This window comes from Sesamum indicum, linkage group LG1, assembly GCF_026168435.1.
Source record: "Sesamum indicum cultivar Baizhima isolate 11 linkage group LG1, ASM2616843v1, whole genome shotgun sequence".
Lineage (NCBI taxonomy): Eukaryota > Viridiplantae > Streptophyta > Magnoliopsida > Lamiales > Pedaliaceae > Sesamum > Sesamum indicum.
This window is the reverse complement of record NC_142657.1, coordinates 10,958,251-11,019,198: the sequence shown is the minus strand read 5'-3', so window position 1 is coordinate 11,019,198 and position 60,948 is coordinate 10,958,251. Positions and strand designations below refer to the sequence as shown.

Here is a 60,948-nt window from a genome sequence, read left to right as displayed (position 1 = left end):
TAATGATATGAGAAATGAGCAAAAAAATCCTTGTTAAATATAAAATAGCAAATTACTTCCTGTGTTTTGGAAAATGAAGCAAATTACCTCTTATGTACACCATTGATATGGGATAACTTGCTTTTTTTTTTTTTAAAACACATGGATAATTTGCTGATTCTTTTTCCACATGAGGTATTTGCTCATTTCACATATCACAAGGAGTAAATTGCATTTGACCCTATTTCTGAAAACTAATAAAATCTATTTTCTAAAAAAACAAAATTACAAAAAGTTTCGTGTATTGGTGTTATTATGATCGCACCCATACACAATAACAAAATTAGTAAGTTAGTGATCTCACAAACTATCCACATAACAAAGTTATTGAGTTAGTAATTTGTCCAATTAATTATGTTACAAAACACCGATTCTTCTTTTTTTCAATTACTATCGATGCCGAAACCTATGAATAAAATAAAATTAATTATACTTAGATTTTTTTTAAAAATATTAAATTACACTTTCACCTAAAAAGAATTTGAAATTATATTTATATCCCATCTGAGAATTCTCAATTTACACATGCCCTTTCTGTTAAAATTTAGATGAAAAATGCTGGCGTAAGCAAAAAAAAATTACATAAATTTTTAATTTGCTCCTCATTTAATTTTTCTATATATTTTTGTTATACTTATAAAGAAATAAAGGTAATATATATGTGGAATGTGATTAATCGTGAAAACGTTAAACGAGGATAAAATTTAAAATTTATGCTTTTATTTTTACTAATATCAGTATTTTTCGTCCAACTTCTAACAAAATAGGATCAGATGTAAGTAGTGAATTTTCGAATGGATGCAAATGTAATTTCAATTATTTTTTTAAAAAAGTATAATTTTATATTTTTAAAGTGGATCTAAGTAGAATTAACCTGAAAAACAATATGTAATGTCAATTCAACTATGAAAATTCTACGCCAAACCGACTTGGTAAACCTGAACCAATCATATGAGTATAATGCATTTGCTGTGTAATTAATGTACAATTAAAAAAAAGTAATCAATTACATAATAAATATGATATACTTACTATGTGATTGATTTAATTCGACAAAATATGATTGAAGCCAAAAAATTTTCCCAACAAGATAGTTGATAACTCAAAAGACCGATTAACAACAAAAAGATATGAAAATGCAAAAAAAAAAAAAAATACAATGTGTGCCTTTCTGTAGTTTTATATTATTTAGTTTTCTACGTAACTGAAATCGCTACTACTAACAGTAAGTAGTCGCATGATACATACACAAGCTAATTAGGACAGAAGGTAACCCGGTAACTAGTGCCCTCCGGGCAAATGAAAGTGCTCGTCGGGTCATCTTCCGGATACGTGAAAGCGTCGCGACACCTCGCCTTGAAAAACCGCGACAGGTTCGTCGGCCGGCACCTACCCGCCCCGCAACAGTACTCCGTCGTGTTGTAAACCGTGCACGGGTTATTGCATCCTCCCGGCGCTTTCAGCTCGTCGGGGCACTGACCCGTGATGTCCGCCGCGCACCTAATGGGTCGGGTGCACCCGTTTGTAGTGGGCCTGAACTCCATCGGCACGTTGAACCCTTCGAGAACCGAGAGGTAGTAGTAGTCTTTGTGTCCGAAACTGTTGAGCCCGTATTCGGCGAGAGTGTGGGGCGGGGACCCGTTGGACTCGCACTGGAGCTGCCCGTTGCAGTCTCCGGTCAAGCAGCTGCCCCGTCCGGATGCGTCGAACGTGCAGTTGGTTCTGGCCCAGATTTTGGCGAGTTTAGGGCCGTTGGAGAAGCCGATGGTCCAGGTCTGGCCGCGGTCGAGGCGGCGGCCTCCGCCGGGCACCGCGGCTGCCCAGACGGTGTAAGCGCAGTTGTTCTGGATGTTGAAGATTATGGCGTGGGCGTGGAGGAAAAGAAGGGGGAGGAGAACGACGACGTATGTAGGGAAGTTCATGGTTTTGGCGACGGATAGTGGAAGAGGAATTTGATTGGTGGATTTGTATGGTAGCCGTTGGGTATTTATAAAGCGAGGGGTAGGAGATTCCGTGGTGAAATCAAATTGGAAATGTCAATTGGTATGATGATGATGGATGGTGGTGATTTTCTTGTCTTTGGAGTTGTTAAATGGACAAGTCAAAATTTGGCAACCATGCCCTTTGCTATTAGGGGAGAGTGTTTTCAACTTTTCCTTTTGTTATTTATTTCTTGAGATTTTTCATATTAATTATATAAATTATTCTAAATTAAATATATAAACTAATTAAAGAAATTATTTAACATAAACTATGAATTGTTTATATATAATCACTTCAATATTCAATCTCGAGTTATAAAAAGCTACGAATGCTCGGAATGAATTTGAGGCCAGTTAATGAAATTCGAGACTCGTCTAGCCCCAGTCTCAATAGAACCCAAAATTCAGCAGGAAGTTGGATTTGATGGGTCTAACAAAAAGGTGCCAATTTTTTTTTTAATCAATTGATATAGTTATTTAAAAAAAATTAAATATATTATCTATAAATATTTAACAAACTATTATTATAATTACAATATAATTTATTTTGCTAAAATGTATACATCTAACAAACATTGAATTTTATTAACAGATTAATAATATTGACAAATATTATTAGGCTGGTTTGTGACAAAATCGACCCATCTAAATTCGTTAGGACATAAAAAAATTAAAAATCATTCCGAAACTCAAATTCAATAATTTAAATCTGTCTTTTGTTTTCCTTGATTTTAAGTGATTATGTACCTAATAATTCAGGCAGGTAACATCCCATTCTGAAACACAAAAACATTGGTAAGTTCATTATGTGTGGGGGTAGACCTCTCAGTATTATATTTGATTTTTATTAAGTATTTGCAAAAATTTGTACTTTTTAAACAATGCTTTATTTTTAAAAAGTTGATAAGTGATTAAGATTTAAAAGTTAAGAGTATTTAAAAATAATAAATTATAAGTGAAGAACAGTTGATATAGAAGAATTTAATAAATACGTTATCAGTTTATTTGTTAAATAACTTGATTTTAGCAAGAAGGTGGGCAACAGTATTACCCGTTCTGGGGACAATCGAAAAGCTACAGTGAAGTTGGGGGGTTAGCATTTTAACTTCACTGACGATAAAACCAATTGGAGAGAGCTCAAGTTCAGCTGTTTGTAACTTGAGGAAAACTGAAAATTTTTAGAACGGAAGCACATATTGTAAAGGGTTTCTTGAATCAGTACGAAAACAAGAAAGGAGAGTATGAAAGCAAGAAAAGGGAGACTCTGTTCTTTCAAGAATTGAAATTTGATTTATGTTGGTTCTATCTTGTCCGTGCAGAAGAAGGCTAAATTGCCTTTTATAAAGGTTCAACTACAACCGCTAACATAAAACGTGCTTCACTAAAAGAAGCGTGAAACCAGCGAGCGGAATATAGATGCGACAATAGTGCAAATAGAGGAACTTATAAATTCGCATTTTACACAGACTAATCGCGTTTGTTCTGCCTGCGACTTTAATCTCCTTCTTCTTCTTTATAAAGAAGTCTTCAGACCAGCATCCATCAGCTTGTATGTTTTGCCATTTTCACACACCCTCCTCAAGCTGGACTTGGATGAACATTGATAAGGTTCAGCTTGGATGCTAATAACATAAATTTTGGACCCGGCAATACCTTAGTGAAAATATCAGCAGGTTGATCCTTTGAAGGAATGTGTTTGGGGTCAATAAATCCTTCTTTAAACTTGTCACGCACCAAATGGCAATCGATCTCTATGTGCTTTGTTCTTTCATGGAAGACTGGATTTGCAGTTATGTAGCTGGCGGCTTGATTATCACAGTAAAAGGGAATAGGTGTAGGTACATTGATCTTCAAGTCCCTTAGGAGGCTGTGAATCCATATTAACTCACAGGTTGTCGACCCCATGCTTCTATACTCAGCTTCAGCTGAGGATCTCGACACAGTGGTTTGCTTCTTTGTCTTCCAAGACACCAAACTTCTTCCCACAAAGATGCAATAGCCTGTAAGGGATCTTCTAGTCTCTTTGCATGTGGCCCAATCTGCATTACAGAAAGCCTCTAAGTTAAAACAGTCTGCAGAATTAAAATACAAACCTCTATTTGCCGTTCCCTTTAAAAATCTGACTAGGTGAAGGGTTGCATCCCAATGATCTTTACACGGTTGTTGCATATACTGACTTAATTGTTGGGTAGCATAGCATATATCTGGTCTTGTAAAGCCCAGATATAGCAATCTGCCCAACAATCTTCTGTAGATATCAAGTTGCTGTAATTGTTCTCCTGATCTTGCACATAATTTTAGTCCTGCAGGGAGAGGTGTGTTGGTGGCCTTTGAATGTATCATGCCTGTGTCTATGAGGATATCTTTGATGTATTTTCTTTGTGTAATTATCATCCCTGTTTCAGACCTGCAAATTTCAAGTCCAAGAAAGAATCTGGCTTTTCCCAGATCCTTGATAGTAAACAATTCATGTAACTGAGCTTTAAAATCTGAAATGGTTCTTTCACATGGCCCTGCGATTAAAACGTCATCAACATACACAAGAAGGCAAAAAGACCAGTTTCAGTACTGATTGTAAATAGGCAATGATCAACCTTAGACTGTACAAAGCCTAGTCTTTCTAATTGTTTTGTGAATTCCAGATTCCATTGCCTGGATGATTGTTTTAGGCCATAAAGAGACCTCTTAAGTTTGCATACATGTCCTTTGGGAACCTGATATCCTTGAGGAGGATGCATATAAATCTCTTTTTCTATATAGCCATGCAAAAAGGCATTATTAATGTCTAATTGATGTATGAACCAATGCTGTTTACAAGCAATAGCTAAGAAGATTCTTATTGTGACAGCTTTAGCAACAGGAGAAAATATGTCTACGTAATCTACCCCTTCAACTTGGTTGTACCCTTTGGCAACAAGTCTAGCCTTATATCTTTCTATATTGCTATCTGATTTCAGCTTCAGTTTGTAAATCCACTTGCTACCTATGGCCTTTTTATCCTTAGGGAGTTCAGTGATAGTCCAAGTTTCATTGTCTTCTAAAGCCTTTAATTCAGTGTTCATAGCATCAATCCACTCTCTCTTTTGAACTGCTTCAACATATGTTTTTGGTTCTAGGGGCAATTTATCAGTACTTATCAAGCAAGTATTCATTTCTCCCTTCAGTTCAGCAGTCATAATGTCATTGTCTTTCTCAGTGTAAGAACAAACATATTCGTGTAACTTAGCAGGTCTACAGGTCTGTCTGTTAGATCTTCTTAGGTTATGCCCATAATCAAAAGGGATATAAAGTCTATGACTTGAACAAAAAAGTGATCTTTATCTCTAGAAATGTTGTGTTTAGAGAAGATATATTTCCCTATACCAATCAACATAATGATCCTATTTTCCCTTACACACTAATGTTCATCCCTAAACCTGATATAGATGAAATAGCAGATTCTGATCAAAATGCGGAACCTATTACTGAAACTACTGATATTGGTTTTCTTTCAAGAATTGAAATTTGATTTCTGTTGGTTCTATCTTGTCCGTGCAGAAGAAGGCTAAAGTGTCTTTTATAAAGGTTCAACTACAATCGCTAACATAAAACGTGTTTCACTAAAAGAAGCGTGAAACCAGCGAGCGGAATATAGATGTGACAACAGTGCAAATAGAGGAACTTATAAATTCGCATTTTACACAGACTAATCGCGTTTATTCTGCCTGCGACTTTAATCTCCTTCTTCTTCTTTATAAAGAAGTCTTCAGACCAGCATCCATCAGCTTGTATGTTTTGCCATTTTCACAAAAACAGATTCACAGTCCCCCTCAGTTGTGCAATTATGAAAGACACATCTGATGGCAAATTTGGCAGCTTCTCTTGCTATGATAGCCTCTAGAAGTTCAGGTAATGCTACTCTCGTGAGGCGGTGAGAAAACCAGGCTAGGCAGGTGCCGTTGGAGTCCCTGAGCAATCACCCCAACGCCAATGTCTTAAGAAGGTTGACGGGGGGGGCACGTTGGGGAACAGAGGACTTCGGCTTCGTTGGCATAGAGCTAGTAAGATTCCAGAACGCTTGCAGATAAGAACGAGTCATCCCAATACAGTGTGAGGTTGAGACGGTGAATTTTCGATGAGTGTGGAATTTTGATTGTTCCAAATGGCCCACGCAGTAAGTAGGAACAGACAGAATTCTTTCTCATCAAACTTTTCATGAGCCCTGCGTTAGTCCTTAACATCAAGATGATCAGAACTAATAACGGTTGTTGGAAGGTCTGAGAGGGCCCATATTTTCCATGGGAATGGGCAGTGGATCAAGGAGTGTTGAATCGTTTCCCCAGGTCCAGTGCATATCGGACAACAGAGAGATGTGTGTGGAATACATTGAGTGAGGTTGGATGCTGTTGGAAGTGCATTTCTACAAGCTTTCCAAACGAAGATACCAACTTTAGACAGGATCTTAGCATGCTAAATAAAGTTCCAATTCTTAGGAGTTGAGGAAACTGAGGAGCAACATGAGCGTTGTCGTGCTAGATGGTATGCAATACGAATAGAAAAGCGGCTATTGTTAGAGAAATGCCAAATAGGTATATCTGGGAGAAAACCACATCCAAGTGGGATAGCTAGTATAGCATCTCTATCAATAGGAGAGAAGATTTGGTCCAACAATGTTGAGTTCCATTCTCTAGTGGATGGATTAACACCGTTGCATGCAGGGGGACAAGAGGACTCGTAGAAGAGATGGGTTGAAAAGAGAACGGTCTAGGAACCCGTGGATCTATCCAGATGTGAACAGATGTTGTGAGAATCTTGCATTCTCAAGAAAAGGAAGTACTTCGATTGTTAAAATTTAGAGAGCAAATGTAATCACATTCATTAACTGAATTGAATTAGAGGTTACAGAGTGCTAGTTGTATATATACACAAATGGATGAAGAAGAAACAACTAACTTCCACTAACTAACTTGCTGACTAGGATAACAACTGGATAACCAACTAAGTTAGGAAACAGCGTATATTCACTTATAGGAACGTAAAAGTATAAGAGCGACTTTAAGTGGCAGGAAGATAAGATTGTAGCTTCATTGTCTTTAGGCGTCCTCAAGCTACTGATGTTGTTGTTCATTTTTTAATACAATTGCTACAGCCCCCCCCTCAAGATGGAGCCAAGGAGGAGAAGCCCATCTTAGACAAGAAGCAACAAAATCAGCAACAGGGAGTGATTTGGCGAAGAGGTCGGCAATCTGAGCAGAACTAGGGATGTGAGAAGGGGCAATGAACCCGAGTTTGAATTGATCACGAAAAAGATGGTCATCTATCTCCAGATGCTTGGTGTGCTCATGAAAGATAGGTTGGCAGTAAAATGCAACGCAGCCTTGTTGTCGCACCAGAAAGGAATGCACAAGGAGACAGGAATGTTGAGATCACGTATCACAAAAGAAATCCAAAGTAATTCGCATACAGTGGAGGCCATGCTTCAATATTCAGCCTCTGTTGAAGACTTGGAGATAGTGGCATGTTTCTTGATCTTCCAGGAGATGAGGGAAGTACCAAGGAAGATGCAAAAACCAGTGGTTGAACGGCTAGCATTGAGGCAAGAGACCCAAGAATTGTCTGAATATGCACTAAGTTGAACAGAGCAGGAAATGAGAAAAATAAACCAGTGGAGGGTGAGCCCTTTAGATACCTTAGCACATGAAGAGGTGCATACCAGTGGGAGGTGCGAGGGGCTTGAAAGAATTGACTTAATTGTTGTGCAACAAAGCAGATGTCAGGACGAGTGAATCCCAAGTACATGAGGCGTCCAACAGGACGAGTGAATCCCAGGGATTATTAGTGAGGAAATTTCACCAAAGTTGAGGAGCTTGTGACTTGTATTTGAGAAAGAATGTTCAGGTGGCTCTATTGTAGTCATCTACAATAGTAAGGAAGAAATTGCAACCTATGAGTGAGCTCAGGTGATATGGACCCCATAAGTCAATGTGTTTAAGTTCAAAAATAGTGGAAGAACATGTGGTACTAGGCAAAAATGCCCGTCTGTACTACTTGGCCATGGGATAGATTTCACACTCAAGATTAAAAGAAGAAAAAGTATCTTTTCTTTTTGAGATATGTTTGATTACAATTGAGGAGGGGTGACCCAACCTTCTGTGCCATAATGATCTATCATCAATATGTGATACGAAGCAAGAAGTATTTCTGTGGACATAAGAATCAATAACTGCAGAATCAAAGGAGGTAACATCTAAGAAATAAGATTCCTAACTTGTTTCCCAACAGCCATAACCTTCTTAGTCTTGTGGTTCTTAAAAAGCAATGAGAAGAGTAAAACAACACTTCAATAGGTAAAGAGGAGCAAATCCTTGGGGACTCATAAAAGGTTAAACTTGAAAGAAGGCACGGCTAATACATCAGTAAGAACAAAGTTTTTATGCAATGTAATGTTCCAATATGTGTGATAATTGAGTGGTGCCATCAGGCAAATATATAAGTGTAACATGTGAAAGGGAAGTGAGATTATCAAGGGAACAAGTGTTGCTACACATATGGTTAGTTGCCTTAGTATCTACAATCCAAGAGGACAAATTATTAGCTCTAGAGACAGAGGAGGCACCATTCATACTTGCAAAGTCATCTATATCCACCAGATTTCCTTGTACAGTAGGCTGCATTGTATTCTTCATGAGTCTGATCAATTCATGCAACAACTCTTCTTTCGTCCCAGGCTGCAATGGATCTTCTTTCTTGGTGGTTGCTTTCACTGTAAATCCTCTTACTCCCCCTGTGTCCCTCTTCCTCTTGTCTGCAAGTTATTTATACCAGTCAGGGGTGCCATGAAACTTAAAACAAGTGCTCTGATTATGCCCTGTTCGATCATAGTGTGTGCAGTGTTGAGATCTCTTATCAACATTGTACCATTTTTTATTAAATTTTGATCCTCCTCTCACATGTAATGCTATGTTTTCAGTGTTAACTAACTCCAGGTGAACTTTCTTTTTGTTGGAAAATTTATGGCCCAGGATCGAAAATAGGGAGGCCCAATACACCCACTTGGATGGCTACGGTTTGGCCCAAGCCCACAACCCACAAACCAACCCACGACCCGATCCGATCCGGATTGGTTACTTATTTCTACGTAACTCTAATATTCTCTAATATCTCACGTCTCTCTATTCCCTCTCTGTGGTTCACTTTCCTCTTGCAACGATTCTCCTTCCAAAACCAAGCTGATGGTTTATGGAAGGTGATCCCTTTCTTCCATCTCCATCTCTTCTCTCGGCCCTATAAATAGGAGACTCCTTCTCCTATCTTAAAAGAGTGAACTATTCCGATAAGCTCAGTGCAAATCTTTGTAAAATAGAGAGATTGAAGGTCTCAATGACCGTATGCTAAGAAGATCTATATGATCGAGGGTTATAGCCTTTGTGGCAAGGGCTTTGTGCCAAAACCGTGTGCAACTGTGGGTTTTATCTTAAGGCTGTCGATCTTAGTGATCGTGAGTAAAGCCTAAGAAATGGATCTGGCTCTCTGAGCCTTCGTTTGATCGATTATTTTCACTGCTTTATATTGATGTTAATATCTTCTATACCTTTGTGTATTATTTCTGCAATAATGTTATGGGCTCTCCACCCAACAGTGGTATCAGAGCTACGGTTGCTATGATCTTGAAGACTCACGGTAACATCTAACCATTTTTATTTTTTACAAAATTGCTGCTGAAATTGTTATATTGGGAATCCTTGGTTTTCTCTTCGTGTATGCTATGTGCATTATTTTTTAAGGATATGTTTTTAGGCTTTGTGCCAATAATCATTATGTACACTTGTTTTGTGAGTGATATTATTGCTTAGTGCATTAAGTAATGGTCCTTCGTGGATATTGTTAGTCTTTGTGATTTATGCCTAAGTGGCTAATTTTTTTTTTTTAAATGAGCCTCTGTGGATATTTAATTGAGCCGTAGTGGCTGTATGAATGAACCTTAGTGGTTTTATGAATAAGCCTAAGTGGCTCGATAAACCTATGTGGTTGTATGTTTTTGTGACATTACTTTGGTGGTAATTTATAGCCTATGTAGCTGTGTGGTTATGCCTTAGTGATCATATGTGAATGCCTAAGTGGCTCGTTGAGCTTTTTGTGTGCCTTGATGGCGTGAATTTACCTGAGTGGCTGATTAAGCCATAGTGGCTATTTGATTTAGCCTCGGTGGCTAGGAGTTTATAGCGTCGCTATTTGCTTGGTGCTTGCTTTGTGCAAAAGTTAATTATGATGTGTGCTATGCTTTGTGCTTAAAATACCATAAGTTAAATTTTGTTACTAACACTCTTTATTTTGCAGGAAAAATCGGCTATGATTTTGCCAGATCCGTTTAATTTCTCCCTTTGGGCCTTAGCTCTTTTTTGGTCCTGGTCCAAGGGGGAATATGGTGGAAAATTTATGGCCTAGGACCGAAAATAGGGAGGCCCAATACACCCACTTGGATGGCTACGGTTTGGCCCAAGCCCACAACCCACAAACCAACCCACGACCCGACCCGACCCGGATTGGTTACTTATTTCTACCTAACCCTAATATTCTCTAATATCTCACATCTCTCTATTCCCTCTCTGTGATTCACTTTCCTATTGCAACGATTCTCCTTCCAAAACCAAGCTGATGGTTTATGGAAGGTGATCCCTATCTTCCATCTCCATCTCTTCTCTCAGCCCTATAAATAGGAGACTCCTTCTCCTATCTTAAAAGAGTGAACTATTCCGATAAGCTCAGTGCAAATCTTTGTGAAATAGAGAGATTGAAGGTCTCAGTGACCGTGTGCTAAGAAAATCTATGTGATCGAGGGTTATAGCCTTTGTGGCAAGAGCTTTGTGCCAAAACCGTATGCAACCGTAGGTTTTATCTTAAGGCTGCCGATCTTAGTGATCGTGAGTAAAGCCTAAGAAATGGATCTGGCTCTCTGAGCCTTCGTTTGATCGATTATTTTCGCTGCTTTATATTGATGTTAATATCTTGTATACCTTTGTGTATTATTTCTGCAATAATATTATGGGCTCTCCACCCAACACTTTTGCTTCTTGACACTCTGTATCATAAAGTATGCCTTGTTGATGGAAGGAACAGGATCCATCATCGAAACTGGCCTAACACTGTCAAAGGCATCATTGAGGCCCATAAAAAACTGCATTAACTGTGTAAACGCAGCTGAATCTACCATTGCTTTCCAAGCACCACAAGTGCACCCATTACAAGTACATTATGGTGTTGGCTTTAATTCAGCCTTTTCATCCCAAAGTTTCTTCATATTCTATTTTCCTCTGAAGTTGGTATAATTGCGACCCATTACATTCTCCACACTGTTGTTCAAGGTCTAGTCAGAGATTTCTTGAGGACTTTGTATACATAAAGGCCTCTACAATGTCTTTAAAAATGGAGCTCAGGATCCACGATGCCACCATGCTGTCAACTCGAATCCATTGTTCAAAAAGTGGATTATTCGCATTCAATTTTTCAAAAATTCCATCAATGAAACTCAACTTCATCTTTGCTCACAATGCTCACTTGATTCTAAAATTCCAGTTCAAGTAATTATTTTAGTGAGAGCCGCGCTCACCAATATCATCCCAGGATGATTAGATCCATGAAGTTGTAATCGTTCATGTAGAATTCCATTTATGATTTTTGTAGCAGTTGCAGTAGTTAATGCTTCTACCATTGATAAGGTCTATAAAGAACGTGGCGTATATAATTTGTACGTATGCAATTTGGGTATGTAGAATCCTTCAATCGAAGGCTCTGAGAGTGAGAATTTTTTTAAGTTATGACTATTTTCAAGAATCAAATAAATAATGGAACTAAATTTGTACATAACCTAGGTTATGAGAGGAAAATGCATTTTCTCCTAAACTCTTCCAATATTAATAAGATATTTGGGAGTTTATAAGATGTTGAAAAATATTCAATAATTTTTCTTAGAAACAAGTGATTATAAGATCCAAAAATAATTTGTTAATTATTTGTAAACTCCTTTAGATAAAGAGCTCCTAATTTATTTTTAACAACTTAACAAATTCCTTCCGTATTAATCTTATTGACTACAAAATTGTCATCACTATAACAACTTATCAATAAAACATAAAAAATCGCAACAAATACTAATTAACCACAATTGGAATGATTAATAGACATATTTTTGTACGTGAAAGTCAAAATATTAATCATAATTAAAAATTATAGAAATATTTTGGTCGCAGCTTAAATCATGATAAATATTTATTAATTTAATAAAAAATATGTAAATTTTTGTAGTTGATTTTAATTTGACCATGATAAATAGTATAATATAATAATTTAACTATAGTAATTTATAATATAGAAAAATAATATTTTTTTTGTTATCTCCCAATTAAATTTAAAAAAAAAAACATATGTTTATGTTTCAAAAATAAATTTAATCTAACCTAAGTTTCTTATTTATAAAAATAATACATACATATGTATTTGGTCGTAATTTCTTGAAGCGTCCATGAAAAATCAAATTGCACCGAACTGCACGTGACGTGAACTTTTGCCAACAAAGACAACCATTTTTCAGAGTCAATGCTTCAGAAGATTACGCAACATTGCCAACCACGATTACTGATGTGACATTTGTTTTTTTCAATATAATCGTGTTTACATTCTGAAGTTCTTCCTAGTGGCATCGTCCACGCATCTTTCCTTCCTTTTGCGACTTTCATTTGGGAAAATAATTTAAATAATCTTAAATTGAATTATGAAAATACCATCATTTGAGAAGGTTTAATAATTTATCCGAAATTGTCTATCTAAATGTTAATAAAAAAAATTAATAATATCTCAGTCCAGTGGTTAAAATTAAGATTGAGATCTCATACACAAATTTGAGGTCATGGGTTCGAGATGTTGTAGGTATGCATCACTTTATGTGAGTTATTGTAATTTTTTATTGATACTAGTTATATTAATGTATTGATAGAATCGACATATTATTTAAAAAAAATCTTTAAAACCAGCGCCAGAAATGCCGGTTTTAAAATAGTCTGGAGGGACTGTGGGGTGCATGACCCATGCAACATAATTTTTTTTTAAGTTTTAATTTTTTTAAGAAATTTATGTTATGTTTAGTTTAAGAAATTTTAATTTATTATGTGTAAAACAATTTTAAATTAAGAAAATTTAATTCGATTTAGTTTGTTTTGGGAAAATTAAATGAAACTTTTTCGAATTTACTATAATTACAAATACATTCTCGTTGTTTGAAAAATTATTAATAAATGATCCCCTGATATGTAACGAAATTATGTAATCACTGGATAGTGAACTGGAAGTACCCTAAATTGATTTAATATGAAACTTTTAAATTAAGGAATTTTAATTTATTATGTTTAAGAACTTTATGTTAAATTAAAAAAATAATTGGATTTAAATTATTTTTGGATAAATTACATCGTACTGTTTGGAATAATTACAAATGCTCGTATTTGAGAAATTACTCACCCTCCTAATAATAATACGTCCAACAATTGACCCAATTCTATTATTTCAGTTAGGATTTTATTTAATTTTTTTATTAAATTGCCTAAAATTCTCTTTTGAAGCTTAAATTATAATTTTGTATTTTTTATTCTTTTACAATAGCGTTCGCCAAACATTAAATTTTCAAATTTTTTTAATAATAATTTTTTTTTTCTTTTCATTTGATTAAATCAAATAAATTTTCAGCAAGGGTAACTTTGGTATTTTTGTATTATTGTCCAAGGAGTATGTCACAAATCAGGAATATTGGTTGTCATTAATTTTTCAAACAACGAGAGAGTATTTATAATTTTATCAAATCTAAGAGAATTCGGTGTAATTTACCCAAAAATAATAAATTAAAATTTTCTAATTTAAACATAATATAAAGGGTAAATTGCATAACACCCCCTTGTGTTTTAGGAAGATAGTATGAAATCCCCAACACTTTCGGCCAGCGCCGCCGTCTTCCCCCTAACACCTTCCCATTGCCTCGCCATAGATCTGGGCGACGGAGGTCGTAGGCAGATCGAGTGCAACGACAGGATCGCCTAAAGACTAGTTGCCGCCGGCAGACGGTCATTATTCATGATATATATATTAGGTATAACTATAAATATAGATATATAGATAGATGTATATATATGCATAATTATATGTATATATAATATAAAATTATATTTAAAATTAGGACCGTTCATTATTATCTAATGAAGATCAATGACTATCATTATAAAGACATAACTGTAAACTTCTTGAAATATTTAACACCGTTAACTCTAATTAACGGAGAGGGAGAGTATACATTATTTTAAAAAATACAGATTTTTTTTATCTATAAAATTAACACACCAGGTTTTAATTATAAAATTAAAACTATACTCTTGATTTTAACATTTCTTGTAAAATTATAAAATACATCCACCCAATACATATAATATTTAATTATGACTAATTGTTACGATTAGTAATAAATAATCGTAACAAATAGTTATTGATCACGGCCACAAAAGCTTGTTAGTCATGATTTTTGTGAATGTGGCTAAAATATTTAGTTATAAAAATATAATTACCATAGCTTTTAGTTGTAGCAAATAATTTATTCACGGTATAAATTTATATCGATTTTATTTAATCATAATTAATAAACTGCATCCGTAGATATTCTCAAAAAATTAGAGAGTCTCCGCATACTTTTGTATAGCTAAAATATTAGCAAAAGTATTATATTTTTAGATAAAAAAAAAAAAAAAGAAAACGTATTTTCCCATCTTCTCAAAATGTGATTAAGCATATATAACACCACCAAAATATGAATTTTATATATGGTACAAAAATATAATAAGAAGTAATATTATTAAATTGGATATTATTAAAAAAAATATCATGATATATTTTTAAATACGCGGTATTATTTTAATATTTTTGGTGTACATAGAGTTCGTACTCTACAATTTCTTCTTAAAATAACACCATTTTATTTCATACAAATGCATATTATCATATTATTTCTTAATTTAAATAAAATCATTTATTTTCATTTAATGTATTCAAGCCTTTTCGTATTTATACACTAGAATAAATTTAATTTAAGTCATGGTTAAAATAAATAGCCGTCGTAAATTGATTCATTAACTATGATAATACAATGATTGTTGGCCGTGATTTTAGTGAGTATAGCTAAAATATTTGACATGACTAAAAGCGTGTAGAAACATTTTCTATGACTCATGACCACGACAAAAATAATTTTTATAGTGAATAATCTAAATTTTTTATTGTATTTATTTAACTATAATTATTAATAATTATTTATTAATTTTAATCCATAATCAATAAAATTATAGTCACCAATAAATTTTGATTTAGTGATAAGAACTGAAAATTTCATGTACAAAGTTGTCAACTTTGTACCGTACATATGGACCAAAGTTCCCGTGAAAATGTTACCAGCCACAAAAGTCTTTTTCTTCTATATTTTCCTATGCAGTAATAAAAAAATAACAAAATAGTCGTGCGTGTATTGAGATCTCGTGAATAAGTAGATTATGTGTTTGAGTTGTCGAATATATGAGTATTGGTCTCGTTTTATATAAGTTGAATTAAGATGCATCAAATACGTGACTATTTGTTTCACTTTATATCAGTTAAATTCAAGTGCAAGACATGTGGGTCTTTATCTCACTTTATCGGAATTTATTGTAATTTATTTCATTGTTCTTTACTATATTAATACATCGACTTGACTTACTGTTCAATTCATTTCACTCTTAAAAAAACACTATGTATACGTCACAATTATTCTGCAGATGCTAAGCTTTATGATTTTAGAGGTTATGAATTCGAATCTCGTTATATGTATAAAATGTTATTTTATTACATAGTAGGTGTCATTTTACTGTAATTGAAAGTGTCGTTTATATTTTATTTATCTCATAATGTTAATCAGGGTATGATTATTGTAATTATCTTTATTAGATATTAATATTTGATGAGAATGACAGTAATCGAATTATTTCAATTAATAATAATTCATCGTTTCAAATTAAAAAAAAAATTAAGTTATGCAAGGATCATTTTACTCCCTCATTCCCTCCCCCCCCCCCCCACCCCCACCCAAACCCCGGCTCCCCCACCCTTCTCACCCTCGTGTTTTTACTGACCGCCGCCTCCCATCTTCTTCTCCCCCCACCCCCCATCTTCTTCCCAGCCGGCACCCCACCCCTCCCCCCGGCAAGCTTGATTTCTTCTTCTTGACTTCAACAACACAAGTTCGACGTTTTAGTGGTAAGTTATTTTTCTTATGCGATGGTAAATAAATAAAATTAATCTTAATCCTAAATTTCTAACTCAAAACAAAGATATATTTTCGTTCAAACAACACATCATAACTAAGTAAATAGTCGAGTGTTAATCTCAAATTTTTTTTATCATACGTGTAATTTAAATTTATCCCATCATCCTCTTATTCTTATACTCAAAAGTAAACGGAAGTGAGGGGACAGTTCAAACTTGCAGACATTTAGCAGTAAAAGTGCATCTTAAAACCACTGGCCATAGGAGCCACATTCACATTGGGAGTTGTGGAAGGTTGAAATTGTTTTCACCGCGGTAATTATTTTCATCACCTTGACAGAAAATTCCATAGCCTACTGCCTAACTTTTTCCTTGCTTCCAGATGGTTGTGGTAGGTGGAGTTTTACCCCATCTTTGCTTTTTTTTTTTTTTTCTGTTTCTTTTTTTAATTTTTTTTAATTTTAAGTGAAAAATATGGGTTTTTTTTATGAATTTTGTATAGATTAATTTTTGAGTAAAAATGAGAATACGTTTGAAATAGTTGATTTAATTATGTTTTATGTTGTTAACGGTGTCAAATTAAATATGTTTTTTGTATTTAATAAAATTGATAGTTATGTTTTTTACTGATTTAGAATTCCTAGTGATGTTATATCACAGGATTCTGACAATAATACAAAATTTTGATACTCAGGATATTAAATTTTAAATTTTTTTATTATCTTTAAATATAAGGTTCGTTTACGAATCAATTATAAAATTATGAATTGAAACACGAGAATCCAAACTGGGCCATCATAAAGAAACGTTGTCAAAAAACCTCAAAATCGCGTAGAATTGGAAAATCGTGGAATAAAAGACTAAACCTAGAATGATAGGCTTTTGTATTAAATCTCTTTTGGGGCTTTCACGATGGCCAATTAATTAAATAAAGTCGAAAAGTAAAATATTTTTCATAAAGAAAAAATAAAAAATGCATCTGTCCGTTTATTTTATATATGAGTTGTTCGAATGTTAGGATTAAAACAAAAAATTAATATATATTACTATTATATTTATTTGAATTGTTGGGATTGAATAATTTAATCCACCTGAATAAGTGGGTTGATTTATTTATAAATAATTATTTGTACTGGGCTTGGGGATAAAAATTGTACCCCATTAGTACTTTACAATGGTATAACAGACAGTTTGTTCAATAATAGTGGAAAGTAAATGGGATCTAAATCTCTCGTCTTGTCAAAATTATCTGCCAAGTTTGATGATGTTACTGTTAGGATTTAAGCCAAATTTTGCAATCCATGAATGAAGGCAACTTTAATTATTATATCATTTAAGCTGTAACTCTGGCAACCAAGAAAAAGAAACCAAGCAGTTGAATTTGTAATTGAAATTTTTTGGCAATTGCAACCTGGTAACATTATGTGGTTTTGCAATTAGATTTTCGGGCAAATGCAAATATTGGCAATTCTCTTTGGGATGTAATTGCATATATGTGAATATTTGGGGGGTGGGTTGGCTAAATCTATATTTTGCAAATGGTAAATTTTATCCCTTCAAGCCGTGTTTACTTGCAGATAACTAGAAGTATATCTGGCATAGTCGTCGATATACGCCCGTTTACATGTAAATTGGCCAGCCCGTGACTGACGACCAAAGCTCGGTGATATGCTGTACTAGTTGCTGGATTACAATCCGATCTCCAAGGGTGTGATTAAATTATCCCGAAAACTCTACGTTCTTCTTTCCCTAGTTTGCCCCTTCATTCTTCAAATTATATTCCCAAATCCTGCCTTTGGTTTGTCTCCTTCCTTCTCCAATCTAGATCCCTACTGCCCATTGATCTTCTTCCTAAAAATAAAGCGAAAATGAGAGAGTGCATTTTGATCCACATTGGACAGGCCGGTATTTAGGGAGTTCTACTGCCTTGAGCACGGCATTGAGCGGCGGCGCGAGAAGGAAATTATTTGGATCTAAGCCAATCCTTGATGAAAATGGACGAGGTTGGTCGCGTTAGAACCGCCAGGATGAGGTGAATCCAGTGATGGTAGTTTGCGACCGGAATTCGTCCGAATGGCGATGAATCGAGATGAAAATCGTTCAGAGTTCGTGGGCGGAGCCTACTCTTTCCGATAAAAAAAAATTGATGGTATGAAAATGTTCGTCTTGGTAAGAGGGTTGCAACGGTATATGATATGCCCAGAAATTCATTGGGACAACGCCGAAATCTTAGAGAGAAGATTCCGACGAAAAAGGGGCAATCCTGTCGACTTCGGCCGGCGCATGAGGGCGCGTGCAGCATCGGTTCACGGTTGAATTTGAATCGGTTCTTAATTCCCGAAGAGGAGAAGATTATACGGAAATACATGTTGTTGAAAGACAAAAAGCGACAACCCAAAAACCAAAAAATTTGATTGTTTGGTTGTCAGGAGCCGATTCTTGAAGTGCTGCTTCATTAGTGCAGTCTCAAGGCAAAGCCAGATTCAAAGGTACTGGCAATGGGGTTCTTGATTCAGCGAGTGAAAATTTTGGAATTTCGTGCACATTTTTTGGAAATTATGACTACCCATTTGTGAATTTTGTTTGATATAAGCTGGTTTTTTGATGCTATGATGTTGGGTGTTTAGGGATCAAGAGACATTATGGAGAAGCCTTCCACTAGCAATGTCAATGGTAGCTTTCAGTCTGAGGTAATAAAGGTTTTGATTTTAGGAGCTTTTTGAATTCCCGTTAGATGATTATAATGTTCAAACATAGAATGAGATAATGTAACACTAATGTCCTAGTAAGTTTTTGCTTTTTTGTGCAACTTTTGTCATCTTTTTAACTAGTAACATTGAGCATATATGCAAAGCCATTGCTTCATTTATGCTATGGTATTCTCTCACATTTATGCTAATGCATTTTTTATTGTCGGTTGTGGTGGTGCTAAATGTACATAAGTATTGGCTTGGTATCTGAAACTTTACTTTTGATACCAGAAGCACCTGCAGCAGCTGAGGAGAAACGGCTTACAACCTGGGGTTCTGAAGTACCTGATGATTTAGTATTAGATCAGGAAAAACTGGCTGAAGCACTTAGAACGTAAAATTCTTCTAGGCCCTTTATGTCCGGAAAAAAATTGGTCTTCATTGAGGACTGATGTGGTTATGTACATACAGCAATCTGATTATGAGTGAGCATTGACTTACTGGTTTTGCAAGCTTTTATCTCCGATCATGTTGTGTAAATGTTGTGGATGATGTAAAATATAAACATTAATTTTTTATTTCCTGTAGTAGGAGGATGAGAGGAGGAGAGAAGAGCGGGATGAGAGGAAACGCAAGTATAACGTCAAATGGAACGATGAGGTATGTTGATAGTTTCCCTATATTTCATACTCTTTTTTGAGCAACAACTTTTGCCTTGTTGACAAATTTGAGCATTCTTTGTTTCTCAGGTCACAGCTGAAGATATGGAAGCATACAGGATGAAGAGGGTCCATCATGATGATCCACTGAAGGACTTCTTACATTGAAGCTATGTATTAGATTTATAGATTTCATGCTAGGAAAAGTCTGAAATAGTTGTGGTCTTAGGGACAATCTGAGAGGAAGCATGTGAAGTTGTGTAAAAAGCACTACGATTTGCATGTGTTGTTGCTCTTCTTGAGCTCTGCAATGTATTGCTACCGTTGTTGCTATGTAATGATTGGGGAGATTTTTTATGCTATTGCGCTCGGTTGTATTGTAGACAGTTTAAGAAAAAATACTGATAAAAAACACTCTGAATATGGCTTCAATTCCCAGTTGCTTGTGTTTTTCTTCATTTCATTTCTTATCAACTTGTGCTTTAAGGAGTTAATGAAGTTTTTGATAAATTATTACACTTTCAAATGTATGTTAATAATTTCTATTTTGGGCCTCACTTTTGTTCTTTTACTCCACATCAAAATAATGGGTTGATTCTTTTGTTTTTCATTTCTTAGCACAAAAAATTAGTGGAAGTCAAGCATATGTGGAGGGAAACTCAACTTGAAGTGATAAAAAATTCTAGGGACAAAAAGGTAATACAACTAGTAAATGGTCGATTTAATCCTTGCAGTTAGACAGAGTTGTAAGGATATATTGCAATTCTTGTCCGGGAAGTAAATAGCCCAGTACTTATCCCAATTGGCACAATCCCAATAATAGTCCAAAATTAATCCCAAGAACGGATATGGGATGCAACCAGGTAAACACGATCTTAATGTAATCAATTTGTTTTTTTTTCTTTTTTTTGCTAGACTTGGACGGATTGCCCTAAGGGGATTTTTTGGTCTTAGCATACGACCGGTCTTAGTCTTAGGAATCCCATCTTTAACGAGCTAGAAGTGAAATAAGCGCTCTTAGCCTTTTTCTTGATAGTAGGATTTGTGAAGCTCTTCCCTTCTGCTCGACTTGTCTATTGAATCAGCTCTTTTCCAGGAGTAGACAAAAAAGAAAGTGTTAATCACTTTTGTAGAATGATTTTATCCCCAGCTGATGCATCAATAGCAGTCGTCCTTCATCCGCCTCAGTTTGTACCTTCGGAACAACCAGAACAGGAACAGTGGACCTAAGCAAAGGAAAAGATCGACCCTCACTCACTAGGGGATTTTTTGCAGTCCTTTTATTTTTTTTAGCTAAATTTACATATTTAAATTACATTCATTATAGTATCATTACAAAATTGCAGATTATACTTTGTCGAAATTAGATAAATTTAGCTAAATCCAGCTAGCAAAATACGTACAACCAACAAAACGAGTGCAATAATAATTTCCACAAGAAATTCATTATTCCTTTGCAATTTTCTCATCTTTTGCATTCAATCATCGCAACAAACTTGGAGCAATAGCAGTTGATTTCTCACACATCAATTGGTGTAGCCACATAAAAAACCACATCCGCCCCTTCCCCGCATCAAAGAACATCATAAAACCTCTTACCAGGATTATAGGATTTTCTTTTTTTATTCTATCCTAAGCACCTGTCTGTTTTTTTGTTTTTTTTTTTGCAAAATTAAGTGGGGGAACTTGCCATTTTATAGAGCGAAATGCATGAAATTGGAGCCGAAACTGGTTATAATTTCCTCCAAGAAGCCTAGTAGTTTTCAAACATTAAAAAACCACCTTTGACCTTTCAAAAGTAATTTTTCATTCCCAATTTAATGGTTTAAACGGAGTTGGGACCAAAGATACAATATTTTTTTCTAACTATGAGACCAAAAACGCTAAACTCGTAACATGTGAGACCATAAGTGTAATAGTACCTAACGAGTGGGACCAAAATTGTAATTTTTTCTATTTTAGTAAGGAGAAAAAAATTGAAATTAATTTTTTAATGTGTTCGAATAAAAATAAGATCATAAAATTTACAAGTTATTTATTTATGAAAGACTATTTAATTTTAATATCTAAATTGAAGGAGTTTATATGGTTTTGAAATTGAGTTTACACCTTTTACTTTCTTCGAATGAATTTATGAAATTTCAACGTATTATTTTGAGAACTTATAAGTTGATATCCTCAATTTTTTGTTGAATGTTGATACGAAATATTTTTAAAAAGTGATAAATTTACCAAAATACCCCTTGAGTTAGACATATGGCCAACTTCGATGGTGCATATATAGATATGATAATCCATATTATATATTAAGAGAGAGTACTTCTTTGCTGTCTCCCTTATTTTTGTTAATTTTTTTTTCCCTTTTTTTCTCCCCAACTAGCTTTTAAAGTTTCCCCACTATTCAAATGTGGTAAAAAACTATTTTTGAATAGTTATTTATGTGAGTTAATGTGTTTTCTCTTTCTCCTACTCTAAATATTCTCTATAAAAATAACTTTTTTTTTATCATAGTCATTTTCATATTATTATTTTTTCTACAATAAATTTTTTATTAAATAATATTTAATTATTATAATTTTATTGTGCACATATATCGAATGTGCCACATTCAACTAGAATAGAATTATGCATTATGAACAATGTTGAGAAGTCCCACGAGAATTAAGCTTGTCTTCTCAATTTCAGTGGTCATAGTTTTTCAGTATACTTATAGACGCATTTTAGTTTTTTTTTGGGTGAGTCCTATATGGAATTAAAATCTCTATGAGTTTAGCTTCAAATGGTCCAAGTTTCAAGTCCACTGAAAATTTCAGCAGAAAGTTATGACTGTTTTACCAAAAACTTCCAGAATTCTATGCTTATTAGCTGGTTTTTAGGCCTATAAAAGGACTTCTAATCTGATATTATTCAAGTGAATGAGAGGCATAATTTAGAATACAAGATTTCTAAGGTATACTCCTATTCTCTTCCTTCAAAACTATAGTTATACAATTCAACTTACCATAGCTTCCAACAAATGTGGTAACAGAGCCTTGTTAAAATGACCACAAAAGCTCCAGATATCTCCTTTTAGTATCCAACTCTGACCAAAATCAGTTATGATTAATGGTCAATTAGAATGAAAGTTATTCTAGTGCTCATGGCTTATGAGTATATTGTTGAGACCGGGTATGATGGACCCTCCGATGAGAGTACTCTTCCTGTAGCAGAACTAGCCGCGTTCCAGAAAAAGAGGAGTGGAGATCAAAGTGCTCTCAGCATCATCCATCGAGGATTAAATGATGAGATGTTTGAGAAAATTGTCGATGAGACATTGTAAAGAATTCTGCGATAGGAGTTAATAAAGGGAAAAAGGTACAACTCAAAATATTAAGGACTGAGTTTGAGTCACTATTGATGAAGGAGAATGAATCATGTCGTGGTAGAGCTTGAGGTCGTTGGCGTCCTAGGAACTGAAACACGTACGTTAGGTAGTGGGGTTCGTCCTCGACTAAGACCCTCCAACGCTCAAGTTAGTTCAGATCGAGATAGAAATATGCGATCTAAGGGCCTACGATCGAAAGTAATATATGCAAGTTGCCTTAAAATGACTCATATTCGAAGTACTTATAGAGCCCAAATGTACAGTATGGACTGGGCTATGTGTCTCCATCTGAGCGGCTCTTCATCTTTAATCTCACGGTGAAGCTTCGAGCCCTCTAACCGGGTACCATTTCCGTATTCTAGCACAGGTTGGGGCTCCAAGGACCCGACTCGTGAAATGATGCGCAGATCCTTATATCCTTTGACTGTTTTGCCCTTAAATGAGGGGCTTTTTTGTTTTTTTACATAAATAGGGGTAATACTCAATCATCACTCTCCTACTTCTTCTAAATGTAATTAATTACCTTAGAAGAAGATGAACAGTCGCGTTCCCGGGTCAGTACCATCGCGTCCACTGATTCATGCCACGTGTCTTCATCCTCTGATTCTTCATTAGGCACGCTACTCAACATATTTCCCTATAAAAAAGCGCTTTTTCAAAACTCACCATCCACATTGCTCCTGTTAACCATCAGTCTCTACTTCCAGCACTTTGATCTCGACCAGCCTACTCAAGGTACTTACGTCTTCCCTTAACTCCAATTCTAGTTCTAGTTCTAACTCGTGGTCCTCTGCGACCTCACCTTAGTTTGGTCATGCTGCTCCTATTCCTGTTCCTGTTCAAACTTCCCCCTCTAGGTCGAAATGTCCTTTAGAAATTTCTTCACATGATGATATCCCTACACACTTCAAGTACCAAAATATGTTGAAAAAAAACCCCTTGGGCAGCTGTTGTCAGCACTGTTAAACTTCCCATTCATCACATCAATGAGGTCATCATTCCTAGGTCCTTCGGTCGCATGCATCGTCTTCCTTCATGCTTCTGTTCTTTTTTCCTTTTGCACTTTGAAGCTAGTTTACGTTTCCCTCTAGCAACACTAGTAGCAGATATTCTTCGTCGCTTGAGATTGTGTCCTATGCAATTCTCCTCCAATTCCATTAGTCATATCTTTCTTTTTATGATAATAATGAGGGTTCATCGTTTCGAACCTAATGTTGACAACTTTTGGTCTTTGTATTCTTTCGCTACCTTGAAGAGGTGCGGTGATAGTGGTTTCTTCTATCTGTCTACTCGAAAGGACTGTAGATATTTGGATACTTTGAAATCCAATATCGGTCCTTAGAGAGAGAGGTTCATTTTTGTTCTACCTCCTTCTGGTCAAGTATGGCCTTTGCATTGTGATTGGCTAAAAAATAAACCAACACTTATACTGAAGGAGGAGAGCTGGAAGGCGACCAAATTAACAGCCTTACCACTTATCGGTATAACCCAAAAAAACTTCTAGTGGAAGAAGTTTTGTGGCTCGCTCATCTCACTCTAACATCCTTCAAGTTAGAGGTTCCTCAGGTGATTTTTATTTCAACTGCATACTATTCTTCATCTTTTATCCTTTATTGTTCCTCACTATTTCTAACTTTTTTGGTAGCAGACATAGCCATGAAATTGCAGATCTCGCGCTACGGCTTCACACCTTGCGCAGCAATTCTACTGTTTATACTGCTCCGATCGGATCTGGAGGTGATACATCTGTTACCCCAAGTCTCGATCCTCCAGCTCCCCCTACTCTTGTGTCTGTCAACATAGGCGAGGATACCTTTGCCCTCATTCAAGTGCCTGATCCCCCTATCCTTAGCGTCTCGGGCAATGCTGGCGCAAGTGATTCTTCACACGAGGATTCTCTACAAGCTAACAAGGCAAAAGCTGAAGCAGGACCCAGTATCTCCAAGAAGGATAAAAGAAACCACAAGAGTCAGAGCAAAGGATCACGATCGACCAAATGTAGTAGAGGGAATAAGCCCGGATTTGAAAGTCGCATAGCTAGAGAAGTAGTTGCACAAGCTGAGGAGAAGAACAATCTGAAGCTCCCCAAAGAATTGACAATTTGGTGGAAAGAAGCCTGCGACGAGCTTAAGGTTGATTATCAACAGTTTGTCGGGTTGGAGGCGAAAAGCTAGTTCCTGATTGGAAGATTTTGATTCGCAGTTTAATATTGCAGAAGGGTGCAGGACAAGATTCTTAGGTTGTATAACAGTTGTTGTCTGCCTCGCGATCAAGCGACCCTTCTGAAGACACCACACACTCGCCTGGAAGAACATCACGCTCACATCCTTATGTAGGTAATTTTGATTTTCTAGTGTTCCTGATCATTCTATGCATTCCAACTTCCTTTCCTTTTGTAGGCGATAGCTTTTAAACGCAATCTTTCTCTAAATGCATTGGGCGCCGTCATGGTTAGATTATAGCTGATAGAAAAGTTCGAGATCTTCGAAAGAGGCTGACTAATGGTACTGCTCATGAGAAACAGCTTGAGAATCAGTAGAGTTTGTTGGAAGCAAAGTCCAAGCTTGAGACCCAGCTCGTTGCTTCTACTGTTGAGTCGCGAAAGAGGAGGATGCTTTCAGTGAAGGTAGAAGTGAAGGGCTCTCTGCTGGAGAGCCAGGCAGGTTTGAAGGGATCACCGAGGGTCGGGAGGAGTACTTGCATTCAGAAGAATTTAAGATCGCTCTCTCCTGATCACGCCTCCAAGGAGCTCGTGAATTTCACGGCACCAGTATTCCAGGTCGTTATTGAGATAAAAGCAGCCAATTTTGTCAACGATGGTTTTGAAAAGTGTTGGCCAAATTGCTAAATTGCAAGGTTTTATAGATGGCTTTGATCAAGGTCTCCTAGACCTTTCGCTCGATGGCAACCTTGAACCTGACCCTGAGGAAGAATCCCCTCATAAGCAAGAAGATGAGTTTCGCAACCTTAATAGATGTGGTTGAAAATTTGAGCAAAACATAGGAATCTAACTTGACATGTCCTTTTGTAAGATCTAGCCGCTATCTGTTATTATTTGTAAAAGTGACATAGGCGGAATAGATGGTTTCTTGATCTTAACTCTAATTCTGATGTAATAATTTTGTTGGGACCCGTCTCTTCCCTAATGAAGAATTTGAGTAGAAATGATTTTTGCCTACATTTAATTGATTTTATGATCTTTTTCAGATCCCCACAATCTTTCAGATTAGATTGGATCTAGATCGTAAGCGACCTTTTTCACATTCTTTACTTTGTGAGAGTACCACTTTCCTGATTGCGCGATCTTTCTCATATCATTATTTCGTGATAAAAGGAATTAACGATCCCATAAAAATAATTAAGTTGATGCATACGATACTAGATGAACAAGAAGAAAATAAGTTGAATCATCCATTTTTCAGGCTTTAACTTAATCATGCTCGAGAAATTTGATTGCTTTTTAAAGGCTCGAAACTGGTGATCTTTTTCATACCACTTTACATCCAATCGCCTTTTTCAGGCTCAAAAAATGATTTGATCTTTTTCAGATTACTTTTCATCTAATCACCTTTTTCAAGCTCAAAAAAGGGTGGATCTTTTTCAAATCACTTTACATCCGATTGCCTTTTCCAGGCTAAAAAAATATCAATCTTTTTCAGATTTATTTACATTTGATAGCTTTTTCAAGGTCAAAACATTCAGTTGATCTCCACCATCGTCTTGCCTAGGCATAAAATTTCTTCAAGTTATGAATGTTCCAAGGTCGAGGTAGGTCTTGCCCTTGCATATCTTGGAGTTTGTAAGTCTCTTTCTTCTTGATTTCAACTACCTTGAATGGTCCTTTCCATTCGAGATCTAATTTACCAACATGCCTGGACACTTCCATTTTTTGGAGCACTAAATGCCGACCTGGAATTGCCTTGGTTTCACCTTTTGATTATAACTCTTCATCATCATTCCTTTGTGGTGCAATATCCTCGCATAAGATGCATCTCTCTTTTCTTCGATCATACTGAGATCGACAATCCCCTCCTCTCCATTGGTCGCTAGGTCATAATCCATTACTTGTTGGGATTCTTCTCCAGTTTCTACATGAATAATTGCTTCAGTACCATAAACTAAACAAAAAGGAGTTTCACCTGTCGTTGTTCATGGGGTCATCGGATATGCCAATAACAATCCAAGTAATTGTTCGACACACGACCCTTTTCATTCCTGCCTTCTCTTCAAATGCTGCAAGATGGTTCTATTCGTGACTTTTGTTTGGCTATTTGCCTATGGGTTTCCCAACAGCAATGAAGTTATGTTGTATCTTTAGCTTTTTGCACCAAGCCACAATCTGCTTTCCTTGGAATTAGGTTCCATTATCTGATATCAATACCCTAGGGATCCCAACCTTCAGATAATATTATTCTAAATAAAATTAATCACCTCTTTCTCAAATATCTTTGCTACCGCTTTGACCTCGACCCACTTTGATAAATACTCGACCGCTACAATTATGATCTTCTTTTGGGCAGGTGCTGGAGGAAAAGGTACTACAATGTTGATACCTCACTGATCGAATGGACATGTGACCTCAATAGGCTCCATTGGGGTCACTGGTAGGTGCATCAAGGATGCATATCTCTGGAAACTTTCGCATTTTTTCACGAACTCTTGCGTCATTTGCCATAGTTGGCAAGAAATATCCTTGCCTCATAATCTTTTGTGCCAGACCTTCCTCCAAAGTGATTTCCACATCTTTCTTCATAATTTTGCTCATCACGTACCTGGCCCTTTCATCATCCAAATAGTTTAACAATGGATCATCTATTGTTCTTTTATACAACTGATCTACGATCAAAGTGAAACAAGTAACCTTAAACTTCATCTATTTAGCTTACACGAGATCTTCTAGTACGGTCCCCTCTTTCAGGTATCTCACCATCTCATCTTTCCACGACCTGGACTCCTCTACTGTCTATACCTCTAAAGTTTCCTTGATCGCTGTCGTTTCCTCGACCATCACTGTAACCTTTCGATCTTTTATACCCGATATAATAGCTCCGAACTTAGATAATGCATCTACTCTATCGTTTTCACATCTTGTGATCTGTTGGATTGCACATCTATTGAACTTTTCTATCATGGATTCGGCTTTCTGATGATATAAAACCATGGACTGCTTTCTAGTTTCATATGCTCCTTCAATTTACATCACCACGAATTGGGAATCAGTGTAAACTTCTAAATTTCTTGCTCCTGCCTCATAAGCCAATTATATCCCCAATATTAAAGCTTTATACTCAACTTCGTTGTTGGAAGTAGGGAAAGATAACCTAGAAGTGACCTCGATCTCAATCCCATTTGGACCTTGTAACAATATTCATGCTCCCCCGTAACTGGCGTTAGATGAACCATCTAGATGCAACATCCAACTTTTTTGTTGTTCTGGGGCTAGTTCTCCTGCGAGCTCAATCATAAAGTCTGGAAGCACTTAAGCCTTTTTTGTTGTTCTAACTTGATATTCAATGTCATGCTCCCCCAACTCCATGGCCCACTTTACTAACCTTCTGGATGCCTCTGGTCGGGCCATAATGTGCTTTAACGGGTGATTTGTCAGCATGATTATCTTGTGCGATTGGAAGTGAGGTCGCAGTTTGCGAGCAGCTACAACTAACGCCAAAGCTAACTTTTCTATCACTGCATATCTCTTCTCCACTCCTTGCAACATCTTGCTAATATAATATACAAGGCTTCGAACCCCTCCAGCCTCACGTACCAATACAGAGCTCACTGCATCCTCAGAAACAGCTAAGTACAAGAACAATGGCTCATTTTCTTTTGGATTTGCCAATAACGGTGGTGAAATAAAATATATCTTCAGATCTTGTAGAGCTCGTTCGCATTCTTCATTCTACTTAAAATCCTTGGATTTCTTAATATTTTAAAGAATGGTAAATTGCGACAGCAGATCAAGAAATAAAGCGATTAAGAGATGCGATCTTACCCTTGAGTTTCTGTACCTCTTTGATCGTTGTAGGCTACTTCAACTTAATTATTGTTTCGATCTTCTCAAGATCCGCCTCTATTCCTCTCTCACTAACCATGTATTTCAAGAATTTTCCACCACCAACTCTGATAATACATTTTGTTGGATTCAATTTCATGCCATAGGTCCTCATTATGTCAAATGCTTGTTTCAAGTGTAATAGGTGATCTTCCGACCTTTGGCTCTTCACGAGCATGTCATCCACGTAAACTTCCATGGATTTTCCGATCAATTCCTTGAACATTTTGTTCACCAATCTCTGATAGGTGGCACCTACATTGTTTAAACTAAAAGGCATCACATTGTAACAATAAATACCACTATTAGTTATAAAATACACCTCATCTTAATCTTCTTCTGCCATGAAGATTTGATGGTATCCCTGGTACGCGTCCATCATTGAGAGAGCTCGCATCCTATGGTAAAATCCACGAGCATATCTATTTGAGGCAATGGATATGGATCCTCTGGGCAGGCCTTATTAAGGTTTGTGAAATCCTTGCATATACGCCATTTCCCGGAAGCCTTCGGCACGACCACCACATTCGACAGCCAATTTGTGTATTGCACTTCTGAAACGTACCCTGTTTTCAATAATTTGTTAACCTCCTCTTAGATAATGCGATTTCGTTCAACACCAAATGATTTATTTTTATGCTTAATAGGTCGTACCATCGAGTCCACGTTCAACCTGTGCAATATCACCTCTGGGTCTATTCCCTTGAAATCTGATGGGCTCCATGTGAACATATCCACATTGTTTCTTAAGAATGCTATCATCATGGTTTCCAATCTTTCACTCATGCGCGACCCAATCTTGGTCGTTTTATCAGGTCCTCCGATCACAGGCTCTATTACCTTATGCTCTTCACTAGGTTCTACCTGATCAGGCTTACTCATTTTCTGACTTTCGGTAACCTCTTCTTCCCTATTGATTTTTATTTTTCTCTCATCTTGACTACCCTTTTTCAGGGACCAATTGTAGCATATCCTTGCTTTCTTTTGATCGCAGATACTTCTCCTATCTCATTCCTTGTTGGGAACTTTATCTTCAGATGATAGGTCAACACTATTGCCCTAAATAAATTTAAACCTGGTCTTCTTAGTATTACGTTATAAGCGAAAGGAGTGTCTACCACTAAGAACTTTACCATCATGGTTTTCCTCCTCAGTTCCTCTCCAATATATATTGGGAGCTCAATAGTACCTAGCAATGTCACCTCGCTACCCCCAAAACCTACTAACGGTGTTTGTACTGGTTCCAATCTTGCATTTTCTAACCCCATTTTATTCAACACATCTTTAAAGATGATGTTAGCTGAATTACCATTATCTACCAACACTTTATGGATAGTGAAGTTTGCAATGTCCATTCTTATCACCATGGGATCCTTTTGCGACCCCATCCTAGCACTTAGGTCCTTGTTCCCAAAATTATTTCTTCTTCAAGTTCCACATTCAGCACGAACTCGCTCCTTCTACTCGATCTCAACTACCTTTCGTATCTTTTCCTCGTTCTCACAGAATCTCCCTTAGTCGGTCCTCCAGCTATAATATGAATTACGCCTTTCACAAGCGCATTTTCCCGAGTCCCTGGATCCCTTCTTTCTTCTCTTTCTTAATGTACTTCTCTTGCCCTGCTTCTCGACGTGCTCCTCCTTTCTGTCTCATCTCTTGCTACTTTTCGATCTCTGAGTATCTAATCCTTGAAGTATCTTTGTCGTACCAACCTCTCTATTTCATCTTTTAACTTATAGCAATCTTCTATGTCATGCCCCTTCTCTCTATGGAATTTGCAATACTTGTTGGAGTATTTTTTGGACGACGTAAATATGGTGTGTTTGGGCCATTGCAGTATGTCAGAAGTTTCGACCATCATTAGTGTCTTCTCCATTGTCATGGAGAGCGGGGTATACTTATGATACTTAGGTTAATAAGGTGGTTCTCTCCCTTTGTGAAACCTTGATCGCTTGTCTCTGCCATCTCTTACGCGATCTCGATCTCAGCTTCTGCTATTTTGTCATTCCCCATCTTTGATCGCGTTCATCTTTTGCTCATCAATGTACTTTTGTGCCATCTTCATTAATTGTTCCACATCCATAGGTGAATTCCACACTAATGCCGAAGCAAAAGGTCCTTTTTTTAATCTGTGTATTAAGATACTCACCATCATGTCGATCCTAAGATCTTGAACTTCCAAAGTCTCATTGTTGAACCTTCCCACGAAACTCTTAAGTGTTTCATCCTCCCTTTGCCTTATTGTGAACAGATATGTAGCAGATCCTTTCTGCTTTCTCTTGCTCACAAAATGAAAGGTGAATTTCTGCAACAATTGTTCATACGGTTCAATGTTGCCACTAGGTAGATTGGTGAACCATTCCTGCATTTTTCCTGCAAGAGTAGTAACAAACAATTTAGTTGTAATAGAACTTGATTGTCCGAAAAAATTCATTACCAACTCGAGGGCTACCACGTGCTCCTGAGGATCCTTAGTTCTGTCATATTTTGATAGATTGGGCATCCTAAAGTTTGGGTTCACCACTTCTGTCAAAATTTTATTACAGAAGGGTGAGTTTCTATTGTGAGCCACTAATCCGCCCCTTCTTTTCAATTCATCGATCTTCTTTCCCAATAGCTCTATCTGCTTTCCAATACTATCTACCTCTGCTCTGGAGATCACGGGCTCTCTCTCTGCTATTGGATCCTACCTCTGACGATTCTGGTTCACGACCTTTCACAGGTTCTCTTCTGCTTGCCCCTTCAGATGTCCTCTCAACTTCCTTCTTTTTGAACAATTGTCTTCTGGTTGTTTTTATTTAACAATGGGTGTGGAAGTTCTTCTCTCATAAGCAACAATTGCAGTCCTTCCAACTTCTTTCATTAATCTTTGTAATTCTCCTTGTCTAGGTGTATCTTCAACTCCATGCATATTTTCTTTCAACGTCCCTTCCATCCTTCTTTCGGTTGGCGATCCTCAAATTTTACACAAACGGCGCCAACTGACCGGCTCGAAATATGCAACCTCCTTTGAGAGATCCAAATTAGCAACGTAATCTCCCCAGATCGTTAACAGATCCTGAAGATTAAAACACGTACTTTAGACTAGTCGAGTTTATCCCCAACTAAGACCCTCTGGCGCTCAAGTTAGTTCGGGTCGAGATAGAAATATGCAATCTAAGGGCAGAAGGTTGAAAATAATAAATGCAAATTACTTTAAAATGACTCATATTCAAATATTTATAGGGCCCAAGTGTAAAATATAGACTGGGCCACGTGTCTCCATCTGAGCATCTTTTCATCTTTAATCGCACGGTGAAGCTTTGAGCCCTCCAAGCGCGTACCCTTTTCGGATTCTAGCGCAGGTTGGGGCTCCAAGGACCCAACTTACGAAATGATGCGCGGATCGTTATATGATTTAACTATTTTGCCCCTAAATGAGGGGTTCTTTTGTCTTTTTGCATAAATAAGGGTAATACCCCATCAGACACGGATAATTATAAGAGCGCATCTGTTCAGTGGGATTCGAATCTAAAATTTTGAATTTGTGTATGGAACTTCAACTTTAACCATTATTAGACCAAGACATCAGTGGTAAGTACATCATTACAACTGATGTATCAATAAATTAAGCAATAAGTTGATCCAATCAATACATCAATATGACTAGAAATAATGAAATAAATTATAAAAAACTCCTATGAGACACTTACCTACGTAGAATGGATTTGAATTTATAATCTCGAACTTGTCCTCAATTTTAAGCATCAGGTTAAGATATTATTAAGGGATAATAATGCTCCTATTTTCTGAGGTTTGATGGAATTACACGTAAATTCCATGTGGTTTGAAAAATTATACTTAGCACCCTTGAGGTCTCTCTCTAACAAATAAATCCTCCGTTAGTCGAAATTTACTGAATTTGCTGATATTAATAAAAAGAAGTTGAATAAATATTGATATTTACCCTCGTTTGACTTATTGCAGAGCAAATAAATTTTTCGAACTAAACTACCCTTATAACAGTGAAGATATACCTTATTACATGCATGAACGGGTGAAGATGTGTGAGGGTAATTTGATTATAAAAAGACCTATTTAACCTAAGCTAGTAATAAGTCAATTGAGGTAAATACTTTAATATGAACAAATTCGGTGAATTTTGACTAATAGAATAACTTATTTGTTATATGGGAGCAAACCTTAGGGTTATTAAATGTAATTTTCCGAACCACAAGGGATTTATGTATAATTATACCAAACCTTATGGGCCAGGAATAAAATTATCCTTATTATTAATCAAAAAATATTTTTGATGATGCAATAATTGCATATATGTCAACACTATCATCAGTAATTCAATGCATTAATTAGTAATTAATACCTTTATTAATTAAAAACCAACAAATACATAAAATAATGGAAAACATTAATCTCATTACTTGATTAAGATTGTAGAAATTAGAAGAGGAAAGTGTAAAGAGACAGCCTTCTCACTCTCAGACAGTTGTTTCCCAATTCTCAAGAAAGGGAAAGCATCTTCTTACATAATTGTACTCATCATACCAATTACTCTCAATCATTTCCCTTCAACTTTACGCCAAAATCCTTCATTATATAGTGTTTGGCTTCAACATCACATCAGGCCCTGTTTGATTTTATTTTTTATACCATTCTAAAATGTTACATAGAGGTAAATGGTTTTTTATTAAATAATTAAAATTTTAATTTTATTCATTATTTAAAATTTTTTATGTATATTTTTATACTTATATGAAAATAAATATAATATATATATATGAAGTACGGATTAACATAATTACATTTATTTCTTTATAAATATAAAATTATTTACATGAAAATATTAAATGAGAGATAAAATTATAAATTCATGTAATTTTTTTTTATATCAACATTTTGTTCAAACTCTAATGAAATTAGATCGAGTGTAAACAGTAAATTTTTTTAGGAAGTATAACTATAATTTTATAATTTCTTTAAAGAAAAATATAATTTTATATTTTTAGAAGAAAACGTAATCATTATTATATGACATCTAACAACCAACCAATTAGATAGCATGAGAATATTTTCTACTTTTTTTTTATGACATATTACTCAAAAGAAAATTAAAAGAAAAGGAAAAGAAATTACTTGTGGAGTAAGATATTACAAAAGATCCAAACGTCATATGAAACTGTATTCCCCGTCGATGAAACTTAATTTAATTGATGAAATTGAGATTTTGTGATTAAAGGGTTATTGGTCGAACCACATATATTTAGGAGATAATTGCACTTTCTTTCCCTAAAGTTTGGTGTAATTACACATAAAGCCCCTGTGGTTTGAAAAATTACATCTAATACCTCAAAATATTGCATGTCAAATATTTTTTTTGGACTAAACTACCCATATAATGGTTTACCTCCTCATATGCATTAACATATGGAGCGTATGAGGATAATTTAATCATAAAAAAATTATTTGACCTACTACAAATCAGTAATAAGTCAATCAAAAGTAAATATAGATTTTTTATTATTATTTTTTGATGACTTTTGATTAAAAGAGAAACCTATTTGTTAAACAGAAACACACCTCAGAAGTACTACATATAATTTTTTAAATTATAGAGTGTTTACATGTAATTACACCAAATCTCAGTAAAGAAAATGTAATTATCCCTGTATTCAATACAGTCGAGTTCGTATAATTAAAAGATTATGGGTTTAAACACATTAAATATAATTATCTGAATGATTAGTATCTAAATATAATAATTATCAATAATTGTTGGATATAAAATTTTTAATACTAATGATTAATTGATTTATTAGAAAGACAAAAGAGTTCAATTCCCAACGACGATGGTCATCATCGTCTCATCCCATGCTTGCGTACATCACTTTCCTAGTTGGCTTGTTCTTACACCCCGCCGCCAACCCATAATCCAAAAGTAACTTTAAAAATTACAAAATCCTTCTACCTTCCGTCCAATTCTTGATTTCCTGCTCATCTACACCCGATCGAAATGGATTCCTTGATTTGCTCACTCTGTCTTACACATCCCTCTCACTCTCTCTCCTCATCTACTGACACTGACTCACCACCCACGCCCACAAATTTCTCGCAATTATGTATATATATATAAACCCTTCCGAGGAAATATATACTCCAAGCACGACGTTGGTAATCGGGTCCTTGGTGGTGATCGGAGGACAGGGATGGACACGACAGAGAGGGTTCTGGTGACGGGGGGCGCCGGGTTCATAGGCACGCACACGGTGGTGCAACTGTTGAAGCAGGGGTTTAAGGTTTCCATCATAGACAACCTTGACAATGCTGTCGAGGAAGCGGTTCACCGGGTGAGAGAGTTGGTTGGCCCCCAACTGTCCGAGAATCTTGATTTCCATCTGGTATATAGAACACCACTTGTTCGACTGATTGATTTTCAAGAATTAGTCTTTTTCGTGAGTCTTGCATTGCGATGAGTAGTTTAGTGGGAAATCTTGAATAGCGTTTGGTTTCTGAATCTTTTCCTTGGTTGCAGGGGGACATCAGAAAAGTGGAGGATTTGGAGAAATTATTTTCTCATAACAAGTATGTTATATAATTTTATATTTCAATTCAATTTGGGTGTGATATAGAAAATGAGCAAGTTATGTCCGGTATACTTTTTTTAAAATGAATTAATTTACCTCCATATAAAAAGAGGTAAATTGCTTTATTTTAAAAATTATAGGAGGTAAATTGTTGTATTTTAAAAAATACAGAGAGGGAAATGGTATTTGTGTTTTTATAAGGGGTAATGTGCCCGTTTGCGGACATCAGAAGAGGTGTTTTCATTTTTCCCAATTTGGGAATGATGTATCTGCATACTCAGGCAAACTATGATCTGGTTAATATTAGTTCTGTTTTCTTTGATTGTTATGTCTCTGACGTGGTTATTGAATTTGACATATAAGAACTTATTTTCTTGAGATACTTTATAGATTTGCTGTAGTGATCCATTTTGCCGGGCTTAAAGCTGTTGCTGAAAGTGTTGCTCATCCCATGCGATATTTCGACAACAATTTGGTTGGATCAATTAACTTGTACAGAATAATGGCGAAATATAACTGTAAGAAGGTGTGTGTTTTTTTCTTGAATGTTTGTACTGCTAATTGTTTAGTGCATCATTCGAGCAAACGACTGAAAATGAATGAAAAGATGTGCAAGAAAGAATCCATCATCCAAGGATATAGAAAGTAGAAAGAAAGGATGTCTCATCAAATGTTAGCTTATAATGTTCTTGTTTGTTTTTTCTTTATTATGTGGTTAACTCGTGAACTTATATATTGTAAAGGCGAGAACAATTATTTTGTAAATTATGTCCAAATGATTGTTCAGATAATTGGTCTTCTCATCTTCTGTGGGGGGATAATACCTCAGAGGCTGATTAACTTCCTGAAACATTTCTCTTATGACATGAGTTTTTTGGCTACGTAAAACGTTCGTTTATTCACTCCAATGTTGAGATAAGTAATACATTGCTCTCCTGTAGTTGGTTTTCTCCTCATCAGCGACGGTGTATGGCCAACCCAATAAAATTCCTTGTGTTGAGGACTTTGAACTGAAGGCTATGAATCCTTATGGCCGCACAAAGGTCCGCAACATACTATGTACTTCAGATAGTTTTACGGTTATAATGTTTGATATTTCGTCTATATAGAAATGCCTTTTGAGTCCAGTACAGTTGGTAACATTTTCTTCGTATGTAATTAGCTCTTCCTTGAACAAATTGCTCAAGATATCCAGACCTCTGACCCAGAATGGAGAATTATTTTGCTCCGGTACTTCAATCCCGTCGGCGCCCACGAGAGTGGCAAGCTTGGAGAAGATCCAAAAGGGATCCCGAACAATCTTATGCCTTACATAACTCAAGTGGCTGTCGGTAGACTCCCAGAGTTAAATGTATATGGTCATGATTATCCCACACATGATGGCAGTGCGGTATGTGGCTAATTCGATGTCACGCTGGATCAATTTTGCCTTTATAAGGAGAGTAAATTGATTCAGACCTTTGAAACTTTAAAATTTTTCTCCTCTGGTTGTGAAATTATATGATTATATAATGTAAATTATTTTCTTCTTTTAAATACGAGTCTTTGATCCCAAAAACAACTACTGTGGATGCATCATTGTGAACCATATTACAATTCACAGTTTAATATGCTTAATGATTTATTTGTTTAACAGATCCGAGACTACATCCATGTCATGGATTTGGCGGACGGTCATGTAGTTGCACTGCAGAAGCTTCTTGAATGCAAAGACATAGGTGAGTTCATTATTTTATTTGATGCCTTATGATTCATGATAATTTTCTGCATTGTACCGAGTATCTGACCTACATTTGTTTAAGGTTGTGTCGCCTACAACTTGGGGACAGGTCATGGCACGTCGGTCCTCGAAATGGTAGCTGCTTTCGAGAAGGTATCGGGCAAGGTGACTCTCTTTCTTCCCTCTACAGCCATCTCAAGCAAAAAACTTAAACTTTTCAACATACCACAAAATGAGTTGTGTTCTATTAATACTTGTGTCCTATCTTACAGAAAATCCCTGTTAAACTGTGTCCAAGAAGGCCTGGAGATGCAACGGCTGTGTATGCCTCAACAGAGAAAGCTCAGAAAGAGCTTGGTTGGAAGTAAGTATCTTAGTCTTTATTACCAGATTCGGCATTTTAGTCTTTGAATGCGTCGTATAAATTGATGCTTTACTGTCTGATTTCTATTGGCTGTTTCTGATTTGAAATAGTAAAGGATAGTTTTCCGACATGTTTTCAGGGCGAAGTATGGGATTAACGAAATGTGCAGAGACCAATGGAAGTGGGCAAGCCAGAATCCATGGGGGTATACGTCCAAGCCTTAACATAAACTTCTGAAGCAGTTTCCCGATTTCACTGCTTATTTCTTGGATAGGTCTTTCGACATGTACTTGGATTTGTACTTTGGATGTTGTATGTGTTAATTTAAAACTTCTTCAATAAATCAACCAAGGATAATTTGCAGTTTTCAAGCCTCAGTTTGCAAGTTCTGAGCTTCAAGACAGCGACTCTTCTTCCAAAGCATCCCGTTCCGCCAGCCGGATGTGTATAATGAGTCTGAGTTATTACTCAAATCCAGAGTGGCTTCAAGATTAGTCAGTAGATTACGGTGCATTAGCTCTTAAACATTATCCATAGATGGGTACGCATTGCGCCAGTAAGATGATTAGATAGGATTTATTCGGAAGTGATGCCTGCCTTCCTCACTTGCAACTTATAGAACTGTTCACAGGGGATCCGGAGAAGTCTTACATCTAAGCAGTATAATCTTGAATTACTTCCAAACATAAGTTGCCCTTTTAACAAACAGATTAGAGCAGTTGTAAAGTATAATCAAGTGAAAATCTCAAGCTACAATTATAGGTATAAAATGTTTCGACTCGAACATTGCAACGTCGTTATTACAGTTTAGTTTGTACATGCTGCGGTCACAGCCGAAGAAGCCTTAGCTTGCAACCATGACTGTAAATCTTCTCGAGTTGCAATAAAGAAACCAGCTTTCTCCTCACTTTCTCTAAAAGGGGCTGCAAGCTTCTCCACATGGGAAGCAAAGGCACTCCCTAAACCTTGAGAGAACTTATGAGTTCCAGCTCCGGTGTTGGCAGAAAATAATGGAGGCAAAGTTTCCTGGCGCTGGATGATTTTAGCTAGAGTTCCCATCCATTCTTCAAATGCAGTGTGAGCTGCACCGACTGAGAGTGACCGGACGTTTAATCTCCACTCTTCTTCAGTCTTGGTATGCAAACCTGGATATAATCCATATATAGTTCCCAAGTAGAGGAGCTCATGAGCTCTCTCATGGCAATTCCTATTTCGGCATATGTCAATCAAACAGTTGCAGAAGGGTCTCCTGGCCTCAATGGCTGTGTTGCTTAGTATGCCCTTGAACTCTTCTTTCACCATGTCAAAGTTAGTGCTGTTGTTTGCAGCCAACAGCTTGACAAATGCAACCAGTTTCGGGTTTGCTTGTTCTAAGCAAGCCAGGACCTTAGCAGCATCTTCACCTTCGCAATAAGATACAACTGAGAGCAAGCACCCACACAACCTATCATCTGGCTTTACTCCAGCCTCTACAGATGTCTCAAACACCCTCACCAAATCATCGATTCTTTTTGCTCGCCCCAAACACTGAACTAAACAAGTGCATCCCATGACATTAAGCTTTACACCCGCCTCAGACATTTCCTTAAACAAATCCATGGCCTTGTCAACATTTCCCCCACTTCCATATATATTAAGCATCGCAGTGTAGCTCCAACTATCTGGTTTGCATTTTTCTGATCCCTTCATGTCCTCAAACAGTTTCTCTGCCTCTTCAATCAACCCAATATCAGCACACATGCTCAACAATGTATTGTACAAGATGAAATCCACTGGCCACCCATTTAACCTCATCCGTTCCCAAAGCTCCAAAGCATCCCTAGCCCACCTAGCCCTTCCATAGATCTTGATCAATGCCGTCAACGTCTTTTCATTAGGTGCAATCCCAGAATCAACCATCTCCTCAAATAAACTCCTAGCCAATCCAGGCTTCCCAGCCTTACCCATTGCCTCTAACAATGTGTTGTAGACAACTAAATTCGGCTGCAGACCGAGAGACTTCATTTCTTGCAAAACATACCTAATACCATCATAATCCCCCGCCTCACCAAACATCTTCGCCAACACAGCGAAAGCAATGGGATCAGGCTTCCAGCCACTTGCCCTGCCTCTCTCATACAAACTCATCACCTCCTCCACCTTACCCAACTTGGCATACACGTCCAAAACAGCAGAATAAGTAACCTCATCAGGCATCAGCCCAGTTTTGTACATCCTCTCAAACCACTCCACTGCCTTGTCGAAAAGATTACACCTTTTGGCACATGTAATAATAGTGGAATAAGTAATGTTATCAAGCTCAATTCCCTTCTCAATCATTTCAAAAGCAAGGTCCTCTATATGCTGAAACTGCCTCCCAAACCTCAAAGACTTCATAGTGACATTGTAAAAGATGGTTTCCATTGGAAACACATTCTGGGCCTTAACCCAATTGAAAAAAAGAAGAGACTTCTGCCATGGCCTCAAGCTGTTGAGCACCAAAAGCGCATTCTCCCTGGTGGGTGGATGAGGGATTCCCTCAAGAACACCCAAGAAATCAGATTCCTCACATTCACTGAGTTTCTTGGCGAATTGTCTGAGGTCTTTGATCTGGGGGCTGTATGAATAAGAAGAGGAGCGCTTGTGGCGCTGGAGAGAAAGCACAGAGGGTTTTGGCTTAGTGGGGTTAACCCATGTGGATTTTGGCTTGGACAAGAGATGGGTTTCACTGGGTTGGTCTGCAAGAATGGTAGTGGACAAGGGTTTAAGCTGGTCAGCTAAAGATGGGCCCTTTTGCTCTTCGGCGACGGCGGAAGGCGGAGAAGGCGCCCTCTTGGATACATTGCAAGAAACGCCGAATCTCTTCTTGGTGGGGAGTGGAAGTGGGGCGGTGATGCGGCGGCGGTTGGCGTCTGTGGAATGGTGATATGAAGCTAAAGCTGTAGAAAGATTAGTTGCCATGGAAAATGGAGTGGAAGAAGAGAGGAGGGGTTTGGGAAATTTGAATGGCATAAATATCCATTCTATGCTACATGGATTTGTTGCACGCGATGCGATATTTTTCCTACAACCTTATCTTCTTCCAACAAGACCTCTGCGTGTATGTGTGTCTTGTTGTTTTTTTTTTTATTTTTTTTTTAATAATGAAATATTTTGAAGTAAATTATAAGGTAATTTTATGAAATTTATTATTTATTATTTAAAAAGTTATATATTTTTAAAAATTAACATAATAAATTATCAGGGTAAAATAAATTTTAATTTTAAAAGCACATTTATAATATTTTAAACAATAAAATAATATTTATAATTATGATAAATTTCAAAATTACCCATTATAATAACTTAAACTGTAAATGAAAACACTTGGTAATTCATTTATAATTAAAACTAATAATTTATAGCACAATCTATGTGCAACTCGTATACAATATTTATAAAATTTTATTATCTAATAAAGTATATATGAATAATAAGTTAATATTTTGAATAAAAATTATAAAAACAAGAAAAAGAAATAATTATTGTAATATAATGGGGAAGTGTAGAGTGAGATGAAAAATTAAAAATAATAAATTAAATATAAAAAAGAGAGACAGAAAAGAGATAGCCTCCCATAATATATAAGTATAGATAGATAAACAATTACTTATTTTTTTTAAATATTTAACATCCTCCTTTACATTTCCCAACCACTTTAGTAATTAATTACTTATTTTTTTATTGCAATAATTAAATAATTTTCATGGCTCAGACACATAAATATGGAATAACCCATCATTTTATAGCTAATAAATTAATTATAAAAGTCGTGGAATTTGAAATAGTCAACTTAGCCACATTTGGCGACACTTCTTTTCAGCTACAAAAAATAGTGATAATCATTCTGTAAACAATTGCTCAACCAAACAGAGTCTGAATTTTGAAGTTCATTCAGAGCTGCAACTTTGAGAAGAATCTCTTGCTCACTCTTTTTCCCTGAAAATAAATCATTAAACGTTTATGGCCTGAAAACAAGTGGAAATCAGACTCTTAAAGAGACAGTTACCAATGAGAGTGTTTGGATGAACTTATACCATATCTAAGAGCTTATAAAATGTCTGGTAAGCATTTTAAAAAAAAAAAATTTATAAACTCCTAAATTCGAAGTTCCAATTTATTTTGAAGATATTAACAAACTCCTTCAAATTAATAACTTATTACATTTACACCCCTTAATCTATGGTCTATTTATACAAATCATCCCTATATTTTCCGCACTTTACAGAAACCACTGGCAGCCAAAAGCAAGAGTAGTTTGTACAATGATGTTGACGTTTTTCTAAGGTCTATGTGTAATTTCTCAAAAAGCGTGTAAATGATGTTAATGTTTCTTGTGAGTGAATGTGTAATTTTCTAAAAGATATTAGCAGGTCGGGGTGTAAATGTGATTATCCGTAATAAGTTCGACCAAACACCCTCTTAATTTGCAATATACATCAGAATTTTTATAGAATCCTTACCTTGAAGGAAGTGAAGGATCAAGCAACCTTCTTATAAGGCTCTCAACTCTCTTTCGGACGGCAGAGTCAGGGAAGCGTTCTACCACCTCGGCCGCGAACGAAAAAATGAGAGCTTTTCTTGCAGCTTCTATGTCGATCCCACGAGCCCGGAAGTAGAAGAGCTGGTTCTCTTCCAAATCACTAATTGCAGCCCCATGGGAGCATTTGACATCATCGGCAATAATTTGGAGATTAGGTTTCACATTGACAGTTGCTCGAGGCTCCAAAAGGAGGCTCCTTGTAAGTTGTCCTGCGTCTGTCTGCTGAGCTTCTCTGTGTACCCAGTTACAGTTTAAAAGATATGGTACGGCAATAGTAGAAATCATCTAGAATTTCTTTTCCTTTTCCATAGATGTTAGACAACATTAAACGTCCGTTGAAACTTACTCAAAAGATCTTAAAACATGCTCATAATAAAATAAAATTATGGAACTTATAAAGCAATAATGATAATTTTGTATTAATTTAGTCAAAATTATGTGTTTGTTAAAACATTAAATATAAATTACCTGTTGACTTGAACGTTCCCGTCAAAAACAGCCTGCCCTAGCGAATGTGCTACAATACACTTGTGAAGTTGCCGAGAGAACCCCCGAGGATGGTCCAAGACCAGTTTACTATGCAAGTCTTGTAACTGATCACCGATTGCTAAATGAAATGTGGATAACTCCGTTACAGTATCTGGGCCGACTTGCTGCACGTGGACATTGTGCCTGCTCAATTTTCCACCGGTGCTTACTTCAGTGAGCTCATAGATGCTTGTACATTCCTGCAAATTAGCCAAAGTGTCAAAACCAAAATGAGAGAGAAAAGAAAGAAAGCAAATGAAAAGAAAGAAAGAGGAGCTATACATGCGACTGTCCAAAACCATTACAACTAGTAATTGTACAATCCACATAATAACGAATATTACCCATAAAACAGGTGAAGTCCACGAAAACGGCAACACTCAATTATGCATGGGGACAACAAAAGAATCTTACAGCAGTTAATAACAAAGTGTATGTATCGATAGGTTTGTGAACATCTGGTCGTGAACAATGTTATAAAACATGTTCTTAAATGATTAATATCTTACAAGATGGAGCATCACCATTTTCGACCATGACAGACATTAATAACATTCTCTCTGAATTATGCAAGTGGATAAACAGGTGAAGTCCACGAAAACGGCAACACTCAATTATGCATGGGGACAACAAAAGAATCTTACAGCAGTTAATAACAAAGTGTATGTATCGATAGGTTTGTGAACATCTGGTCGTGAACAATGTTATAAAACATGTTCTTAAATGATTAATATCTTACAAGATGGAGTATCACCATTTTCGACCATGACAGACATTAATAACATTCTCTCTGAATTATGCAAGTGGATAAACTCCAAAAACTAATCCTTTATTCATCAAAACTACTCTAGACCATCTGAAAAACGTCCTCTGATTTTTTCCTTTTCCGGCCAAAATACGCGGTTTTAATCATGTATATGGTGGTGTATTCTTGATGGCATAAAATAAATGTTGTAATTGACTCCTAAAAGTGGCTTGTAACAGAAAAGAGTCCAAATAAGATACATATGTTCTGAAAACAAAGGAGTCCAAGAAGCAAGGAAGGGATGAGTCTAGAGATTAATTGTGTACCTGCAAAACCAGACTTGGCAGTATTAAAACACTGGTAAGAGAACACAGATAACATCTTACAAGATGTAAGCACACACAATTAACATATGATACATTATGTCAATTGGTAACATTAATCGGCTAACTCGTTGATCTTGTACTCGTAGGCCACACAACATTACTCAACACAGAGGTGTGTAAATATTTTTTTATGAATAAGTTAAGGATCATTACACTGCCCTCCTGAGGCTAATGTAATAACACCTAGTACTCCTAACGTTTATTTCCGTCTAACAACAGATTCATCTATAAGTAAAATTTATAGAATTTGCTGATATCGGCAAAAGGTGAATGAAAATCCGTATTTATCCCGATTGACTTACATACTTATTTTAGGTCAAAAACAAATCTTTTCTGACCAAACTGTGGGTTAAGATGTATCTCCACAACTATACCATGTGAAGATGTATAAGGGTAGTTTGGTTGGAAAAAAAAAATTTGTGTTAATTAGGGTAAATATGAATTTTAATTTATTTATTTGTTGATATCAACAAATTCTGTAAATTTTAACTAATACATGGAACTATTTGTTGGAGAAAACAAAAGTCAGGGGTACTAACTGTAATTTCCAAAATCACAAGAAGTCTCCGTGTAATTACACCAAACTTAGGAGGAGGGTGGTGTAATATCCCATAAATTGTTGTCATCTTTTTACTCATGGTCTCATAAAAAAGAACTTTGAAATCATAATTCACAAGGCTTATATTACATACAATTATTATTTTATTTTGGAAAAAATTAATTGTTGGAAAATCATGATTCAACAACTCAAAAATCAACCGTAACATGGCAATTAGTGGTTAATCAATTCAGTATGTGGAAAAAGTTGAACTTTTATACAAGTGAGGTAGGTGTAAGTTAAAAACTAAATATGCTTTTTTTATGATATAGCTCAGAATAGTTTTCTTTTCTTTTTATGCCTATTCAAACCCTATTCATGTCTATTATATAACCAAAAAGGAGGACTAATTGGATTTATGTGTTTTTAAGAGTTAAAAGTGAAGATAAAACCGAGCGTCCATAAACTCTCGTGGAAAAGGCCATATGGTCTGGGCCTTGGACTTTCAGTGAGGAAACGCAGATGCAAAGAGGAAAATGTCCTTCACCTCAAATTAGTAATTTGCTCTGTATTTTTCAAACTTGACCTTTTTCTTTCCACTCCAAAATCAAGATGCAAACATAACATGAGGAATTAATTAGTTCACCAGTAAAGGATGCTGAAGCTAGAGACTCTCAAGCAGAGATTTTATATAGCCTTGAATTTCTAAATTTCCAATAATTACAGATTTTCACTATGTTAATTTCGACTAGAGAAAGTAGACAGCAAATATGTTTGTAGCAAATATTCTTGCAATATTGATAAATTATTATCTAAAATCGTTGTTAGCATTCTACCAAGTAATGTTTTTAGGAGTCTGAGAACCACAGTTCACAATTTAATAAAACACAAAGCACTTGGACAGAACAGCCAGAATATGTGACATTGAGGCTAATGAGGAAAATGGTGCACTAGCAGGATACTCAACATGGGAAAATGCCACAATTTCATAATAATTTGATCCCCCGAATCCAAAGTTCTGAAAGACTGCAATAACAAAATCCTGCATAAAATTAGTCCATTCATACGCAATACTAAAGGCAGTAATTGGAGGCTGTATTTAAAAAAACCTTCCGTTAACATCTAGTTCCATTTAGATTCTTAAGTTTGTAAATCAAAATTTCATGTGGACCTGGTAACCCCAAAGCCTTTTAATTTAAAGGTTCTGTGAAATTGTATGCTCGACCTGCCTGCGTAATATGTTAGTAGAGAACTTGTTTAGAAGTTACAAACGTATTCTAACTCAATGGAATACCTATATCTCTTACACTTGACTTATTCTTATAAGAGTCGAAAAGAGAACACCAAGAAAAGGAAAAGTTTGGTGATGAAAGCCTCTTTGGTCCAGATAAATGGGGAAGACAAGAAACCTTTGGCTCTGAAAGTGGGAAGTGCTGGTTCCCCAAAAGGCTGACTTATTACTTACCTTCCATAGGACAAAGAAGAACAAAGAGAACATGACTTGACACCCCTGTACACCACAATGGAGTCTAAATTCTAAAAAAATCAAGATCATTTTATTGAGAAACTTCATTTCATGTTTTCCTGAAACACAAATATTGGATAAGAGTAATTGAGAAGTGTAACATTTATACCTTAACTAAGTAGTCAAATACAATTTTAGTAATCACATTAATAACTAATACCATCAGCATGCAGTGCTGGAATGTGCTTCCCCACCGAGCGCTTGCAACTTCATGTGAACATTTAACTATGAGAAATTCCTCAAGAGGGTTAAAGAACGAAGTACTTTTTACCAATTGGTGCCAGGCATTTTTTCTTTGTCCACTCACCAAAAGACATGGATTGTCAAAGCTATTTGGATGTAAATCACAGTAAAAAACCCAAAAGACGCCGTACGGGACTAGAAAGTAGGAAGGTGGGTGCAATATTAGAGTCTAAGAGGTAACCATACTGGACTAAGAAGTAGGAATTTAATTGGATTCAGTGAGAAGGTGGACGTTGGCATTCAGCAAAACCTTTGCCATCAAGAAAATTGGGGATTCAGTTCTTTCTGCAAATGTTTTGAGGGTCTTCACTAAAGCTGAAGGGTAGTATTCGGTATCTGATGTTATTTCCACTTAGTGTCTAGCTAGAGAGAGAATGCTTACATTTGTTCCTATCTTCAGTTTTCAACCTCTCAGCAATATGAACACCGAAATTGAGTTTAAATGAATTGAATGGTTAGAGACCATAAAAGATCCAAGAAAGCCTCGTCCTATTCAACCAGGCATGCAAATATCTACATAGCAGATAAGTTCCCTCTATCATTTTGCAGAACTATAGTAGGATCCCAACTAAGCAAGTGAAATGAATCCATGGATTTTGGATATGTAGAGATTAATATAGAAGCAACCGCCACACATAATAGACTTCAAGAAATGGCCCCTACTTAAAACTACAACAATCGGCATCTACAGCATTCAAAAGCACACAAGTAACACATGAACCACAAAGCTACACAAAGATCTATCACAAAAACTAACAGCACAGACAGAAACTTAGCAATTGACTAGCATAAGGCCTCGAAAAGTAGGTTGAGAGCTAGAACCAACCTGGCAAACTGAAGTCCACTTAACATGTGCAGCACCAAAGGACTGTTCTTGAATGTAAGAATGGCTGACCTTTGCGCCATCCCCGAGCACAATTTCCATAACTGAATTCGTCCAATAACACACATCATTCCTATCTCCACCCTTATACTCCTCAACTATACTAATCTCCCCACCCTTCTCCACCAAAACCAACACCCTCGGATTAGAAATGGGCAGAGTTTTCGAATCCTTATCAGTCCCATTCAAAGAAAAGAATCTCAAATGCAATGGACTCTCAACCTTACAACCCTCAGGCACATATACAACAATCACATCAGGAGCACCCACACCATTGAGTGACCAAAACAAATCCCCCTGAAAACTGGATACATATTTAGACACCCTTTCCATTATATCCTCCGAATTCAATCTCGACAGAGCACCTACAAACACCCCATCCGGCAGTTCAGGCAACTCTGACAAAGAGTCTACCAAATAGCCATCAATTATAGCAAGACTGGGAAGAAGGGCCTCCGCCAAAACGCCCAAAGAAGACAGAGATTGCGTAGATAAGGGGTTTACAGGCTGAACATCAGAATTCTTGATAAACGAAGTGTCTGTGAATCTAAAAGGCTCGTCCTTCCTCGAAGGCCACGGCGTCGAAAGCAGGGACTGGGAGGAGATGTCCCTAAGCTTCTGGAGAGGCGGCGGAGGAAAAGCGGAGGAGGTGGAGGCAATGGAGTCTTCCAGAGTCTCTGCTAGCCGCAGAACATGTGGGTCTGAAAGAACCGCGAGTATGGGGGGTTGGGCAAAGACTTTGGTTATAGCGGTTCTCGGTGGCCGGCTCCGCGACCTGGGCGGCGTCCATAATTTCGGGAGATAAGAGTTCAAAGTTGAGCAAGACATTGAACTGGCGGCTACTCAATCAGATTTGAATTCAAGAAACTCGCCGGGAAAATGGGGTCTATCGATCGGAACTCTGCCCACTGTTCAGGTCCGCCGGCATTAGCCTCCCGCTATAATTTGAGCATAAATTCCATCGAATATGAAAAGAATTAAAGAGGAAATTCAAGAGAGGCTGACCAATTTGGACTGCAGCAGAACAAGTCTGTGAAGGAAATTTCAGCGGATGCTACTCCGTGGTGGATAAATTTTAGTAGGAAAAAGGGGGTTTAATTGAACGACTTCCAAATTTAATTAAACTACATTAATATTTATTAATTGAAAAACATATTTTAAATAATAAATTAAATATTTAATTATTATCTAATATTAAATTTAATATTTTTGTAATATACCATGTAACAATTCAATCTGTATACAAAATTTACAAAAATAATAATGCGTGACTTTATGAGGAAAAAAATAATAATATTACAATTATTAAACACAAATTTAATAATGTTACAAATGCGTCATTTGTATTGGCATCGAGCTCTTCTTCCTTTTTTGTCTATGGGTTCATTGGTTCGTTGTGTTCTTGATCATTTTTATCGATTAATTTGATGATGTTGTGGAGTTTGACTTCATATGATCATTGATAGGCATTTATTAACGAAAATTAGATTGGTAAAATATTGTATATCTTGATGCATATCTTTAAATGATGTCAAAACCAAGACCAAGATCAAGATGAATCTGCGTAGAATAAGATTCGATAAATTTTGACATGTATTGATTCGAACGATAATCAGTGCATCGTTATGAAAACCAAAACATAAAAATGCATAAATGGAGTACTAAAGCGGTTCGACGTCACTTGTGACTGTCATTATGAAGATGGCTTTTGATCTTTCTTATCTATTATTTTCATGAGAGAATAACAAAAAGTGATGCATATTAAACAATAATAGACGGACTACGCATATAAGTTGTTCAAACGTTGGTCTGTAAAATTTGTAGAGCATGCGGACTGAGATTCAATTGGTAGTCGAATCAGATGAACTGGCCGCAAACTCGTGCAAGGCAACACATTAGAATCCGATAACATAGTTAAGGAAGCCAAACTCATGTGTAGCAATCTAATATGACAAGGCTGGAATCGTACAAGGCAAAACAGACTCCTCAAGGAGAATTATCTATAATTAACTTACTTTAGTCGAAAATTAAGATCTAAGTATACGAGACTTAACATAAAATTCAGGACATATTGTGCTTGTGACTAATGCACGAGCTAGCAAGGATTCATACTATTGACTAAATCAAAATCTAATCATGTAAATATTAGAGTAAATTACAATGACCTCCCTTGAGATTTGACATAATTTACAAATATCCCTTCATTGTTTGAAAAATTACGAATACCCCCCTAATTTTAACGGTCGTCTAACAATTAGTCCATTTTGTTAATCTCTATTAGGTTTCCATCAATTTTTTATGATGAACTGACCAAAATACCCTTGTAGATTAAAAATTATAATTTTATTTATTTTTTAAAATTAGCTAATTTTTTTATTGACTAAGTGGATAATTTTTTTATTTTTTTCATCCACTCCATCTTATTTTTTTATAAATTTTTATTTTTTAAAAAAAAATACAGTAAGAGCATAGTTGGCAATTTCTTACCTTCATAAAAAAATTACATACTTTCATTAAACATCAGGGGGTATTTGTAATTTTTCAAACAATAAAAAAATATTCGTAATTATACCAGATCTCAAGAGAGTTCATTGTAATTTACCCTAAAACTTAATATATAGATCAAGATGTATATTTATTATATCTAAATATCTTAGCAATGAGTTGAACTACTATCATGAAGACGTTAAACCTTAATCATTTGACCAATATTTGGTGCTAGAAAAAACAATTCATGAGCATTTTATCGATCAGTTGCAGTCCCACGTGCAACCCAACAAATGCTCAAGTCCATCTTCCAATTTCCAACTCATATCTAAACGCGTGGTAAGCATGGCTATTTATATATATATATATATATATATATATATACCATGTATGTATGTATCTTATGTGAATGATTCGACCAACTATCTTGTGTGCATATAAGGGAAAAGTATTATTTTAATTCGTTAAGTATGTCTAATTTTAATTTTAATCCGATAACTATGTTCATTTTTATTTAGGTCCAGTAACTTATAAAATTTCTTACTTTTAGTCCTCTGGCAGATTTTCGGACAATTTTACCCCTATGCAACTTTTGAAAGGCAGTTTTAGTCCATATGCACTCATAGGGGTAAAATTGTCCGTAAATCTATCAGAGGACTAAAAGTAAGCAATTTCATAAGTTACTGGACCTAAAGAAAAATGGACATAGTTATCGGACTAAAATTAAAATTAGGCATACTTAACGGACTAAAATAATACTTTTCTCGTGCATATAATAAATAATTTTTTATATTTTAAAATATATTACAAATAAAATAAAATATACAAAATAACAAATCACATTTCAAGAAGAAAAATGATAAACAAATAACCAGTGTAAGGTATTGTTGATTCAACAAAGAATTAATATAGTGGTATTAAAATAATTATCATATTTAGATATTAGTGTAGCGGTATTATTAACCGTCGATTGTGAGGGTAGATGACCTTTCGAATTTTTAATATTAGTATAAATTCCATAAATATAAAAAAAAAAAAAATCGAATGCACATTAATCGCCGGTATAAGATTAAAAATATCAATTATGTAGCTAAAAATGTGCTTTAATCTTTATGAAAGCTGACTACGACTTATCTATACTAATATAAAAGGAAAAGAACATCCGCACTTATAAAGAGCGGTTAATGGCATTATTGTATCAATTTTTTGTGAAGTAAAAAATATTTTTAATAATTTATTCAACTTTTCAAATTTTACATTAATTGATAAATTAATTTTCTTTTATGCCTTTCTTTTTTTCTTTCTTTCTTTTTTAAAGAAATGTATTAATTTATGTATTTTATTCTTATTTATAATATATTTTAAAAAGTGAAATATTATTTATCAAAGGATTAAAGGCAATTTTCCACCCCTAATTTTAGGTCATTCTCATTTTAGTCCCCTTAGTTACTAGGGTTCCATTTTGGTCCCGTAAAACTGAAAAAATCTTAATTTTGGTACAAATTTGGTCAGAAAGTTGAGTCACTCGCCGGAAAAAGTCACAAGCCAAGCATGTAACTTTTTTAAATTGGGGCTTGCATTGTGATTGGCTGAAAATAAAAGGCTTAAAGGCAATTTCGGTCCCCTAACTTCAGCCCATTCTCGTTTTAGTCCCCTAACTTCAGGCAATGTTTTCACCACATCATCTTTTTTAGTCAATCACAATGTAAGCCCTAATTTAAAAAGTCACATGCCTGGCATGTGACTTTTTTCGGCGAGTGACTCAACTTTCCGACCAAATTTGTACCAAAATTGAGATTTTTTCAATTTTACGGGACCAAAATGGAACCCTAGTAACTCAGGGGACTAAAACGAGAATGGTCTGAAGTTAGGGAACGAAAATTGCCTTTAAGCCTTTATCAAATGCACGTAAAACAGCGTGCAACAACGGCTAATATGTTAAAAAAGAAAGTAACTATCTTTTATCTTTAAGCAAATGTCCCACACTTCTCTATATATTGACTTTGCTATAAATTTTAATGACAAATAAGTATACTTTTTTCTTTAAAAATATTCCAATAATTTGTGTCAGATAATTCCAAATTAATAGACTTTTAATTTCCTATAAAAGTGTTTAAAGTCGATAATCACAGCAAAAACTAAAGTATTAACAACTGAAAGTAAATGATGATACTAATTATGTCTATCAAGTGATAAATATTTCATAATAATAACTTTATTTCATATTTAATACTGATAAATATTAATATTAAAAGATATATATATATATAGTAAAATAAAATCAATGACACTATCCACTTAATTAAACGTCACATATACGTAGATGTTGATAGCCTCAATGAACTCTATTCCGCTAATAATTTTTTAAATTAAAAAAGAAAAGATATTAGTATTTATTCAAAAGAATTTAATCAATATTATTTTTGCTTATATAATTAAGTAAATTAGAACATGTTTATCCAATATATGTGCATTTATCTGATAGATAATAGTCAATAGTTTATTCGCAAAGAAATTGCATTTTTTAAAAATATAACTAAAAATAAATTTCTTTTAAATATAAAAATAAGTAAATAATAAACAAAATTAAAATTAAATTAATTAATAAGTATAATAATACAAAAGTATACTGAACACAAAAATAAATTTAAATTAGTATGATAATAATCAAAAATAAAAAAAACATTAAAAGAACCCTAACCTTTAAATTTTAAGTTTGAAAAGTCCATTTTACTTACAAAAATTGCTTTCTGAAAAAAAAAATTAAAGAGATTTTTAAAATGCCAAAATGATACTTTGTCGAAACTTTTTTTAATTTTAGTTTCACTTATTTATCAAGCTCTTTTGTACTTGAAGCCCATTTTATTTAATTTCACTTGTCTGTCAAATCAAATTAAAAATAAATTTACACATACATATATAATTATATATTTACTTAAAAAAGTATACAATTAATAAAATCAAAAGAGATGAAGAACTAAAATAAAACAAATACAATTAAGATATATTAACAATATGTATATATATGGTAATTATATGCACATATAAATTTACTTTTTAACTTAATTTGACAAACAAGTGAAAATAAAAATAAAATGGGCCCCTAGTACTTTAGGATTACAAAAATAAAAAATGTTTGATGAACAAGTAATATTAGAATTAGACAAAGTTTTGTCAAATGGTGATTTTGGCATTTAAAAACATATTTATTTTATTTTTTCGGTAAATATAATTTTCATAAATAGAAAAAGATATAGTACAACAATTATGAATCAAGTAGTGCTTCCTCCGACAGTCCAAGGGATACGTCACAATCTATAAAGTGCATGTGTACTAACAGAGCTAGCTAAGGTAATGTCAAATATACGTTGTTTAACATCCTCCACAATTAAGCTAGCTAACATATTATTTTTTTCATAAAATAATTTTTGTAAGGGTAAAATGAACTTTTCAAATTTAAAAATCAAAAGTCAGTTTTTTTTTTTTTTTAAGGTTTTAATACTTTAGGGGATAACTGATATGGGGTGGATACTTCAGACATGATAACTGTATTTAACCCTATTTTAAATGTAGCAATAATATTTGATAGTTAAACGATAAAAGATAAGTGATATAGTATTGATGGGGGTAAAACCCTATTTTCTCGTAAAAAGACAACTTTGCCCTTGATGGGGCCCAAAATCGCAAGTTTGCCAGCATGACCCGCGCCACTTTTACCGGGTCGGGTCGCGACCCGACCCGACGACCCAGAACACGTGGCACGCGCGTAGCGGGTTGGTAGACCCCCTGGCTCTCTATATATACCTCCCAGTCAGTGTATTAAAGGGACGTCGTCTCGACCGCATTTTGCCTTCAGCTCGCTATTTTTTCCTGCGACCCCATATTTCGACCTCAACCGAACACTGACTTAAGCATCGGAGGGCCTTAGCTGGGGGTCACCCCAGCAAGCCTAACGATCTGCTTCTTTTCTCAGGGCCCAATCACTAGTCTGGGAGAGGAGCGACCTCGAACCACTTGGGAGATCGAACCAAGGAGGTCGCGTAGATTTCGACCCGGATCAGTTGGCGCCGTCTGTGGGAATCTGAGGAAAGCTCCTTTAGATTTGGTTTGAGGAAGAATTTGCCATGTCAGAATCATCAATGCGTGAACAAGAGGGAAGGTGGCATCTAACCGATGAAGAGAAGCAGCGGATGATTGGGATAGCGAGTAAGAAGGCCATGGAGGAGCACTGCCCATCTGTCAGGGAACCATCGTGGAAAGGACGGACGGAAGAACGGAGAAAAAAATGATCTTGGCTGGTCAAGTAGAAGGAACGGTTCGCATGAGGAAGAGTAAGGAAATAATGCCAAGAACCAGTCGGGTGAGAGAGAGATCAGCTACCACATCTAGCAAAAGTAAGGTAGGACAACCAGCGACCTCCAGAGTTGAAGTGGGAGGCGTAAGAAGGCAGATAGAGAAACTGAAGCAACAGTTAGAAGACCTGAAGAAGCGAAGCGACCTGCAGAAGGCGCGATCTCATTGTGTCTGTGAAAGACCATCAACTACGCGACCTGCAGAAGGCGCGATCTCATTGTGTCTGTGAAAGACCATCAACTACGCGACCTGCAAAAGGCGCGATCTCATTGTGTCTGCGAAAGACCATCAACTACGCGACCTGCAGAAGGCGCGATCTCATTGTGTCTGAAAGACCATCAACTACGCGACCTGCAGAAGGCGCGATCTCATTGTGTCTGTGAAAGACCATCAACTACGCGACCTGCAGAAGGCGCGATCTCATTGTGTCTGTGAAAGACCATCAACTACGCGACCTGCAAAAGGCGCGATCTCATTGTGTCTGCGAAAGACCATCAACTACGCGACCTGCAAAAGGCGCGATCTCATTGTGTCTGTGAAAGACCATCAACTACGCGGCCTGCAGAAGGCGCGATCTCATTGTGTCTGCGAAAGACCATCAACTACGCGACCTGCAAAGGCGCGATCTCATTGTGTCTGTGAAAGACCATCAACTACGCGACCTGCAAAAGGCGCGATCTCATTGTGTCTCCGAAAGACCATCAACTACGCGACCTGCAAAGGCACGATCTCATTGTGTCTGTGAAAGACCATCAACTACGCGACCTGAAAAGGCGCGATCTCATTGTGTCTGTGAAAGACCATCAACTACGCGACCTGCAAAAGGCGCGATCTCATTGTGTCTGCGAAAGACCACCAACCACGCGACCCCTCGTCTATAAAGGGCCAACTACGAGGCCTGGAAAGGGTACAACCTGGCAGGACAACATAAGGTGCAAAATCGTCTGATGACCATTGATTAGGCGATCTAAAAGAATGCATCCTCCCTGTCAGCCGAAACCGATCAATGCGATCAGGAGAAGTGTTTGAGAATCCCTCCAATTCTCCCTATATTTGAGGTCGGATTGATGATTATCTTAAGGGAATTATGGGAATACGAAGATGAAAGGGGAATCTCTCATAAAGAAGGAAGTTCATTGAGAAGAGGATAATTTACAGATTCAACCTCAACTCTTGAGTTCCTCCACCAAGACCGCAAATTCATCATTATGTTTCAAAGGGGGTTCTTCAGGGAACGCCGCGAGATTACCATCCAAGGACGAGATCGATGGACCATTCGACTTTCCTTAGCGTGCTACTCACACTAAGAAAAGTAGGGGAGTAATGATGGGGGTAAAACCCTATTTTCTCGTAAAAAGACAACTTTGCCCTTGATGGGGCCCAAAATCGCAAGTTTGCCAGCATGACCCGCGCCACTTTTACCGGGTCGGGTCGCGACCCGACCCGACGACCCAGAACACGTGGCACGCGCGTAGCGGGTTGGTAGACCCCCTGGCTCTCTATATATACCTCCCAGTCAGTGTATTAAAGGTACGTCGTCTCGACCGCATTTTGCCTTCAGCTCGCTATTTTTTCCTGCGACCCCATATTTCGACCTCAACCGAACACTGACTTAAGCATCGGAGGGCCTTAGCTGGGGGTCACCCCAGCAAGCCTAACGATCTGCTTCTTTTCTCAGGGCCCAATCACTAGTCTGGGAGAGGAGCGACCTCGAACCACTTGGGAGATCGAACCAAGGAGGTCGCGTAGATTTCGACCCGGATCAAGTATAAAAGATAAATCGCTATTATATATTAAATCTTAACTAATTTAAAAGATAAGAAGTTTTTATCAAAATAACGTTTCTCCAGAAGCAACACAAAGATAAATCATAGAGCTGTGAATCTCTACCATAGCATGGAGAAATCTCTCATTGATTCTGTTCTTTCATTTTATTGGTTGAGTACAAATATGTACGTTACATTTATAAATTTAATTTCTTTTATATTTTTTTTCACTTGATTATTTAATGATATTTACTTTTTTATTTCTTGAACTTTGTGATTTTATCAATGGTTATACGTGTGATTTTGTGATTCTATTAAGTATTTGAAAAATACGAATAATCTATGCAAGAAAGCATTAAAGTGTTCATTTTTAATCATTATTTTTATACAATTATGTTTTTTTTTTGTTGTTACACATCCAACAAAAAATATCAAAAGTTTGAATGTAACAAATTGTAAACAAAAGGGAAAAGTATTATTTTAGTCGGCTAAATATGCCTAATTTTAGTTTTAGTCCGATAACTATGTCCATTTTTGTTTAGGTCCATTAACTTACGAAATTGCTTACTTTTAGTCATCTGGCAGATTTTCGGACAATTTTACCCCTATGAGTGCATATGGACTAAAACTGTCTTTCAAAAGTTGCATAGGGGTAAAATTGTCTGTTGTTCCTTTTTCTGTTGATTTTTCTATCGAAAAACATCACATGCTGTGCATATGTGAAAAATACCAAATCGTATAACCCTTAAATATCATATATGCACTACGCGTGTGATGTTTTTTCGACCAAAAAATTAGTTGAAAAAAATAGTTATAAATGGCGAAGTACAAAGTTTCATAAAGTTGAGATGGTAAGTTAACAAAAAAAAAAAAAGTTTAAATATCAAAGTGTAAAAACGATCATAATTTAGATGACAAAATGTAACTAACTTGTTTTATGTCGAAGCTAGAGACATTAGATAAATAGCCCACATCAAGATATCGACACTTATAAAAAACAAAATATATAAAGTGAACCACAATTATGTTCACCAGCAATACTATAACATAAGCAAGCCATGATCTAAATTTAAAAATATATATACATAAGAATCTATAATTTTCTGGATATTTTCCTAAATAACTAATGATAGCTCATTCAATTGAAAGAAATTTGATATTTTATATATAGATAATTTTTATTTAATCTTATAAGTATGCTTTCTTAAATATTTATTATTATAGTCTTGATAAAAAATAAAAATATTCCCCATACTTAACTCAGGTTTTGTACTAGTTATCATTAATAATTAATGACCAAATCCAAGATAGAGCTATTAAGAAAAACAAACAAGTATTTTTTTCTTAACGATGGAGGGGTTGTTTGCAAAAATTTAAATTAAGTTCTTTTTAATTATAATTTAAATTAAAAGTAAATTGTAGTGAGTTTTTTTAATATTTTGGTACAATTATAAATACCTCTTGTTATTTGAAAATTATCAATACTCCTTCATGATTGATGAAATGGAAAAATATTATTTTAGTCTGCTAAGTATGCCTAATTTTAATTTTAATTTGATAACTATGTTCATTTTTGTTTAGGTCCAGTAACTTACGAAATTGCTTACTTTTAGTCCTCTAGCAGATTTTCGAATAATTTTACCCCTATGCAACTTTTAAAATGCAGTTTTAGACCATATGCACTCATAAGGGTAAAATTATCCAAAAATCTGCCAAAGGACTAAAAGTAAGCGGTTTCGTAAGTTACTGGATCTAAACAAAAATGAACATAGTTATCGGACTAAAATTAAAATTAAGCATACTTAGGGGACTAAAATAATACTTTTCCCTTGATGAAAATATATAATTCTTGGATGAAGAATTGGAATTGTCAACTTTATCTTTATTGTATTTTAAAAAAAATAAAAATTGCAAAAAAAACAAATAATGTCCACTTAGTCCATAAATTCTTTTCAGAAAGTTCTAATAAATAAGTGAAATTATAATGTCAACAAGGGCATTTTGATCAATTCACCATAAAAATGAGAAAATCTAACTGATTGTGCTAGTTGTTGGACGACTACTCAAGTACGAAAATATTGATAATTTCTCAAACAACGATAAAATATTTATAATTGTGTTAAACCTCATGAGAGTTCATTGTAATTTTTCCTTATATTAAACTAAATGAATGTATTTGAAAATCATAAAAACATTAACAAATGTAAATCATTAACACATTAATTAGAATATGGTACAATCATTGATTTGACTTGTGATGTTTTTGTCTTCTCATGTTTATCAATCTAGATACTTGAAAATTTGTCTTTTGATTGAAAAAATCATGACTATTTTGATGTTATGATGGACGTCATTGCAATAAAAAATAATAGTAATAATAAAATATCAAATTGTCATCACTAAAAATATATTTGAAGTAAGGATAATTTTGATTTATTATAATATATTTTATTAATCACAAAAATTGTGTATTAAACTATTATTATAAATAATTAATGATACATTTATAGTGGAAATTTAGTAACGATATAAATATGATGACATTCTTCTTATAAAACTTGGGTTGTCGTCACTATACTATCATTATATATGTGTTATTAATTATTTATAATGATACTTTTATGTATATTCTTTCGTCACTATTAAAATTATAAAGAATTATAATTTTAGTTATGTAACTTAAGAGGGTGGTATCTTTGATCATACACGAATTGCTTTTTACAATCAAGACGTTACAAGGCTAAATTGCTACCTCGAATGCATTTAAAACTTTAATTACTCCTTCAATTTAATTACAAATTTGTGACGACCGACAGTTTAGGAAAAATTATACTTTTATGATTGGGAGTTTAACATTTTTGGTCCTCTGTTTCACGGAATTTTCAAAATGATCATAAAATTGAAACAATTCAACATATTTAGTTATATTGTTTATGGGATTTTAAAAAGATCATAAAATTGAGAAAACTCAACATATTTATTCATTTGCTTTGCTAAATTTTGAAAACAGTTCCAAAATTGAAAAAAGCTCAATGCATATAGTTCCATGTCCAAGATTCTATCAAAGAATAACATCTTTTGATGCCATATCTTAAAGTCGTTACCAGAGAATTTCTCATGCGTTTCCCTGGATTAGTAGATTCAGTCGCCATAATCCACAAAATAATAATTGTCTTAAACTTGTCAGGAAAAAATCAAGGGATGTGCGGGATTTGTGTATCATAAAGTCGAGACAAGAGTTGAACTCTTTATCTTTAAGACAATTATTGCCCCACTCTGGTGCTAACGAAAACAACAATTTATCTCCCAAGATAAAACGACTTACAATCTCAAAGTAGTAGCACTACAAACTTTGAGAACAATGAATCAAATAATATTTTGGAACCCTCTTACTTAAACTATACCTGAAATATATTTTTATTGCTTAAGAAGCTATTGAATGAATGAAATGAAATTGGAGAATCTATTTATTGAAGTTGGAAAGGTATCATCAAATGAACATGTCCGATCAGAGAAGATATCTTCTAAAGGTTATAACTTTTCGTCTGAATAAATACATTATTCATCCAAAGGACATACCGCTTTACTTTAGATGCATCGTTTCATATAAAGGGTCTCACCCAATGAACACATCATTTTAACCAAAGGATACAACTATTTGGTTGAATTACGATTGGATGATTATTGGGTGTCATGAGTTTGTTATTCGTTGCACGTAGGGGTGGCAATTAGACTCGTAACAGGCAGGACCGGCCCCATTAGGTGCGAGTAATGGGGCTGGTGCGGATCCAAAAAATATTACCTTGGGCGGGTCACGGGTCCTAAAAATTAGAACCCACTTGGGTCCGAGGTGGATTTTGAGTCATAAAGACCCGTCCCGATCCCAACCCAATAATATATAATATATATGATATATATTACATATTATATATATATATATATTATTTTGGAGGCATTAATGTAGTCTCGTCATTGATTGTGGAATGAGGTAAATGATAAGTAAAATTTTAATTATATTTTTCTTTTACTTTATTTTGGTAGAATAAATTTAATAAAATATTATATTTTTTATTTTTTTATTATTGGGTACTTGTTCTACAGTTGAATAATTAAAAATTTGTCCAACAATTATTGATGAGGAAGAAGATGAATGATGATGTTGCATTTATTTTGATTTGAGAATTTATTTTTGGACTTGAATATTTGAGAAACAAATTTATTTGTACCTGATATGTTGAATTTTTTTTTAATATTTGTACAATAAATTAAAAACAAAAATATAACTGAGTCCACCAGGTTAGACCCGCCCCAGCGGGTTTTGTACCGGAGTGGGTCTCGGAATCGTCCCGAAGTTGGCGGGACGGGTCCCTAATCCACCCAAACCCACCCACTGCCATCCCTAGTCGCACGTTGTAACCAATCACTTATTACGATTTAATCTGATCAAAATAAATTTAATATTTAATTTTTCATTCATCATTTTCTAACAAATTGAATGTTTGGACTTTTATAATTAATTAATAAAAATAAATGAATCATAAATTGTATGAGCGAAACAAAAACAAATGGAATTAAAATTAAGAAAAAATATAATTTTAGTCCTACAACATCGAGGAATGTGATATTTTTTTATCCTGTACGAATTGATTTTCATAAATTAGTATTATAACTTTGAAATTTTAGCAATTTTAATTTTTTTTCCAATCAAGACATCTAAAAGTGGGGCTTTCTAGCTAGATTTATAGCTTAGCAGTCCATTTGGGGTGGCAATCTTTACGAAGACACCGCCACTTCATCATACTGGCCAGAAAGCTTCAATTTTAAAAGTTGTATATAAGTTACATGTAATTTTTTTATTAAATTGGTCAGAAAAAACTAAAATTATTATATTTTTAAAATTACAAACTAAATTATAAAAATCAATTCGTGTAAAATAAAAAATAGATTCTATCTTAAATTAAAGAACGAGAATTATATATATATATATATTTTAAAATTAGTTGGTCCAAAGTACTTAGAAGAATCCTACATCCCTCTCTCAGTACTTGCCATAAACATGCATATTTTCTGTTTCCATAAGTTTGCTCCACTTCAGATTTTTATTTCCTGTTGGGGTCCAATCCCTCTAAACACATCAAACATCCTTATCCCAACTCCCATGAGCTTTAGGACACCTAT

General features: G+C 35.4%; 4 protein-coding genes and 1 long non-coding RNA gene across 7 annotated transcripts; 2 read left to right on the top strand and 3 right to left on the bottom strand.

Moving 5' to 3' along the window:
• Nucleotides 1–1,102: 1,102 nt before the first annotated feature.
• LOC105157558 (protein P21) lies at nt 1,103–2,017 on the bottom strand. The gene has a single exon (XM_011073969.3). It carries the CDS (start codon nt 1,959–1,961, stop codon nt 1,293–1,295), a length of 669 nt encoding a protein of 222 aa, XP_011072271.1. The 5' UTR covers nt 1,962–2,017; the 3' UTR covers nt 1,103–1,292.
• Nucleotides 2,018–17,876: 15,859 nt separating this feature from the next.
• LOC105157551 (uncharacterized) lies at nt 17,877–20,095 on the top strand. Its single transcript, XR_847450.3, has 5 exons — nt 17,877–18,814; nt 18,953–19,015; nt 19,307–19,500; nt 19,604–19,675; nt 19,765–20,095. It is a non-coding gene; the product is annotated as an uncharacterized LOC105157551 (long non-coding RNA).
• A 14,954-nt stretch (nt 20,096–35,049) lies between these two features.
• LOC105157539 (bifunctional UDP-glucose 4-epimerase and UDP-xylose 4-epimerase 1) lies at nt 35,050–38,126 on the top strand. Of its 2 annotated transcripts, none has more exons than XM_088880681.1 (9): nt 35,050–35,539; nt 35,620–35,669; nt 36,062–36,197; nt 36,613–36,714; nt 36,834–37,061; nt 37,308–37,389; nt 37,474–37,556; nt 37,664–37,755; nt 37,895–38,126. In XM_088880681.1, the coding sequence occupies exons 1-9, from the start codon at nt 35,294–35,296 to the stop codon at nt 37,977–37,979; spliced, it is 1,104 nt and encodes a 367-aa protein (XP_088736807.1). In that variant the 5' UTR covers nt 35,050–35,293; the 3' UTR covers nt 37,980–38,126. The 2 variants fall into 2 exon arrangements, with proteins under 2 accessions (XP_088736807.1, XP_011072253.1); XM_011073951.3 differs by having other exon boundaries at nt 35,059–35,485.
• A 339-nt stretch (nt 38,127–38,465) lies between these two features.
• Nucleotides 38,466–40,783, bottom strand: LOC105157531 (pentatricopeptide (PPR) repeat-containing protein). Its single transcript, XM_011073941.3, has one exon. The coding sequence runs from the start codon at nt 40,744–40,746 to the stop codon at nt 38,563–38,565; it is 2,184 nt and encodes a 727-aa protein (XP_011072243.1). The 5' UTR covers nt 40,747–40,783; the 3' UTR covers nt 38,466–38,562.
• A 714-nt stretch (nt 40,784–41,497) lies between these two features.
• On the bottom strand, nt 41,498–48,241 carry ABCI7 (non-intrinsic ABC protein 6). Of its 2 annotated transcripts, XM_020696204.2 has the most exons (4): nt 47,108–48,240; nt 42,785–43,044; nt 42,237–42,548; nt 41,498–41,712 (listed from the first exon to the last, which is right to left on the bottom strand). In XM_020696204.2, the coding sequence occupies exons 1-4, from the start codon at nt 47,990–47,992 to the stop codon at nt 41,700–41,702; spliced, it is 1,470 nt and encodes a 489-aa protein (XP_020551863.1). In that variant the 5' UTR covers nt 47,993–48,240; the 3' UTR covers nt 41,498–41,699. The 2 variants fall into 2 exon arrangements, with proteins under 2 accessions (XP_020551863.1, XP_088742141.1); XM_088886015.1 differs by lacking the exon at nt 41,498–41,712 and having other exon boundaries at nt 42,233–42,548; nt 47,108–48,241.
• Nucleotides 48,242–60,948: the final 12,707 nt, after the last annotated feature.

Coding starts and splice junctions, on each gene's coding strand:
- LOC105157558 (XM_011073969.3), bottom strand. CDS start 1,961: ATGAACTTCCCTACATACGTCGTCGTTCTCCTCCCCCTTCTTTTCCTC.
- LOC105157539 (XM_088880681.1), top strand. CDS start 35,294: ATGGACACGACAGAGAGGGTTCTGGTGACGGGGGGCGCCGGGTTCATA. Junction 35,670..36,061: donor AAATTATTTTCTCATAACAA/GTATGTTATATA, acceptor GATACTTTATAG/ATTTGCTGTAGTGATCCATT. Junction 36,715..36,833: donor ATCCTTATGGCCGCACAAAG/GTCCGCAACATA, acceptor GTATGTAATTAG/CTCTTCCTTGAACAAATTGC.
- LOC105157531 (XM_011073941.3), bottom strand. CDS start 40,746: ATGCCATTCAAATTTCCCAAACCCCTCCTCTCTTCTTCCACTCCATTT.
- ABCI7 (XM_020696204.2), bottom strand. CDS start 47,992: ATGTCTTGCTCAACTTTGAACTCTTATCTCCCGAAATTATGGACGCCG. Junction 43,045..47,107: donor AGTGGACTTCAGTTTGCCAG/GTTGGTTCTAGC, acceptor GCTAATTTGCAG/GAATGTACAAGCATCTATGA. Junction 42,549..42,784: donor GGGAACGTTCAAGTCAACAG/GTAATTTATATT, acceptor CTGGGTACACAG/AGAAGCTCAGCAGACAGACG.